Here is a 72,089-nt window from a genome sequence, read left to right as displayed (position 1 = left end):
TTCCTGTATCTTTTTTCCCTTGGTCCAGATTCACCTCCTCTTGTCCACCTAGCACTCTTCTCTGAGCAGCCACATCTTCCTGCTCTGCCCCATGACTCTCCTGGTCCTCCTGGCTCTCATCATCCAAATTCTTCCTCTAAGTCCACTTTCCCTGTAATGTTCATGTGAAATACGATGCTACTTGCCTTTACTTCCCTCCAAACCTTAGCAGTACCAGAAGGAACAAAGATGCATGATAGTCAATCCTTCAATATCGTCATGCTAATTGTCATCTGGTATTTTATTCCATGGTAGTTTTTCATATATTACTTTATTCAGTCATTAATTTATTGGGAGTCTGAACTTGGGAGGGAAGAACATGTCTCCTGCTACTGCCTCAGGAACTGTGCCCTTGCTGGTTCAACACTAATTATTAGTAGCGTAAAGCCAAGTTTCCTTAAGTTGGGATCTTTAAATTCATGCTACAGAAATTGGTTGTTAAAGTTTAAAAAATTAGCACTGTCTTTTATTGTAACCCACTCTTCATCTTGTGCCCTGTGGATTTTTCCAAGCCATTCTCTCCTTCTATCAATTTCATTTATCAAACTGTTCGGTGCTCATAAGGCAGCTGCTTGGGGAAAGCACAGACCAGATTAATGAAGTCAGCTGTTTGGCACTGATTCCTGTGCAAGGACACTTCAGGCAGAAGTTCAGCTGTAGGCACACTTGGGTCTTGAGGTCGGATGGGGATCTCGTTTATCTGTGCCCATTCCGTTGCCCTCTGCCCTTCCTCCAGGCCTCTTTGACCCTACCCAGTTGCCTAATTTGTGTATGAAAAAGAGCAACGGTTGTACCAGTTTAGAGTTAAGCCTGCCTGGCCTGGAGAGAGGACAAGTCAGGTGGGCCGTGGGGACCCAGCAGGAGGTTCAGGGGATCTCCCCTGGCTAACGGTATTTCTCAGGAGGTCAGGAGCTAGGATCTTGGCGAGAGAGGAACACAGGAAAGGGTGAAGGGAAACAGGCGAAGAAAGGAGGCTTTCACAAAGGAAAGTTGCTGATTCTGTCAGTGATCAATCACGCTTAACAAAGACGCTTGTGACATGGGGCCTTGTTCTTCCCAGAACATCGCCAGCCTGCCTTCCAAGCCTATCAGAAGACACTGGTATTAATTTAAATGAATGTCCCTGTTCGTGTTGGCAGCTTTTCCCAACATGGATGGAGCTGATGGACTGATGATTGTGATTCTTTCCCCCCAAATTTTCTTGATGTGGTCTCGGGTGGTAGGAACCACCTTCACAAGAGGCCACACATTTTCCTAGATGTGTCCCCAAAAATGTCAGCCTCAACTATAAAGCTGGAAAAGACATTTCACGTACATAAAATATGTAATTAAAATGATGAATTATTGTAAGATAGAATATTAGCCTTGTGACATTTTAATCTGAACGCGAGAGAGAGGGAGAAAGAGAGCTCAATCTGAAGCGCTCAATTAAATTTAGAATTTCCCCCCTCCATTGTTGTGAATAAATAGAAAGGATTCTGTAGCAGTCGGTGGAATTATTAATTGCAACTAGTGTAGAAGGTGCATGCACCATATCATGAAATGGAATATCATTGTTAGTGACTATATTTCTTGGTAATTAAGGCCCAGACTAATGATGCAAGTTTTCTCCAGCATGATTTTCATCTGATTATGAGGCTGCTTCATTAAGAGCACTCAGCCTAACGAGCTGTAGCTGTAATAAAGTAATTTTCTGTCTTGTGCTCTGATTGATAAAGAGTTTCTATAGCTAAAAGGAATTGAAAATATAATTATAATTAGAAATGGTTGAATAAAGTTATTACAGGATTGCTGAAGGGTAGTGCAATTGACACCATAATGTTTTTTTGGAAGTAAGCATCTTAAAATTAGACTTTATAAAGCAACAAAACTCCTTTGCTAATAACTGGGCCGAATGTTGCTGCTTCCATAAAATGAACATTTAGATTAAAGGAAAATGAGACTTTCCCACATTGTTCTCAACAAGAAAAACATATGCAAGAAGAATGCTGTCGCCTTTTCTTCCCAGCATTCTTCTCTTGTGAAGTAAAGCTTATGAACATACTTTTTTACTCCATTTATAATAATTTTCCTTCTGCCATATGTTGGAAAAAGATCTTTTTGATTAAACTGATGTCTTTTTAAGCATACAGTATAATTTTGGAGTTTCCCCTTGCCAATGTGCAAAGAGTTATGCTGTCTTTTTTTATATATTTATGAAGCAGCGGGTTTCATACAATTTTTCAAATTGTGTAGAGGGCTTTTTTCCCTCCTGTCTTTGTCATGCATTGGTTGATATCAAAATATAACTGGGGTGGATACAAGATTCCACCCCCCCTCCCATGGGAAATGCTAATCAACTTTTTATCCTAGAAACCTTATTTCTTTTTATGATGTTCACATTTATAAACCATGAAAACCCCGTTAGAGTGGTCCTTGGTGTGTATGTCATTGGATATGTCTGCAATATTGACATATAAATCTATGGCAGTGGTTTTATTTAGAATTAGCTGATATACTTTGTGCTCCAAATTAGTTTCACATATTTAATTTAGTCTCTTTTGTCCCATTTTAGCTCCCTGCACTGCATGAAAAACATGCATATACTTTAAAGCTATATGGTTATGTAAATCTATTTTATGCAAACTTACCTAGATAGTATTGGGTCTGGACTGAACTTGGGAGTGGATCTTCCTAGACCCACACTTTCGACTATTTCAGATCCACCATTTTACACTGATACTGACAATTGGAAAGACTTAGAATTTTTGAGAATCATTTCTAACATATTATAAGGTAATAAAAACATGTTATTGGAATACCATTAGTAACATTAGAGAGGGAAAAAAGGAGCAGAATTTTATTGGTTGTTCATTGAAAATGTTAGCTGTGATTAGTTACATAATCCTACATTAACCTGTAAATTAAAATTCCTTGGTGCAATTTGATGGCTGATTTAATTTTGTCTTTCTTTGTTTGCCGCAGGCTAATTCCATTATGAATTCTTTATACAGCCTTTTCCCTCAATGATTAGCAGCTTCTACTCAAGTTCTGATTACTATTGTACACTTAGCACTACATAAAGCCGGGGATTAATATTCCCCTGAAGAATTGTTGCTATGGATCTGCTCTATTCCTTCTAAGAGATGTTTCTGCAGCTTCAATTGTCCATAAATTATGATCTCTAGTGAATTATCAGTGGGAGTGAGCTGAGCTTAACAAGCTGAGGAGTGCACTCTAGTTCAGAGAGAGAAAAGGCAAGGGAAAAAGAGAAAGAGATTCTCAATTATTAATTGTGAGGTTGGATCATTCAGAAGAAGTGATATTTTCCCCAGCTCTACCCTTATAGACATGTACAAATCAGAGTGAGGTTGTGGGTTAAAACAGAAGCTTTAAAAATCTTTCAATATTTAGTGACTGTAACACACCAGAGGGCCTAAATTACCTGTAAACAGGGAAAGAAAATGCTGGCTGTGCCACTCAGTAATGAAGCAGAGCTATAGGGTGTGTTTTATTTTTAGAAGTGTCATTGTCTTAATTCATGAACGGTGGTTTCCCCTCTATCAGTTTAGGAATATGTATTTGGATACCATTGTTTTAAAATGTCACTGGGAATAACAAAAGAGTTGAATGGAATAGACCTAAGGATTTTTCAAAATGGGCAAGGCTTTTCTCAAGAAGTTGGTCTTTCCAGGAAAAGTTGATGTACAGCTTGGGAAGGGTTCCTCAGTTTTATTTTGCTAGGACTCAAGATCAGGGATGGATAATATTTGGGATCATTTTTCCTTGGAATTAGCATAACAGGAGACTGTGTTCAGGGTTAATTTGGAGTGTTAGTCTAAATAATCCCAGGTACCCATTCCTTCCACTACAGAGCAGTCTGCTGGATGGATTCTGGCTCTTCTGAAGGACACTGTGGTCCTGTGATGTGTGGCAGAAGTGCTTACTGGCTCAGATGCTGAGGGCGAGTTTCACTGGAGAAACCCGTTGGAATCAGGCTGAGACCACCAGGCTTGATGAATTGCTAGCTTTTACCAACACATGTTACAGTCCAAGGAAATACACATCTGAATAATGCATCATGTTCTCTTCTTTCCTCTTAATTCCCTTCTTCCTTTTTACTCCCTTTCTCTACTTTATTCTTCAACCTTTCTTTTTTGGATTTTTCTTTTTCTTTTCTCATTCCTCCTACAGCCACTCATCCCCAAAGGGCTAAAATATGCTGGCATTTTAAAGTTGAAGCAGAATGGTGAATTTTATTGCTACTTGGAAGGCAGCTAAGAGCAGAGTCCTGAGGGAAGTGAGATAAAATAATGGAGTTAGAGCAATGTACTTAACAGAACAGACACAGTGGAAAGAATCTTTTCCAGGAGTTATCACTTGCTGGTTTTCAAATTGCAAAGCAACAAATTATATACCAAGTCCAGGTAATTCTGTTATTGAGGAAGTGGTTCCTGCCCATGACTCGTTCTTAAACTGAAGTCTCAAATTGGATGGAGCAGTTCCTGAAAGTGGAGGTAGTATCTGTGTATCAGATCCTAGTCTCTGTAACATGTTTCTGGGCAGTCAGTCTGGGGCCATATGCACACATGCATGTACATACGTGCAGAAGTCCTGCAAGTCTCGTTTGGGGTTCATTGCAGGACATGAGCTTAGGGAGGGGGACAGTATCATTATTTATTCTCCAAACTTCAACACTTCTGAAAATGAAAAGGCTCTTATTAATAATGCAGCCATTGTTAATGACATATGTAAGGGAGATGGTCCCAGCACCGAGGATATGTGTCACCTTAGTCTTGGATGAAGACTGCAGTCAAGTCCTGAAGGAAGAGTCTCCTCCCTGAGCCCCTATTCGCAGGCCTGCCCTTTCTTTCCACCACTTGCTTTTGAGCTTTCTTTTCGCATTGAGGAATTTGGCTTCTCAAGAGTCAGAAACTGTCTCCTTCCCTGTGTTTTCTCAGACTCCTTTGCACTGGGGCACAGACATGTGACCCTGATTTGCCCACCAGACACAGTCACAAGGAACTTGGCTTGGAAGCTAGTGACATGAAGGAGCAGGGTCTCTGTAGGGCTTCTCATGTTTTGTTTTTTATTTTATTTTTAAAAATTTTCTTGGCTGTGCCACATGGCGTGTGGGATCTTAGTTTCCCAACTGAGGATCCTACCTGTGTCCCTCGTAGTGGAAGTGTGAGGATTAACCACTGGACCACTGGGGAAGTCCCAGAGCTGCCTGTGATTTCCAGGTGCAGCAAAGATGGTGGTTGTGTTGTGGGACCTGGAGCCCCGGGCCAGTCTGGGCAATCGTGGCTACATTCCAGACTTTGCCTCCCAGTCTCCTTCTCTTGTCCCCTGGAGATTCTGTGAAAGTGAGTAGCTCATCATCAAGGAGTTGCTGTTAGAATTAAATGTGAAACCACATTGGGGACAGTTAGAGCACGCTGGTCACAACTCACTGTCTTTGGGGAGCTTGGTCTTGGATTTCCAGATGCAGGGCCTGGGCAGCAAGCCCTGAGGGTCAGTGGAGGAAGCTGCCAGGGGAAGTCTTAGCTTCTCTGTAACCTGGAAATCCAGCGTCTGCCGCCATGGACATGCTCACCTTTCTGGGCTTTGGGGGCAGGAACAGGGAGCCAGGGGCTATCTGGACCATGGTCCTTAGAAGGTGTGTGCTCTCTGGGAGCACTTAGTGCTGTTTCTAAACAACGTAGCCAATGGCATTTGAAAAGAAAAGTTCTATTTCATGGATTACTATTCCTGGCCCCACCCGATGCTCTCCCAGCATGTGGAGCATGTGGCCACTCAAACCCTCCTCTCCACCCATTTCCACACACCCTGCAGAATAGTATGATCCCAGACAAGATCCAGAGTTACATAGTCTTCCAGTCACATTTAATACACATCTTTCACCATCCGATGACATTTTTAGTAATGTTCTGTGTCCTAGTGATGTTTCAGTGCCCCTTACCAATTGGTCCCTGCACAACTTCTCTCTGACCCTGTCCTGCTGTCTAACCCAGCTCTGCTTGGGATGGACTTGAGGTCGGAAACTGAAAGAAGTTTTTTGAAGACATGTTTTACCTACGTGATTTGGCTAAAGACCCATCTTGAATCCAAATGTGAAGGAAGAGGAAAGCACCTGATACTTCCTTTATTTTGACATGGAGTCCCATTCAGTAGCATCTTGACTTCCTGTGGGTGAGTGAAACCTCCTGCTAAAACTTTGTCCACCAGAGACTGGAATTCAGCCCCCAGGCAGGAATCTGGCCCAGTGGAGCCCCCAGGCCCCACCTCAGGTGATCACGCCTGCTGTGTAGTGCTGACTACAGGGGGATTTTATGTCACTTGACTCCGGGGGCCCTGGTTTATAGGATGCTTACCTGCAGTTGGGCTTCCCTTGTGGCTCAGCTGGTAAAGAATCCGCCTGCGGTGTGGGAGACCTGGGTTTGATCCCTGGGTTGGGAAGATCCCCTGGAGAAGGGAAAGGCTACCCACTCCAGTATTCTGGCCTGGAGAATTCCGTGGACTGTATAGTCCATGGGATCGCAAAGAGCCGAACACGACTGAGCCACTTTTACTACCTGCAGTTAGGCCTAGATTCCCCCCAAGGCATGTGGGAAATAAATGAGCAGAATGAGAGAATATTAGAGGTGAAGATAAGTGGTTTAACTTCTTTTTATACATAAGGAAAGGAAGGCAAGGGTATTGAAATGACTTCTACCACATCATCATCTGAATTCTAGCAACTTACACATCCTATGTGTCAGGCCTTTTTCTAACCTTAACCATTCTGAACATTAGCTCATTTGAGCCTCATGACAGTTCTGTTAGGTATGTATCATCATCGTCACTATTTATGAGATGAGAAGACAGAGGCATGAAGAAGTTAAAAAATTGACCTTTATGAATCATGTAAATGGCAGATGGCAGAGCCAGAGTTAGAAGTCCAGACATTCAGCTTGAGGGTCTGGGTGCTCCTTAGCCATTGTGCTCTGTACCTCTGGAGTGCAGCAGCATTGAACCTGAGTTTGTTTGCTCTTGGGTGTAGTGGACTCTCCCCACTGCTGTCTCTCTCTTTCTTTGCTTCTCCGTCACTTACATGTCTGTCTGTAGTTGAGGCTCCTCTCCACTGAGGCTGCTCCTCTGTGACTGCTGTCCCAGCCTCATTCCGATCTTCAGTCTGACATTTTCATGCCCACTGCCTCCTGGTTTTTACTGCCGCTTTTCTTGCCAAATACAAATAATGACTGTTCTTTTGCTGTTGCTTGTTTCTGCTGCAGTGGGACAATGAGGGGAGCACAGAGCAATGTCTCTCAGAGCACGGCTGTGGCAAGCCTTGAAAAGAGGGAACCCTGGTAACACACCCAGCGGCAGAGACAATTTCCTTGCTCCATTGACGCCTCTCCCAGGGAGGAGATTCTCAGTAGAGGAGCCAACTCTGGATTCAGAGGAAGCAGTGGCAGTCTCAGTGGTGTGTGTGGCGTGTGTGTGTTAACAGTCACGGTGCGATGAAGGTGCTGGGGTCTCAAGCTCCCTGATTCCCTGAGCAGCATAGGCGATGACACTTAAGGCGGAAGTTCAACATTTTCCTGCTCTCCTATCTGCCACTGTGAGGGAGCGAATGAAAACCTCCAGTGAGAGGACCTCGCATTCTATGGATGCCTCTCTTGCTTTTTATTTCCTCTCCATTCTAGCCACAGCTCACGTTGACTTTTGAGTCAAAGAAGCTGAATAATTTTCCTTTGCCTTTGCTAAAAGACTTGCTGTCAAATTCCCTGCAAGTGGATTCCACTGATTTGCATGAGAGGGAATATAATCTGATGAAGATGTCAGTGTACACAATTGTTTTCTTATCTGCAGGCTTTCTGTGTCTTATTGGAAAGCATCTGATTTAAATATGATCGACCATTTAGAGTAACTTATAGGGTTTACGTGATGCCAAGTGGTCACATCTTTAAAGACCTCTTGGTTTGTATCATTAGGGAAAAAAATGATACAAAGGAACTTATTTACAAAACAGAAATGGACTTAAAGACATAGAAAACAAACTTATAGTTACAAGGGGAAAGGGGAAGGGATAAATTAGAGATTTGGTTTTGACAGATATACACCACAGTATATAAAATAGGTAAACAATAAGGTCCCACTGTACATATAGAACAGGAAACTACATTCAATATCTCATAATAACCTATAACAGAAAAGAATATGAAAGAGAATATATATATGTACTGTATATGTGTCTATGCACATATATATATAGTGCATATGTATAGTGAAAGAAAGTGTTAGTCCCTTAGTTGTGTCTGACTCTTTGCAACCCCATGGACTGTAGCCCGCCAGGCCCCTCTGTCCATGGTATTCTCCAAGCAAGAATATTAGAGTGGGTTGTCATTCCCTTCTCCAATATATATCTAGAGAGAATATATATATATATATATATATATATATGCATATATACATATATATCTATATATATGGACTTCCCTGATGGCTCAGATGGTAAAGTGTCTGTCAACAATGCGGGAGACCCGGGTTCAGTCCCTGGGTTGGGAATATCTCCTGGGGAAGGAAATGGAAACCCACTCCAGTGTTCTTGCCGGGAAAATCCCATGGACGGAGGAGCCTGGTAGGCTACAGTCCATGGGGTCGCAAAGAGTTGGACACGACTGAGCAACTTCACTTTAGCTCTTTAGCTTTATATATATATATATATATATATATATATATGTATATATACACACACACACATACACACACATATGTGTGTGTATGTATAACTGAATCACTGTGTATGTGAAACACTGTTAATCAACCATACTTCAATTAAAAAAGAACTCTTGGGTAATTACAACTTTTCTTCTTTTTATGTCAGTTCATCTTATCATGCTTATGGTGATAAGAACTTTTGTCCATTTATATTAAAAGTACTATGAACGATAAGATACAAAAAGTAAAAAATGGACACCAAGACACATTTTAAAATGCATTTTGATGTCATTGGAAATTTGGAATGAATTCCACATAAATAAGATTCTAACACGTTGCAACTATGTAACACTTTATCATTTATAAAATAGTAGTATAATCTTAGGCAAGACAATGAAGGCCTCTTTAACTCCGTATGCAATTGAAACAATGCAGTTGAAAATTTTAAGCACCCTTTTTCAACCAGGACCCCCACCCTTGGGATCCTGAGTGTTTCCTTCGCCCACTTGGCTCTGACCTGGGGTCACAGGGTGTCAGGAATGACCCTGTATTGTGAGGAGTACTAGTGGCCCTGACTTGTGTACACCCCTCACTTTTGCATGCTCTTTGGTACTCCACACTATCTTTTGTGGGCACATTTAAGCTTTCTTATGGTAGCTGATAGGATATTTCAAAGTTTTGATGTTGCCTGCCAACTTCTAACAGTTTGTGCAGTGATTCTATCTTTAGTTGTGCAATATATTTATTTACGAAGTTATTTAAATCTTTTATCTAATTTTCCCTGGTGATTGAAAAAAAAAATCCAAAACAAGAGAATGATAATGTTGATATGGTGATTAAAAGTATAGGTTCCATCAAATGAATGTCCATGAAAAAGGTTGAATCATCTTAGGTACGTTGTATGTGTTTTTGGGTATGTTCTAGCCTTGAGGTATGTATGTGTTCTGGCATTGGCGTATGTATGTGTTCTAGTTTTAGCATGTGTATGTGTTCTTCTGTTGGGGTATGTATGTGTTCAGCATTGGGGTATGTATGTGTTCAGCATTGGGGTATGTGTGTGTTCTAGCATTGGGGTATGTGTGTGTTCTAGTGTTGGGGTATATATGTGTTTTTTGGGTATGTTCTAGCAGTTTTCAGCCTGTTAAGTCAGGCAGATGAGTAAGAAAAGAGAAAATGATAGGACGCACAATATGATAGAGAAAGATTATTAAAGACTATGTATAAAAACAATTCTGTAAGATTATTTTCTTTTTTATTAACATATAGTTGATGTACAATATTATGTAAGCTACGTGTGTGCATGCTGCATGCTAAGCCCCTTCAGTCTTGTTTGACTCTTTGTGACCCTATGGACTATAGCCTGCCAGGCTTCTTTGTCTATGAGATTCTCCAGGCAAGAATACTGGAGTGGGTTGCCATTTCCTCCTCTAGGGTATTTTCCCAACCCAGGGATTGAACCTGCGTCTCAAGTGAACCTTGAACCTTGATTGAACCTTACGTTTCCTGCATTGGCAGGCAGATTCTTTACCACTAGCGCCACCTGTAAGTTACATATGTACAATATGTGTGTGCTGTGTCCAACTGTTTGTGACCCCACGGACTGTAGCCTGTCAAGCTCCTCTGTCCATGGGATTTCCCAGGCAAGAATATTGGAGTGGCTTGCCATTTCTTCCTCTAGGGAATCTTCCCGACCCAGGGATTGAACCCATGTTTCCTGTGGCTCCTGCATTGTAGGCAGATTCTCTTTTTGTTGTTGTTATCCAAGGTTTATTAAAATATATCTCATTGTGTATTTTAAAATTAATTAATTTATTTTAATTTGAGGCTAATTACTTTACAGTATTGTGGTGGTTTTTCCCATACATTGACATGAATCAGCCATGGGTGTACATATGTCACACCATCCTGAACCCCCCTCCCACCTCCCTCCCCAACCTATCCCTCTGGGTTGTCCCAGAGCACCAGTTTTGAGTGCCCTGCTTCATGCATTGAACTTGCACTGGTCATCTATTTTACATATGGTAATATACATGTCTCAATGCTATTCTCTCATATCGTCTTACCCTCACCTTCTCCCACATAGTCCAAAAGTCTATTCTTTACATCTGTGTCTCTTTTGGTGTCTTGCATATAGGATTGTTGTTACCATTTTTCTAAATTCCATATATATTCATTAGTATACTGTGTTGGTGTTTCTCTTTCTGGCTTACTTCACTCTGTATAGTAGGCTCTAGTTTCATCTACCTCATTAGAACTGAATCAAATGTGTTCTTTTTTATAGCTGAGTAGTATCCCATTGTGTATATGTACCACAACTTCCTCATCCATTCATTTGCCTGGACATCTAGGTTCTTCCATGTCCTAGCTATTGTAAACACTGCTGCAGTGAACACTGGGGTACACGTGTCTCTCTCAGTTCTGGTTTTCTCAGTGTGTATGCCCAGAAGTGGGATTGCTAAGTCATATGGCAGTTCTATTTCCAGTATTTTAAGGAATCTCCACACTGTTCTCTATAGTGGCTGTACTCGTTTGCATTCCCACCAATAGTGTAAAAGGGTTCCCTTTTCTCCACACCCTCTCCAGCATTTTTTGTTTGTAAACTTTTTGATGGGAGCCATTCTGACCGATGTGAGATGGTACCTCATTGTGGTTTTGATTTGCATTTCTCTGATAATGAGTGATGTTGAGCATCTTTTCACATGTTTGTTAGCCATCTGTATGTCTTCTTTGGAGAAACGTCTGTTCAGTTCTTTGGCCCATTTTTTGATTGGGTTGTTTATTTTTATGATATTGAGCTGCATTTGCTGCTTGTATATTTTTGAGACTAATTCTTTGTCATTTGCTTCATTTTCTATTATTTTCTCCCATTGTGAAGGCTGTCTTTTCACCTTGCTTATAGTTTCCTTTGTTGTGCAAAAGATTTTAACTTTAATTAGGTCCCATTTGTTTATCTTTGTTTTTATTTCCATTACTCTGGGAGGTGGATCATAGAGGATCTTGCTGTGATTTATGTCAGAGAGTGTTTGCAGGCAGATTCTTTACCACCAAGCTACCAGGGAAGCCCTGTGTTCCATTTATAGTTATTATAAAATACTAGCTATATTCCCTGTGTTGTGCAATATATCCTTGTGGCTTATTTCATATCTCACAGTTTGTTCCTCTTAATCTCCTACCCTTATCTCGCCCCTTTCTCTCCTTCCCTCTCCCCACTGGTAACCACTAGTTAGTTCTCTTTATCAGTGAATCTACTTCTTTTTAGTTAGATTCACTAGTTTATTCCAATTAGCTTCCAATATAAGTGATATCATACAGTATTTGTCTTTGTCTGTCATGTAAGGTTATTTTTAGCTCTTTGAGAATAGAACCTCTATGCAAGTTTATGGTTTAGCTCACAGACCTTTGACTCTCAGACATATTTCAGTGTCGGTGTAGATGGAATTAGGAGACACAGACTGCATGGAGTGGAAGGGACTTAATGCTTTTATCAAAAGGGGTGGATGGTGGCAGTGATGGCTGGAGACTTGGCTTCAGAGAACTAACTGAGCAAGATGAGGGGAGAAGAAGAAGAAACATAAGTCAGCAGCAGTGACGTAGAGTGGACAGTCCTAGAAGGCATGAGAGCTCGACAGGAAGGGGGAGGTGAGCCTCCCACTGAGGGGGATGCGTCTATGAGCAGGAACCATCAGGAAGTCATACAGAAAGCTTTAAATCCCAAGAGGAGGGGGAGGACAGAGTGCTCTGCTTGCTCAGGAAGAGATGAACTCACATTTGGTGGAGAATCAGGGAAGGGTTCAGGATGTGTACGACAGTTGAGCTGAGCCTAGAAGAATGTAATAGATTTTCTTTCCAGCTAGAATTTTGGGGAAATGATATGATGAGAGCCTGGGCTCCTTGGTGAGAAGATCCAGAAGCCAAAAGTTGACATCATCAGAGCAGGGTCTCCTGGGGTTCAGTAGACAGTGATGAACAGAATGAGGATAGTTTGGTATAAATAGGAGATGTGGACTTGAAGCATAATATACTGTTCAGTAGGTGTGTTGGGAGAGAGGCTGGAGATGGAAATTGCAGAGCCAGGGCCCTATTGCCATCTTACATGGAGGTATTAGCGGTGTGAAAAGGGGTGGACTCAGAGAGGTTATCATGGGAAATGAAGACCCAATGAAAGGATGGTGGATGAATTAGCATGGTTCAGGCTGGTCCCAGGTGGAGCTTTCCCTCCTCATTGCCTCCAAGCCATTACAAATATGATAGTGCTTCATCTTCTCCACTGTTGTCCTCATGTCTGCTGTGGTCAATACCTAGGGATGCAAGGTTTCTCTAAGAATTGAGATTGAACCACTTGTAAAAGAATGAAACTAGAACACTTTCTAACACCATACACAAAAATAAACTCAAAATGGATTAAAGATCTAAATGTAAGACCAGAAACTATAAAACTCCTAGAGGAGAACATAGGCAAAACATTCTCTGACATAAATCACAGCAAGATCCTCTATGACCCACCTCCCAGAATATTGGAAATAAAAGCAAAAATAAATAAATGGGACCTAATGAAACTTAAAAGTTTTTGCACAACAAAGGAAACTATAAGCAAGGTGAAAAGACAGCCTTCAGAATGGGAGAAAATAATAGCAAATGAAGCAACAGAAAAAGGATTAATCTCAAAAATATACAAGCAACTCCTGCAGCTCAATTCCAGAAAAATAAATGACCCAATCAAAAAATGGGCCAAAGATCTAAACAGACATTTCTCCAAAGAAGACATACAGATGGCTAACAAACACATGAAAAGATGCTCAACATCACTCATTATCAGAGAAATGCAAATCAAAACCACAATGAGGGACCATTACATGCCAGTTAGGATGGCTGCTATCCAAAAGTCTACAAGCAATAAATGCTGGAGAGGGTGTGGAGAAAAGGGAACCCTCTTACACTGTTGGTAGGAATGCAAACTAGTACAGCCACTATGGAGAACAGTGTGGAGATTCCTTAAAAAACTGGAAATAGAACTGCCATATGACCCAGCAATCCCACTTCTGGGCATACACACTGAGGAAACCAGATCTGAAAGAGACACGTGTACCCCAATGTTCATCACAGCACTGTTTATAATAGCCAGGACATGGAAGCAACCTAGATGCCCATCAGCAGACGAATGGATAAGGAAGCTGTGGTACATATACACCATGGAATATTACTCAGCCATTAAAAAGAATACATTTGAATCAGTTCTAATGAGATGAATGAAACTGGAGCCTATTATACAGTGAAGTAAGCCAGAAACATAAACACCAATACAGTATACTAACGCATATATATGGAATTTAGAAAGATGGTAATGATAACCCTATATGCAAGACAGAAAAAGAGACACAGATGTGTAGAACAGACTTTGGACTCTATGGGAGAAGGCGAGGGTGGGATGATCTGAGAGAATAGCATTGAAACATGTATATTATCAGGTGTGAAACAGATCCCCAGTCCAGGTTGGATGCATGAGACAAGTGCTCAGGGCTGGTGTACTGGGATGACCCAGAGGGATGGGATGGGGAGGGAGGGGGGTTCAGGATGGGGAACACATGTAAATCCATGGCTGATTCATGTCAATGTATGGCAAAAACCACTACAATACTGTAAAGTAATTAGCCTCCAACTAATAAAAATAAAGGAAAAAAAAAAACAAAAAGATTGCAACCTGCATGTGAGACATCGTCCCATTAATGTTGTCAGATAAACTATAAGCTATCTGGTTCCATTTTAATTTCAGATAAACAAGTTTTTTTTCCAATATAAGTATATTCCCAAAACTGCCTAGGGCATACTTACATTAAAAGAGAAAAAGTTATCTGAAAAAAAAAAAAAAGAATTGAGATTGCGCTTGTTCAATAATTCAGGAGCAATTCAAATGGATTCTTTTGAATCCGGAAACATTTATTTACAATGAGAAATGTGAAGGTTAGTCATTACTCCTCTCAAACAGAGGGAACAGGTTTTGAATTTTGTTGAAAACTGACTAAATTTTCTCCTTTTTCACTTAATGTTAGACTAGTTAGTTAGAAGGTGATTGTTGGCACAGTGGGTTCAAATTTAACTGTCCTTCATTATTATTTCTACTGTTGCTTTCCAGGTTCCCTGACTAAAATTGATTTGCTCTCTAAGCTGGGCTTATTTAGATTATGAACTTTTAAAATGGCTGATGGGACATTACAAAGACTTTTAATGGGCCTTGGCACTATGAGTTGAATTATTTCTGTACATGAATATGAAATAGTTGACATCAGCAGGTGGTGAGCAGGCTTCTCGATGTTGTGTTTTCTAGTTTCCAGAGCACCGTTTTGGTGAGACAGACATCTTTAGGCACTGCTTGAGGCCAGCTTCTGTCCAGTACTGTGAGAAAGAGTTCACCTATTATTCGAATTGAGCCACATCAGAGTTAGGCCTCCTTCATTCTTAGTGCATTTTTCCTTATGCAACAGACTTATAAACAGAGTGGGTTCTAATTAGTTTTTTCACCCTTTTCCCTTCTAGGGAGAAATTTCTTTGATTTTTATAGCTTTTCAACTTAGAACTTCCTGAGGCACTAAAATCCATTTATTTTAGGATTTATTCAGATGAACTTTTGATCATGTTTCCTTGTTACATGAAATGTCCCAAATACATTAACCAGAGGGATTGTTCTTATCTGTAAGTAGTTGTCTACTTTTTGTTTGTTTGTTTTTGATGGTTATCTGGGAGATAGATGGTCCACTGAGAAGAGTCATTTGCCTCTGTCTTCATCAGCTAGGTGGAATGGGGTGCAAAGAGCCATTCATCTATTCAAGAAATACTCATTGAGTGCCCACTTCAGATCAGGTACTGTTCTGAGGCCTGCAGTCATAGTGGGCCACAAGATAGAAGTCCCCGTCCATGGGTTTCTGTTGTGAGAGACAGATGATAATAAATTACCGGCTAACTATATACATGATAATGTCAGGGAGTAGTAAGCAGTATACAGGAAAGCAGGGAAAGAGAGGATGGAGGAGGAGGAAAGTGATCATTTTCACAGTGTGGTCAGGGAAGACCTCTCTGAGGAGATGACATTTACAGTGAGGAAATCTGACATTGCATGCTTTGCATTTGCTTTTTAATGCACAGAGTGCTTTAACAGTCATTCAGTTCTCACACCACAGCCCTGGGAAGAAGTTGCTATTCTCACTTACAGATGAAGAAACTGCGTGTCGGTGATTAAATGACTAGAATGTATCCACAGAGCTTGGTCTGAACTCAGACCGTCTTAGTCCAAGTGGAGTCTTTTCCTCCCACAGCACGTATCAGACCTGCCAGTAAATAGGCATGAACACACGCAAGAGAGATGCCGGCCAGGATGTAAATTCCACCAACAAAGTTGCTGAATGCTGAGGGGGATGCCGGAAAGGATGGGTTGTCAGAGCTGTCCACCTGGGGAAAAGGAGAATGCAGTTGGATGTTCTGGTCCATGCCCACTCTGGCCCTGCCAACTCAGAATGAGGACTAACGTCAGATCTGACACTGACCTGGAGGTGTCCCCAGTAACCTTTATTTAAAGGCATTTTAAAATATATGAAAGCCGTCTTCATTTAAAATATCTACCACTCAACCCCTCTTTTCCAAATCATGCCTCAGATGTTTGAGAAAAGCTGTGAAATAACTGACAGTAAGCAAAATGCACAACGTGCCTTTTTGTTCTTTCTTTTTCATTTCAGAGAATTCAGACTTTCTGCAGCTCCCTCTGGTAACAAAACATCTAAACATGTTCAAAACACTGTTGTTATCTTTCACTTTACCTTTGAGCAATGCAAAGAAAATACTGTGAACTGGCAGATACCACATTGCTAACACTCTCTCAGACATCCTAGCTGTGTTTCTTCTAGGAAGCCTCCTTCTTCCTCTCTGCAAGGATGTTTTCTTTGTATTGAGGGTATGTTTCCAGGAAGCATAGGGTTTGACTTCCTTTTTAGATGTCATCCTAGTCCTAGCAGTCGCATCTTTAAATAAGCACTGTTCAGCAACTGCATCACCAAGGCTAGTTTCTGGCTTCACAGAAGGGATTTCACTTAGAAGGCAAAGGGGCTGGAGCCCTGAGCCTTGTTTCTGGTTTTGTAGAGGATTGAGGCTGCAGAGGCAAATATGTGGCCCATGTGCCATCACTGCCCCACCCTTAACCCATGGCAGACATCGATAATTGAACCTGTTGTTGTTGTTGTTGTTACATCTGGATATGACCTCAGGACTCTTCTGAATTCATGGCAGCCACTGCCAACTGCTAGAGTTGACCCATGGATACAACTTGCTTATCACCTCCAATGATAAGAGTAATTTTCTGCTGATAGCTGCCTTTACTGTGCCCACTGTAAATTTTAGTATTAGCATGGCAAATAAAACAGAAATGTAACAGAACAACTATGATGTTTATCATGAGAAGAGGGTTATTGGAGTCTCTGGGAGTGTGTGTAACCATGTACACTTTTAAAAAAAGTTCTCTAGGTTTTGCTCACATTTCTACCTCCAGTTTGAAAGATTATTAGAGCACACATTTCCAGTTTCTGGTTCAGGTGTTAACCTGCCCTCATGATGGGGTGGACACCCTGTGGGGAGGAGAGATCTAGAAAGAATCTCTGGTTGGTGAAAAGCTCTTAGAGGGCTAACCTGGCTTGATGTGACCACTCATCTTCATTCCAGAGAACCTGAGCAGCAGCTGAGATTCCGGAAAACAGTGGGTGTGAATCTCCCCTCTGTCCAAGCAAAGGGTTTTTTAGCCGATGTTGCCCTTCCAGGGACTCGTTTCAGTACCAGAAAAAAGATGGTTCCCCTTCGTGGAAGGGCCTCTTGGCACGGAGCTGGCCACCTGGGCATACATGATCTGGGCGGGGAGGCAGATTCTCTCACAAAGACCCCACTTGTAGCTTCCAAAAAGGAACTTCTCAGAATGCTCAAAAGCAAGTTGTAAAAATATTTTTTTGGAGGCACCCATTAGTCCTGACAATAAATGCTCACCTTTGGAAGTATTAAGTTGGCAGTTATAAGTCAGACTTCAAGTGGGAACAGGGCATCTAGTGCTTGAGAAACAGAGTCGCCTCCCATCCAGCTGACTTGTACTCGGAACTTTCCTAGGGTCCCAAGGACTTTTAGGAGCTGAGCAAATACCAGCTCATTAGTTATAACTGTGTTTAGTCTGTGCCAGAGGACTCCCAAATATCTTAGAGGTGGCCTGTACATCTGTTTGGCCAGGTTATCTCAGAGGGCCTTGCATCTCCAATGCTTAGTCGTGCTTCCTATTGTTGGTCCTATGGGGCAAGGTGAGTAGAGAACATTATGACTCTTGATCTGTACAAGAGACGCAATGCCCTGGGAGTCTGCCCAGCATGTGTTATTATAGCATTCGTGCCAGTCTGCTAGTCCCTGGTATAATTCATTCACTTATTTATTCAGTGGCAATTAATGATTGCCTAGTATATGCTGAGCCCTAGGCTTTGTGACAGGAAACAAAAATAAGTAAAATATTGTCCTGCCCTCATATGACCCAAAGTCTAGTGGGGAAGATAGACCCATACATATGTACTTTTCCCCATTGCTCTTTATTTTTATTTATTAAAATTTTTTCTTCCAATTTTATTGAGATATAATCCTCATATGGTAATGTGTAAGTTTAAGGTGTACAGCATAATGATTTGATTTACATACATCATAAAATGATTATCACAATGAGTTTAGTGAACATCCATTATCTCACATAGGTACAAAATAAAAGAAATATGAACAAAATTTTTTCTTGTGATGATAATATCATAGATGTTTTGAAGCCGTGAGGCAAGACACCGTAGACCTAAGCGCCTCAAGCTTTCTGAGGCTTAACCAAAGTTCTCTAACCCTGATGAGGGAGTAGAGAGAGGAGTTGGAAGGAAGCTTCCTTGAGAGTGTAACAAGCAACCTGTGTCTTAATAGATACCTAAGAGGATGCCATTTGCTTTTCTTCCTGTTACCTCCCTTCCTGGGTGGGGACCAAGATATTTCAAAGTTAGATAAACAGAAGTGGCTATTGGAGATGGCTTATCTCAAGGCAGAACGAGGATTGAGATTCTCCTATGCGTAAAAATGCACAGGCAGTGTGCCGAGAGGTGGTCAGTGATGGCGAGGTGGAGAGCTTGTGGCTTGTTCCTCTCTTGGGCAAGGACGGGTTGCCTCCTTTCTTTCTTCTGCTACGCAATAATTAATTGTCTCCTTTGAAAGGTATATGTCAAACCTGTCATTCTGTGAGCAGCACCTTCTAACCTCTCAGCTTTTCATTTTCATCTAGACCCCTGATTGATTTGTTCCTGTACGTAACTCTTTTACTTTCTACCCTCTCACCTTAACTACTTCCTTTCCCAGCACAGAATCCATGGTCCGACACTAAAAGCGCTCTGTTGTAAAGACCTCTAGTCTCTTTCTCACTCCATGCCACTCGTCTGGCAAAACCCCAACCAGACTTGCTACCATCTGTCTGTCTCCTCCACGCCTGCATCCACAAGCAGGAGATGCGGGTGTGGAGAATAAGGCGTGGCCATGCCTTGGATTCACGAAGACACATCACAAGAGGGTAGACAACACTGCCTGCCCCCCGCCATACTCCCCTAGCAGCCCGAGTTCCAGATGTTAGCTTGGCACTTGGCAGGCCAGGAGATAGTCAGGAGATCTGTTTGAGTGAATTTGCCTTCTTCTGACAAAAGTATTGGTTGGGAAAGGCCAGAAGCAGGGATCTTGGAGATAGGAGAGCAGTAGGAGAAGGTGAATTAGGCAGAAGAAAGGAGGCTTTCACAAAGGAAAGCTGCTAATGGTGTCTGTGATCAATCACACTGACAAAGAGGTCCATGACAGCGGCCTTGTTCCTCCCAGAGCATCGCCGGTCTACCAGCTGAGCCCCATCGGGACACACCAGTGTGATTTATAGGAAGCTCTCCTGCCCTCTCCGGCAGTTTACTCCCCTGTGCGTGGAGTTCTTCGCTGGTTCACTTTCTCTTTGTGTGCAAGCAATGGTCACATCTTAATGCACAGCAACCTTTGGAAAATAAACACTTTTTCATCTTTCACTCGAAAGTAAAAGAATATCCCAAATTTAGCCTTGCCCGAGATTTGAGAGGTATACAGACATTCAAGAACCGGCCTCATTTGGTTAAATCTCAATTCACAAGGAGATCCTGTGAGTGTCTTTCATTGAGATCTTTCTTGAAACAGTTCAGTTTCCATTGCTTTTATTATGGTTTTTTGTTTGTTTGGTTTTATTTGACTGAAAGTTTATTAGCAATATAATACATGTTCCCTTTATTTTTGGAGTCTTATTCTTTTTTAAAAAATTAATTTATTTTAATTGGAGGGTAATTACAATATTGTGATGGTTTTTGCCATACATCATCATGAATTGGCCACAAGTATCATTTGATCAGTACTTGCTGACTGATTAGTTGCCTGGCCTTTCACCACCCATGGCAGCCAGGACTGTGGTCTTTGGGCTAGTTCCATAGAATGTTAAGGGAAAGCTAAAAAGGTGGTCAAAAAGGTTGGTGACACTATGGATAAAACAATATTAATCAGGTATTTTTTTTTCTTTTGCTGATGACTTTCTGAGCAGTTTTTCTATGCTAAGAAACATTGAGAATTTCCAAGTGAGAGATTAAGTGTATAAACTATGTTTACCCCTGTTTGAACATAGGGTCTTTTTTTATTTTGTTAGAGAATCTTCTGGGACTGATATTCTGTAGAGCACACTTTGGAATGTATAGCATTAAAATTTCTGATCAAGAGTAGTGAGGCAGAAAAGGAATAAAATTCAAAATAGTAAACTTCATACAAAAATAAGCCAAAATGCCAAATTCTTTGTTAGTTCTGCTTTGGTAATTGTTACATCATTTCTACACTCCATCTGTGTGCTGTCTTTGCTATAAGGTTAATATTCCTAAAATATAATTTTGTTGGATTTCTCTTCTATTCAAAGGGCTTTGTGTTATCTAAAAGTGAGGCAGATGGTATTTTCCAAAGATTAATCTCCTATCTATCTATCTACCTACCTACCTACTTACCTGTTCTCTTCTTACAAGTGACTGGTAACTCCTTTCATATGTTCTTCTTACAATATGACAACACTCCTGTAACCAAGTGGTGAGGTCTCTCCTTGAAAATAGGAAGGGGCTTGTAACTCCTTCAGTCAGAAGTATGCAAAAGTGATGCAATTTTCTTCCAGTGTTAGATCATGAAAAGGATATGATTTCCTTCTCTCTCTCTTTCAGCACTTTCCCTTGGAACTCAGCCACTGGGCTCTGAAGAAGTCTGAGCCAGCCCATGTTGAGAGGCCCTTGTGAAGAGGAACTGAAACCCCCCAGCCAGCTCTGAGCATCAACTTCGACTGTAAGTGAATGAGACTTTAGTTGGTGGATTCCATATTTCAGCTTTTTAAAAATGTAATTTGTTTATTTATTTATTTTTGGCTGTGCTGGGTTTTTGTTGCTGTCCTAGGGCTTCCTCTCTTGTGGCGAGTAGGGGCTACTCTCTAGGTGCAGGGTGTGGGCTTCTCATTGCAGTGGCTTCTCTTGTTGCTGAGCACTGATTCTAGCTAGCGCACAGTCTCAATAGCTGTGGCACACAGGCTGAGTTGCTCCTTGGCATGTGGGATCTTCTGGGTCAGGGATGGAACCCATGTTTCCTGCACTGGAGATGGAATCTTTACCAATGAACCACCAGGGAAGCCCTTATATCTCAGCTTTTGACTCTTCCAGGTGAGCTCTAGGTGTTGTGGAGCAGAAACAAGCTGTCTCCACTGTGCTTTGTCTGAGTTCTTGGCCCACAGAAGCTGTGGACATAATAAATGGTTGCTTCACAGCAATACATTTTGGAGTACTTTGTAACACAGCCACTGTAACTGGAGCAAAAGGGTGAAACTCCAGTTTATAGATCTGATATTAAAGATTCCTCTCCATTGTGGCCCCTTTCTCTTTCTCTATTTCTTTATGAACTCACTCTTGAAAATCCAGCTACCTTACTTTTCATCCCTGCAATAAAAGTCATAGTTTTCTTTCTATACATTTTTGTGTGTTAGATGGTAACATCTTTGAATAGTTCTTCCAGCCACATTTTCTTGGGACTTAGTACAGTGTTAAGAATATAGAGTTGCTTAATAAATATGTGAAAACTAAATCAGTGAGTAAGTGAACGACATCATTCTCCTAGACAGATATACCTTTCCTACATTTTCCCACATATTCAGGTTCTGTTCTACCTAGAAATTGAAAGTGAAAGTCACTCAGTTGTGTTCAACTCTTTGCAACCCCATGGACAGTCTGTGGAATTCTCCAGGCCAGAATACTGGAGTGGGTAGCCTTTCCCTTCTCCAGGGGACCTTCCCAACCCAGGGATCAAACCCTGGGTCTCCCGCATTGCAGGCAGATTCTTTACCAGCTGAGCCACAAAACTAAGTTCAAATGCTGCTGCTTCTGCTTAGTGGCTTCAGTCATGTCTGACTTTGTGTGACCCTATGGACTGTAGCCTGCCAGGCTTCTCTCTCCATGGGATTCTCCAGGCAAGAGTACTGGAGTGGGTTGCCATGCCCTCCTCCAGGGATCTTCCTGACTCAGGAATTGCACCTGGGTCTTCTGCATTGTAGGCAGATTCTTTACCACCGAGTCACCAGGGGAGCCCAAGGTCAAATGCTATTCATTGCCAAAGTTTTCTCAAGTTATCTCCAGACTAAGGACTCCATTCCTACCTTGAGTGCCAGTATAATACATTATATTATAGCCTTCAATATTTATCAGCTGCGGTGATTTCTCATCACACCATGGGCTTATACAGAATTCCTCCAGTTAGTTCTTAAGGTACTTTAGGGCGGAGTCACCCTAGTCTGTTTTCCTTCTTGTCCTCCTTTTCCTTCTCTTTCTCCTCCTTTAATTCTCCTTAAGACCTATGGTATACAGTGTATTTTCAGAATCTCTTCTTCGATTATTATGAGTCAAGGATAGAACAGTAACTTCCAAAACAAACAAACAAAAATATGACACAACCCAGTTCAAACTGAGGCTGCATTATAGTTGTAGTCTGTTCAAACCCAGAGAGATCCCCCTTAACTTTCTGTACCATTCCAACCACATGATGAGCATCATGAAGTATTCTAGGAGGATTTATTGAGAAGAAATTAACACACTGGGAGAGGGAGTTCATAGGCTTCCCTGGCAGCTCAGTGGTAAAGAATATGCCTGCCAATGCAGGAGAAATGGGTTCGATCCATGGGTGGGGAAGATCTTCTGGAGAAGGACAGGGCAACCCACTCCACTATTCTTGCCTGGGAAATCCCATGGACAGAGGAACATGGTGGGCTACAGCCTATGAGGTCACAGAGTCAGGCATGATTGAGCAACTAAACAACAACAATAGCTGCTTGGATTCACAGACCCCCAGCCAAGCAGAATAGAGCAGAGGATGTAAAGGCAGGTGTTGGGGGAAAAGCAGGTTAGTAATTGGCATCTGGGCCCACCGACCACACTGGCACAAGCATCTGTCTCTCACTTGAACCCCACAGTCTCCTTAAATGTCCTCTGGCCTTCCTGCTATTTACTGTCTAGGCTATAGCCAGAAGGGTGCCTTTCAAAGAAAAATCTAGTTGTGTCTCTGCTTTCTTAAACCTTTCCCGTAGATTCCCCTTTACATTAGGATAGGGACCCTTCGTTCTTTGCATACTTGATCTGGAAGGCCCTTTGTGGTCTGCCCCTTGTTCCTCTTTATAGGTTTCTCTTACACCAGTCTTCTTGATCTTTGCAATGAAGCTGTAATGGCCTTATTTCAGTTTTTTAAATATGCTTTTCTCCTTTTCTGCCACAGGACCTTTGCATATAGGCTTTCCTTTTATCTTATGTTACCCCCACTCCTAGCCCCCAGATAATCCAGAAATTCTTTCCTCAGAATTCAGTTCAATCAGCATTCCTTCCTAGAAAATTTCTCTGTCCTCCCTGACTGGATCAACTTCAGCATTTTAATATAACTGTCTCTAGCTATCAGTTACTTACTTCTATGTTTTTATTCTTTCTCTTTCTCCCTACCCCCTATATCCATTTAATTTCTATCTCCCCCTCTAGACTATAAGCTCTAAGAACACAGGAATCATGTCTTTTCCTATGTTCAACAATGCCCACTTAACACTAAGTACAATTCCTGGTATGTAAAAGATGCTTAATAAGTGAATAAATATATAAACATAAGGGTATATGATTTACTAATTCATTTTTACTGAGTTGAAGTTAAAAGCTTCTTGGAAACCAGTGCCAGTTGTCTGTTATTTTTTTTTTTTTTATTGTGTTCTTGAAATACTGAATTCACTACTGGGCTTGTCATGGGCATCTTTTAAATATTAGAAAAATGACAATCATTTTTTCTGACTGTTCGGTTTGAGAGGACTCTGAGGGCTCTCTCTGTATAAAAATATAACATCCCTCTGAAGTTATTTGGCTTGTCCTTGTACTCCCTGAGATCCCCAGCTCTCCCCACTAATCATGAAATCTCCCATGAGAGAAGCCCTCTAAAAATGCTGTCTTTGTTTACTGGGTGATTTTGAAGCCTAGTCTCTTCTGGGAATAAAAACCCAAACTGAAATGGTTGGAGTTTGCCCACTGGGAATTTAAACCACTTGACTCTATGGCTATGGTGACAGGAACACAGGGAAAAACAGATGAGATTCTGAGTTGCAAGAATTCCCTGGGACTCACTGGAAAGCTACCTAAGGACAGAGGGAAAAAAAAACCCAACCATAATAATTTTCTCCAAAGGGCCATACTGGGGACAGTGTCCTGCTCACTCAGTTCTTCGGTTATAGTTTTTCCACCTCTAGCAGTTGCCCCTGAATCTGGCAAAGAATTGTGGCACCATCAGTCCCCAAGTCAGTTTATGGGGGGTTGTATTTGGTAGCGCCAGAGCTACATGGATTTTTAATTTTCCATACAACACTGTCTCGTAGGCTTGAGGTTTTTAGAGGATGATGAGATGGGCAAGATGGGCAATAAAAGAAAGATATGATGCTGCTCACGATTGTTGTCATTATTTATTCCCTGTCCTTTAACCCACAGGTGAAATGTCCTAGTCAAGGACTTCAGCTGCCTAGGGTGCTCCCTGTCTTTGCCAGATGGGGATATAGAAGCCTAAAGGGATGTGTTTTTTTGGTGTTTACAGTGTATGGAAGTTTCCTTAAATATATAATCAGAGGTAATTAGACTCTGTGGTGTAAGAAGGGGTGTAAACACTATTGACATGCTGGTCTCGGAATAGGCACATCTGACTTGATTGGCCTTTGACAGTTCCTGATTTTCAATATTTTTGATATTTTGGGAAGCAGATGTGATGAGGGTAAAAAAGTTTAAGCTTGAGAATAACATCTCTTGGTTCCAAAATAATGCTGCTTGTTTGCAATCTTTCAAGTTTTTAACCTACAGAGAGACATGGGCTCGTGGAAAGATGTTGTCTGTCTGGGGCCTAGTGAATCAGGTAATCAAGGTGGCAAGGTTCTATCTGCCCCCAGACTAATAAGCGTGCTATAAAGTTACTGATAGTCTCTGCCACAGGGGTTGACATCTTTACTCTGGGGTAAATATTTTTTTATTCACCCCTTTCAGTCTTGAGACAGATTTGATGTCATAGTATTTTGTTGTGCTTGTCAGCAAACTGTTAAGTCATTCTCTTAGTATTGTGTGACAGTATAAAACATGATAACCATATAAGATCAGTATGATTTTTAATAATTCCAAATGGAAACAAATGGTGTTTCCTCTCTTTGATGCGTTTGATGTGTTTCAGATATGTTTCCCGTTGTTTGCATACCATGCCAGTCTGGAGATAGGATCTGGGTATTAAACTGCATTTATTTCAAGGCTTGGTGCCTTGCCACAGATCCCAATATAAATGCTTCCAGACCTCACTGCTTTTGCTGATATATAACAGATATCAGCATAAGCAGAGCTTTAGCGACTAAACACAACAAATATCTATTACTTCAGAAGATATAGTTTCTGTGGGTTAGGAATTTGAGAGTGGCTTAGCTCAGTGACCTAGGTATCTTATGAGGTCATAACCAAGTATCACTTGGGGTTGCAGTCACCTGAGAGCTTGACTGAGGCTGGAGAATCAGCTTCCACTGTTACTCATGTACATGGCCATTGGTAGGAGGCCTCAGTTTCTTAGCCCATGGGCCTCTCTGTATGACTGCCTGAGTGTCCTTATGATGGGCCAGCTGGGTTTCCCTAGAGTGGGAGAAGGGGAGTGAGCAAAGAGGGAGCCACTTCACCTTTCTGTCCTAGTCCTAGGAGTCATGCTGTGTCACCTCTACCATATTCTGTTCCTATGTCACTAAGTTCAGTTTAGACATAGAATAAGTGAACAGGAATTATCTTCATCATGTGAAGATAAGTGTATCAAGGAATTGCTTGGTATACCTCAAAGCTACCCTGTTGCTGACTAGAACTTCCTCTACATTGAGATGTTTATTTCTTGTGTGTGCTATGAGGTCACATTACTTTACATTGGTCCTGAGGATGGCACTGTGATACCTCCATCTAGGAGCAGCAGCTAGTTGATAACCCTAACCCTCTCCTGAGGAGAAGCCAGGCTCACCTTGCAGGGAACCTATTTGGGCTAAACCTCAGTCTTTTATTTTAAGAGGCTTTGTGAGCAGTCAAGTTTGTAGGATTGGAAAATGTCAACTAACTTTCTGATGAACTTTTTTTGTTTTGGGAAAAAAATCTTCAAAATTAAATTTAGTTATCCAGAAGTTTAGCAGATCTCCTCTCCTGTACTATGCTGGGAGGAGGTGGAAACTCCTTTATGATCCATTCCTCCCAGGTGGTTTTTATCAGGACTCTATGCTTCCATTAAAATTTGTGCCTTAATAGGAATGAGTTAGATGCTGTTGGAGGGGAGGAGGTGGCTCAGAGATCTAGATGCCTGATGGACTTAGCACACCAGGGCCCAAGTTGTCCTTAGAAAGGGCTGACTCTGGACATAAGCTTGTGGCCAATGTTTGGACCCCTCCTGACTCCGAGGGGTCTTTGTAAGATCAGTCTTTGTAAGATCAGTCAAATCCATTCCTCCTTAGGACCTTTGCACTTGCTGTTCCAGGCATGAGCCTCCAATGTTCATGGTCCATTTAGTTGCTTGGTTGATTTCTTTCTTTCATCTAGGATCTTAGCTCAAACCCTACCTCTTCAGTGGGTTTTTTTGGTCAGACCACTCAACCTAACCTTCCCACCAGCAGATCCTCTTTAAAAGTCCATTCTACTTAATTTCCTTCAATGGTCTGTTAATCTTTGATAGTATCTTGTTCATTTTCTGCTTATTTAGTCTACCTTAACAATAAAATGTTTGAACTAGGAGAGTAAGGGATCTTGTTTTAATTTTTCTTTGCTGCCCCTTACCTGTTTCCTGAGAAACCTGTATGCAGGTCAAGAAGATTCAGTTAGAATTGGACATGGAACAACGACTGGTTCAAAATTGGGAAAGGAGTACATTAAGGCTGTATATTGTCATCCTGCTTATTTAACTTATATGCAGAGTACACATGAGAAATGCCAGGCTGGATGAATCACAAACTGGAATCAAGATTGCAGGGAGAATATCAACAACCTTAGATACGCAGGTGATACCACTCTAATGGCAGAAAGCAGAGAGGATCTAAAAAGCCTTTTGGTGAGTGTGAAAGAGGGGAGTGAAAAAGCTGGCTTAAAATTCAGCATTCAAAAAATCAAGATCATGGTATCCAGTACTATCACTTCATGGCAAATAGAAAGGGAAAAAGTGGAAGTAGTGACAGATTTTATTTTTCTGGGCTCCAAAATCACTGTGAATGGTGACTGTGACCATGATGTTAAAAGATGTCTGCTCCTTGGAAGGAAAGCTGTGACAAACCTAGACAGCAGATTAAAAAGTAGAGACATCACTTTGCTGACCAAGGTCCATCTAGTCAAAGCTATGGCTTTTCCAGTAGTCATGTACCATTGTGAGAGTTGGACCATAAAGAAGACTGAGAACTGAAGAACTGATACTTTCTAATTATGATGCTGGAGAAGACTCTTGAGAGTCCCTTGGACTATAAGATCAAACCAGTCAATCCTAAAGGAAATCAGCCCTGAATATTCACTGGAAAGACCAATACTGAAGCTGAAGCTCCCATACTTTGGCCACCTGATGGGAAGAGCTGACTAATTGGGAAATATTGAGGGCAGGAGAAGAAGTGGGCAGCAGAGGATGAGATGGTTAGATACCATCACTGACTCAATGAACATGAGTTTGAGCAAACTCTGGGAGATTGTGAAGGACAGGGAAGCCTGGTGTGCTGACTTCCATGGGGTCACAAAGAGTTGGATATACTTTGGCGACTCAACAGCAACAAAAAAGTGCTCGCTTTGGCAGCACATATACTAAACAGCAACAAAAAGGAGAATAAGGGATTTTGTTTTCATTTTTCTCTGCTGCATCCTCAGTATTTATAGCAGTGCCTGATGCATGTTGAAGCTGAAGCTCCAATACTTTGGCCACCTTTTGAGAAGAACTGACTCATTAAAAAAAGACCCTGATGCTGGGAAAGATTGAAGGCGGGAGGAGAAGGGGATGACAGAGGATGAGATGGTTGGATGGTATCACTGACTCAATGGACATGAGTTTGAGCAAGCTCCGAGAGTTGGTGATGGACAGGGGAGCCTGGCAGGGGTTGCAAAGAGTCAGATGCAACTGAGCGACTGAACTGAACTGATGTATAGGAAGTGCTTGGCAAATATTTATTGGATAAGTGAAATGAGTGAGTAAGTGATGGAATGAACACAAATTCTACTGTGAAATGAAAAAAACAAGACTGACATTATGAACTGAGCAACCTGTGTGTTCTTGGGCTTCTCTGTGAAAGAGAAGCACTGTTAACCCAGGCAGGTAAATCTTGGAGTCATTAGAACTTGAATATCAAAGAAATGTGATTTTCTTGGTGTCTGAACTATTAAAGCAGGACTTAACTTTTACACATGTTTTCTGGGAACCCCAGTCCTACCACTTTGCCAGCTCATTGACACATACCTTCTCGTGCCTCACTGACATTAAAGGTGAGAACATGATGACTCCACATCCAACATGAGGCTTCATCTTACCTCTGCCTTCTCTCCCTTGATCTTCCCATTTTTTCCTTCTTGGCCATCTTTCTCTTAGCTCAGTTGCCAAGTTCAGCTCATGAAACCTACTTCTCTCTTTTAACTGCCTTACATAAATATGCCTTCCATTTTGGAGTTTTTCTTACACATAATTAGAAGTTGAAAGGTGATGAAGAAAAGACAATACAAGACCCAGTGAATCTCTGAGAGCCAGAAGTCTCTCAGATATGCAGTTACTGGCATTTTCCCCCTTTTGTGTTCTAGTGGTATTTTCATTGTTCTTCTACCACACACTCCCAATTGTCTCTAGGGAGAAGCCTTTGCTGGTGGCTTTTTAAAAGGGTTTCACAAATGAAGGGAATATAAAGGACAGACTGAAAAGAGGGAAAACTATTATTATTATTTGAAGGTGAGACCACTTAGGGAAACTTGGTATGGTCCTTTCCAAGAGCATCCAGTTGTGGAAACATACTGCATATGGAGGCCCTTGCACTCTGCTTCCCTAAGCTGTTTGGCAGGTAATGCCCCTTTTTTGAGAGGTGATTGCATCTTGTCAGGGTACGGCTTGACCCTTACCAAAGAGTTTACAAAATGCAAAGTTATTTATCTGCACTGGATTCAGAAAAATCCTGCAACTGAGCAGTGAATAGATTAGCGTTATTATTAAATAGGTGCAATAGCAATGAAATTTCAAGATGAGGCCAGCAGCACAATAGCCTGGATAGGATTGTCCCTCCAGATCCATTCTCCACCCCGTCCTTACTCTCTTCTGGGCCTCCAGAAGGTTGGCCCATGTGGGGTATAGCTGTGGGCTCCTCCGTGCTCTGGTTTCTAATTGGATTTGGCCAACGGGAGGCATCAGCAGAGAATCAGAGAGCAAGAGAAGAATAACGTCAGGATATTGACTTCTCTGGCTTGTGTCCAGTACATGATCTACAGGTGGCCATTTAGATGATCCATCTCTCAGTTTTTAGTAACTTCTCCTTCCTGTTTGTCCCATCACTGTAGGTGCGTCTTCATAAGAGCTGTCATAACAGCTCTTCACAATCCCGGGGCCTGAGGTGCTGTACTGATCCTTGCTGACTTCTCTAAATTTTGTCCATACCTTGGGAATCAGTCCCTGTATTAAATCCTTCTCAGATTGGTGATGCCATTTGTTTTCTCCCAGGACTTGTATGCCTTTGAAAGTCAATCTCAGTCTTCCCCTTTAAGCCTGAAGGTAGAACAGTCTCTCAGAACTTGGGGACATACCTCTTAGTAGCTTATTCTTCAGTATTCTGAGTAAAAAAATGAGCACACATTCTTGTAATTTACATTTATATATATACATATATATACATACACACACGTATGCATATGAATTAAGAAATACTTTGGTGTTTTCTAAGTGATGCTTGATGCCTTTGATTGATCAGCAAAAGGAGGAAGTCCATCCTCGGAACCATGGGCTAGCTAAATCCCTCTGGGAACCTCAGCAACTAAGGCCATCCCTCAGAATTTAATAGTGGCAGGTTTTCCTTTTGACCTGCAGGGCCTTTCAGGAGCTAATGCCTGCCCAGCCCTTTCCATAATTCCATGTGGTCTGATGGATCCTCTTTGGAAAGTTGGAAATTAGGAAGAAGTATTCTACTTGTCATCATACAAGTGACAGAACCACCAGAGTAGTGAACTTTGCTAAGCAATCGCTTCTTTAAAAAATAAACCTTTTATCTGAGGATGATTTTAGATTTACAGAAAACTTGCAAACAGACTACAGAGAGTTCCTACATACCCTTTACCCAGGTTCCTCTAATGTTAATATCCTGTATAATGATGCTATTTTGTCAGAACTAAGAAATTAGCATTGACATAGTCCTATTAACTAAACTCTGGACTTCATTTACATCTCACCAGTTTCCCATTAATATACTTTTTTGGGTGTAGGATTCAGTGTAGGAAATCATGTTGCTCTTAATCTGTGATAATTTCTCAGATTTTCCTTATCCTTAATGATCTTGACAGTTTGCTTTTAAAATTAGCTGAAAACATATAAATGTAATTAGGATATCAAGTATGATCTTATATCCCTATCCAGGAGAGGTAAGAATTATCTTTAAGCTATTGTCATCTTGTGAGTCCCCATTAGAGGACAGGTCAGGGCCTCCACTGACGTTCACCTTTACCTTGCACATCTCTATTAATGATAATGTTGAGTGTGTTTTGATTCATAGTGAAAATGGAATGATTTTGAGGACATGCATCTTGCCTTGTGATCAGTGCCTGCTTTTCAGTGGCTTTTATTAGCTCTCTGTCTGGAGAAATGAAAATATCACTTTTAGGAAACAGAGTCCATTCATTTTTCCCAGTGGCTTCCCCTTTGAAGCCAATCTATAAACTCCCTTAGGCAGCAGTCACTTGTAATAATTTTGAATAACATCCTGAACCTAAGCTCCCATAAAAGCCTGGCCTGTTGGTTGTTCATTCTTATGCTTTCGTTGTTGTATGTTATCACTTTAAGGGTAATATTCTTTCTTGCAAAGCTTTTAAGTATTACTTTGTGAAAGGTGTTGGAAAGGTGAAAATGATAATTAAATCTTATCTCGAGTGTAATTTTATGATTACATAGCACTATTCCCTGGAACTATGCTTTCGAAATTGTTGTGGGCCCACAAATGCCTCTTGTGTATCACTGTAGAGAAAGTGCTAAAACAGAGCTTTGTTGTCTAATTATTTTTATATCGGCATCTGAATGGATTCTCAATCTAGGCAGCAACTCGCTTGGGTTAATCCTTCTCAGCCATGTGACTAAATGAAAGAGGCATGGCTCCAACAGTGTTGTACTGAATGATGATGAAGCTGGAACACTAGACCTCAGACACTGGGACTAAAGGAATAAACATCCTGATGATTCTAACCTTCTGTGAACTGATGCATCTTAATCTTCAGGGACTTCAGAACAGTTAAGCAGCCTCAATTTTGAATATTTCGGCTATATGGTGGGAGGATACCTTCAGTTACACTCATTTATTCAGGCACTTATAGAGCACTGATAACGTGCTCAATGTTGTATGGGGAGGTTTAGGGATATCATCCTAGGATATCAAGATGACTGAGAATTGATTCCCATAATCTAAGAGGGAGGCAGGCAACAGATAGTTGCTGCTCAGTGTGGGAGGTGCTGTGAGGGTGAAGGAGGAAACACACAGAACAGGCTCCAACTTGAAAGCAGGACTCCATCTTGGGCTGGACCGTGGACTTTGAGCTATATCCCAGTATCTATGGAAACGACATACCAACTGGAAAACCAGACCCCCAGGATGGAAGAGCTCCAGGGCTCGTACCTAGACTCTCCGCCTAAAAGAATACCCTAATTATCTGTGTAACCGAATAGAATCATAAATTCTATTATGCTTATTGGGGTATGACCACAGGCCTATTGATAATTGTCCACTGTTAACTGCCTAGGCTTAAGGCATACAAATCATGGGTTAACTTTGACTGTATCGTTCTTTTCCTTTGTTCAGACTAGTTTCAGAGAATTTGGGGAGGTGGGTTTGAGCATGTACACTAAGGGTACATAAGGTTTAAACAAAAACTGGTTGGGGTCCTTGGCTAAGAGGAGACTCTGCCTTGGGCCCACCGGTGTAATAAACTGCACTCCACTACCTGCGTTGTTCTTCTGAGTGAGTTTGTTTCCCAGAACACGTGGCTACAACACGGGAAGGAAGCCAAAGGGGCCCTGGGAGCACAGGGGAATGGGGAGTGACTGGGAGGATGGGGGACACCATTGGTTTTGGCCCTGAGGACAGTCCTCTTTACAGCTTGAGACTTCTAAAGTGAATACCACTTTAAATAAAACTCCAGGGGAAATTCAGTTATGTGTAGTGACATTAGTAGAGGGGGATAAGATAGAAAGTGGGAAAATCTGTGAGGAGGCAGTTGCAATAGTCCAAAAACACGAACACAATTTTCCACCTCCTTTCTTATTCTATTGTGAAAGGAAATCTATAGTCTATAGAAAAAAATGTAAGAAATTCTAGGTCTGTCACTTGCTGATATGTGATCTTGAGTAAGTAGCAGAGCTCTCCAAGTCTCCATTTTCTTTTCCACAGAGTAAGATAAAATGTGGAATCAACTGGCTGATTGCTCTCAGGTCCTTTCTCTGCCTTGCCTTGGTCTGCTCTGTAACACAGGAAGCTACAGTTCTTTCCCTGATTTCCCTGCCCTTTGACTTCCAGATTGGTTTGTCCAATGAGAGGCAGTGACAGAATTTTAGAGAGCTTGAGTGGAGGGAGTCCAGGGCATTTCTCCTCTTGGCTTCCTGTGGCATACTTGGCTCATCCTTTCCCTCATGACTGGGGAGCCACAGAATGGCCCCAAGTTCTGGGCTGTTTCACAACTTCCTCCTATTGTCCCTCCAGACAGGGGGTGACAGTGGCTTCCTACCCGTTAGTTACGCACGGGTTCCTTCAATGACCCTGATTGTATTCCTAACTTTTCCCTCACCAAAATGTAATCAGTTCCTTTGTATTAGCTCTCCTCTGTTTGTGGAGAAAGAGCAAATTTCTATTTTCCTGACTAGATCATGACTAACATGTAATATGAAAGTGCTTTTTAACCTGTGATGCAAATGTGGACCATTTGCATTATTAGGTTACGTTATTGTTAAGTTATATCATTACTGTTTAGGACTTTCATATCTAAAGAGAATCTTGAAATGCAAAATCCTCTGGTGATTTGTTGCTTGGTCTAGTTTGTGCTAGTCAATGGACCTGTAGGCATAGTAGGTAATCTCTTCAGTTTTGGGCCTCATGCCTGTGTATCCACATCAGAAACCAGCAATTGGTTGTGTATTGGAGGCTTCTCTGGGTCTACACCCTGTGTTGAGCAGAGACACAGATACATAAAACCTATCTTTGCCCTTGAAGAATTTATAATCTAGAAAGAATTAGCAGGAAATATCTAATATAGTAGTAATATCCTTTGGGATCTGTACTTAAAAGCAAAGTACAAATCAAAGCAATTATACTAAAAAGCTTCTCTTGCTGAATCAACCAATTATCAAGAAATAATCTAGTGTGTACTAGATTGTTCTTGGCATTGTTTTAGACAATGCAGAGTATACAGAGGAAAGCTACGACATGATTTTATTCTCATGAAGCTTGTTTGCAATCTTTTAAATGAGATACAAATAGAATTACATGAAATTAATAACAGAAGAAGTATATTACAGTTGTTAAATAATTGCAAAGATATTAAGTTTTGGACTTCAGTATCCTTAATCAATAAGCAAGTACAGAATTCCCCTACTCCTGGCTTCACACATTACCTTTGAATATTTTGCGTGTGTGTGTGTGTGTGTGTGTGTGTGTGGATAGTGCTTTTGGGACAGAAAACCATGCATTTCATTTCCAGGCACTGTGTCAACATTTTGAAAGTATATAATGTCATTTAGTGTTTGTGTACATGCATATACATAATAGTGTACATGCTTGAGAAGCTGTCATATGGGATAAATATATTGGATAGATCAAAGGGTTTTCCAAGTATATTAGTTAAGAGTCCAGCAGAGCTGGATTGAAAATCTGATCCCACCACTTTCTAGCCATGTGACTGTAGGAAAATTGTTTCCATAAGTCCAATTTTCCTCATCTGTAAAATGGAGTATTATATGGTACATATAATTATATGGTACATAGGTTATTATAAAGATTCAATGAGGTGGTTAATGTAAAAATTTTTAGCCTAATGCTTGGAACCTAGTAGACACTCAAAAGAAGTTGGTCATCATTATCTTTACATTTCTCCCAAGCTAGAATCTGAGAGCAAAATAATAAGAATAAAAGTGTATAGCAGACTTCCACTTCTGGCCATGATGGAACCAGAATAAACTACCCCCTTGCTAAGGACAATGAAAGACTTGACAAAGCATGTGAAACAATTGCTCTTATATTTTGGACAATGGGCAGGGGAGGATTTCTGAAAGAAGTGATTTCTTAAAGAAGTAAATAAGTGAGGTGAGCCCTGTGATGGCCCCAGCTGTCTTCCTGGAAAGACATTCTGAATCATGGAACAGGGTGTAATAACAGTAAGTAAAGCATGTCGATTCTATGGAGTTGAGACAGAGATCTTAGTTCAGGGAAGCTGAAGTGTCTGTAACGTGTGTGTTAGTTGCTCAGTTGTGTCCGACTCTTTACAAGTCCATGGACTGTAGCCCATCAGACTTCTCTGTCCATGGAATTCTCTAGACAAGAATACTGGAGTGGGTTGCTATGCCCTTCTCCAGGGTGTCTTCTGTACCCAGGGATTGAACCCAAGTCTCTTGCATTGCAGGCAGATTCTTTACGGTTTGAGCTACCTGGGTATGTTAACTGTAACACAAAGGTTAGCATTATGGAGAGGAAGGTGCTGCCCAGAAAAATATCTCCAGGAATATGTGTAAAGGTCTCTTTGACTGTTTGCTGAAAATTGTGATTGACATGTATAGGGTGAAATGCTGCCAAGAGATGCAAACAAACTGAGAGCTGAATGTTTCCCAGGGATAACTCAGGACTAGGATGTGTTCAGGCTCTGAGAGAGTAGTGAAAAGTCTTTGTTGACCATGGAGGGCATTCAGTAGGGACTACAGATGGTTATGCCATTGTAGTAGAATTAAAATATACTCTAAAATAAAGGGCTGTCTAGACATATAGTAAGTCCCCTACATATAAACAAGTGCCATTCTGAGTGCATTCCTAAGTCCAATTTTTTGTGACTTACATCACAAGCCCGACATAGTCTAGGTACCCAACTACACATTTGGCTATATAGTACTGAACTGTAATACTTTTCACACAAATAGTACATAAAAAAGCAAATAAAAATAAGCATTTTTAATCTTACAGTGCAGAAACTTGAAAAGTACAATAGTACAGTACAACAGCTGGAATACAGGAGCTAGTATGGAGTGAACAGACAAGAAGAGTTTCTGACTGGAGGGAGGGAGAGGTGGGAGATGGTAGAGCTGAAGGATTGTCAGCAACAGGAGATGGAAGGCAAACTGCAATTTCATTAACACCTGACGTTGATGATATTGGTTCTGGTTCCTTGCTGGTTTCAATTTTATTTACCTTCATTAAAGAAAAAAAAAAAATCCAGTGATGTCTGGATAGTAGCTCCATTTTTCTCATCACAGATGACATGATAGCTCTGGATTTCATTCTAAACAGCTAACCTTCATGTACTGTTCTACATTCAGGTCCTGGGCCTCAAATATTAACAGTGCCTCCTCAAATAAAATCCCCTTGCCATTTCCCGTGTTGTGACTCTTTTTGTTTTTTCAATTACTACCTCTTCCTCTTGTCTTCCTTTGTCCTTTCTCTGGGGATATTTGCATCTTTGAAGGTTCACAACTTGATTGTTCATGTGTAAGGGGCTTACTGTACTCTAAAAGGTTTTAAGAAACACCCCAGTGGAAGAAGGAGAGGGTGGAATGAGAGAATAGCATTGAAATAGGTACATTAGCATATGTAAAACAGATAACCAGTACAAGTTTGATGTATGAAGCAAGGCATCCAAAACCACTGCTCTATGACAACCTGGAGGGATAGGGTGGGGAGGGAAGTGGGAAGGGATTTCAGGATGGAGGCAACACATGTATAACTATGACCAATTCATACTGATGCATGGCAAAAACCATCACAATATTATAAAGTAATTATCCTCCAATTAAATAAATTTTAAAAAATGCTGTCTTATTAAAATGAAAAATAAAAAGTCTTAAAAAAATCACAACAAACTTAGCAGGTAACTTAGGTGCCTTCCAAAGTAAATCCCAAAGGTATTTAAAGCAAGACAGTCAGATACTCAAAAATATAAAATATACAATATTTAGCATTCAATAAAAAATTGTTCAACATGTGAAGAAGGGAAATTGTGACTTACATTGTAACTAGAGTAAAACTCAGTCAATGAAGCAGAAGTTATTGAATCAGCAGACAAGAATACTAAATTATTATTATTACTGTGTTCAAGTATTTGAAAAAAACATGAACATGAGGAGAGAAATGGAACATATTTAAAAGAAGCAGATGGAACTTTTAGAGATAAGAATAGAAGTAATTTTCCTGAGTGATATTAAATAGCAGATTGTATATACATAACAAAAGATTAGTAACGCTGAAGACATAGTAATAGAAGTGATCCAAAAAGAAACACAGAAGTAGAATGAAAATGTATGAATAGAACTTCAGTGACTTACAGTATAATATCAACTGTTCGTATCATATGTATAATTGGATTCCCAGGAAGGGCAGGTAGTGGAGGAAGATGCGGAAGAAATTATTTGGACAAACAATGGCAATAAATTTTCAAACTTGAGGAAAACTATAAATCCACAGTTCCGAGATGTTTATTAAATCTCAAATCTAATTAGCATGAAGAAAACCACGCCAAGAAACATTTTAATTAAACTGAAGAAAATAAGTAATAAAGAGTAAATCTTATAAGCAGCCAGAGAAACAGATCACACAGAGGAAAAACAATCATATACATATACATAAGACAATGTAGCAACATATTTAAAGTTTTAAAAGAAAAAAGATGCAAAACCTGTCAACCTAGAATTCTTTACCCAGCAAAAATATGCTTCAAAGCTGAAGGTAAAATAAAGATGTTTCCAGATTAAGAAAAGCCAAGGAAATATGTTGCCTTCAGACTTGCATGATAAGAACTGTAAGAGAAATTCATTCAGGTGGAAGGAAAATGATGCTAGATGGAAATATATCTATTAATCCACAAAGAAATAAAATGCACTGAAAATGATGCATATATGGGAAATATAAAACACATCTTTCTCATGTTTAAATTTCTTCAAAATGTTTGAATATTTAAAAGCAGTGATAACTATGTGGAGTTGTGAGACTTGTAACATACATAGAAGTAAAATGTGGGACAAAACTGTATGGTAAATGTAAGATTTATCCCAACAAATGTACAAATAGTTTAACATTAGAAAATCTGTCATAGTCCTCAGGACACTACTAGTAAAAAGAGACTTCCTAAACAGAAAATTAATAAGGAAACACAAGTCTTAAATGATGCATTAGATGAGATGGATCTCATTAATATTTTCAGGGCATTCCATCCAAATGCAGAAGAATACACCTTCTTCCCAAGTGCACGTGGAACATTCTCCAGGATAGACCCACATCTTGGATCACAAATCAAACCTCAGTAAATTTAAGAAAATTGAAATTGTATCAAGCAGCTTCTCTGACCACAACACTATGAGACTAGATATCAATTACAAGAAGAAAACTGTAAGAAACACAAACATATGGAGATTAAACAACATGTTTTGAAATAACCAATATGTTACTGAAGAAATCAAAAGGGAAATCAAAAAATTTCTAGAAACAAATGACAATGAAAACATGACAACTCAAAACCTATGGGATGCAGCAGAAGCATTTCTTAAGAGGGAAATTTATAGCAATACAATCCTACCTCAAGAAACAAGAAAAACATTGAATAGGCAACCTAACTCTACACCTAAAGCAACTGGAAAAAGAAGAAGAAAAAGCCCCACAATTAGTAGGAGGAAAGAAATCATAAAGATCTGAGCAGAAATAAATGAAAAATGAAAGAAACAATAGTAAAGATTAATAAAACTAAAAGCTGGTTCTTTGAGGAGATAAACAAAATTGACAAACCCTTAGCCAGACTCATCAAGAAGAAAAGGGAAGAATCAAATCAATAAAATTAGAAATGAAAAAGGAGAGGTTACAACAGACAATGCAGAAATACAAAAGATTATAAAGGCTATTATGAACAACTATATGGTAATAGATAACCTGGAAGAAATGGGTGGATTCTTGGAAAAGTTCAATCTTCCAAGACTGAACCAGGAAGAAATAAAAATTATGAAACCCAATTACAAGCACTGAAATTGAAGCTGTGATCAAAAATCTCCCCCAAAATAAAGTCCAGGACCAAATGGCTTCACAGGAGAATTCTATGAAAAATTTAGAGAGGAGCTAATGCCTATCCTAAAACTTTCAAAAAATTGCAAAGGAAGGAACATTTGCAATTTCATTCTACAAGGCCACCATCACCCGGATACCAAAACCAGACAAAGACAACACAAAAAAAGAAAGCTACAAGTCAATATCACTGATGAACATAGATGCAAAAGTCCTCAGCAAAGCTTTAGCAAACAATTCAGCAACACATCAAAAAGCTCATACACCATGATCAAGTTGGGTTTATTCCAGTGATGCAAGGATTCTTCAATATATGCAAATCAATAATTATGATATACCATATTAGCAAATTGAAAGATTAAAAACTACATGATCATCTCAATAGATGCAGAAAAAGCCTTTGACAAAATTCAGCACCTATTTATGATTAAAACTCTTCAAAAAATGGGCATAGAAGGAACCTACCTCAACATAGTAAAGGCGATATATATATGGTATATGATAAGCTTACAGCGAACATTCTCAATGGTGAAAAACTGAAAGCATCCCCCCTAAGGTCAGGAACAAGACAAGGGTGTCCACTTTCACCACTATTATTCAACACAGTTCTGGAAGTCCTAGCTATAGCAATCAAAGAAGAAAAAGAAATAAAAGGAAACTAGATCAGAAAAGAAGTAAAGCTCTCACTGTTTGCAGGTGCCATGATACTGTACATAGAAAACCCTAAAGATAGTATCAGAAAATTGCTAGAGCTAATCAGTGAGTTTAGCAAAGTTGCAGGATACAAAATCAATATACAGAAATCACTTGCATTTCTATATACTGACAATGAAGAATCAGAAAGAACAATTAAGGAATCAATCCCATTCACCATTGCAACAAAAGAATTAAATATCTAGTAATAAACTTACCTTAGGAGATGAGAGAACTGTACACAGAAAATTATAAGACACTAATGAAAGAAATCAAAGATGATATGAAAAGATGGAGCGATATTCCATGTTCCTGGATAGGAAGAATCAATATTGTAAAAATGACTATACTATCAAATGCAATCTACAGATTTAATGCAATCCTATCAGATTACCAATGGCATTTCTCACAGAACTAGAACAAAAAAAATTTCACAATTCATATGGAAACACAAATGACCCTGAAGAGCCAAAGCAATCTTGAGGAAGAAGAATGGAGCTGGAGGAATCAACCTTCCTGGCTTCAAGTTACACTACAAAGCTACACTTGTCAAGACAGCATGGCACTGGCACATAAGCAGAAATATAGACCAATGGAACAAGATAGAGAGCCCAGAAATAAACCCATGCACCTATGGGTACCTTATTCTTGACAAAGGAGGCCAGAATATACAGTGAGGCAAAACAAGCTCTTCAATAAATGGTGCTGGGAAAACTGGACAGCTACATGCAAAAGAATGAAATTAGAACACTTGCTAACGCCATACACAAAGATAAACTCAAAATGGATTAAAGACCTAAATGTAAGACCAAAAACTATAAAACTCTTGGAGGAAAACATAGGCAGAACACTCGATGACAGAAATCAAAGCAAGATCCTCTATGACCCACCTCCTAGAGTAATGGAAATAAAAACAAAAGTAGACAAGTGGGACCTGGTTAAAGTTAAAAGCTTTCATACAGCAAAGGAAACTATGAGCAAGATGAAAAGACAACCCTCATAATGGGAGAAAATAACAGCAAATGAAACAACTGACAAAGAATTAATTTCCAAAATGTACAAGCAGCTCATATGACTCAATACCAGAAAAACAGCCCAATCAAAAAGTGGGAAAAAAGACCGAAACAGACATTTCTCCAAAGAAGACATACAGATGGCTAATGAACACATGAAAAGATGCTCAACATCTCTCGTTAAAAGAGAAATGAAAATCAAAACTACAAGGAGATATCACCTCACACTGGTCAGAATGGCCCTCATCAAAAAGTCTACAAACAATAAATGCTGCAGAGGGTGTGGAGAAAAGGGAACACTCTTGCATTGTTGGTGGGAATGTAAATTGATACAGCCACTATGAAAGACGGTATGGAGATTCCTTTAAAAACTAGGAGTAAAACCACCATATGACCCAGCAATCCCACTCCTAGGCATATACCCTGAGGAAACCAAAATTGAAAGAGCCACATGTATCCCATTGTTCATTGCAGCACTACTTACAATAGCTAGAACATGGAAGCAACCTAGATGTCCACTGACAGATGAATGGATAAAGAAGTTGTGGTACATATACACAATGGAATATTACTCAGCCATAAAAAGGAATGCATTTGAGTCAGTTCTAATGAGGTGGATGAACCTAGAACCTATTATACAGAGTGAAGTGAGTCAGAAAGAGAAAGATAAACACTATATTCTAACACATAAATATAGAATCTAGAAAAATGGTACTGAAGAATTTATTTGCAGGGCAACAGTGGAGAAAGAGACATAGAGAATAGACTTATGGACATGGGGTAGAGGGGAGGAGAGGGTAGGATGTATGTAAAGAGTAACATGGAAACTTGCATTACCATATGTAAAATAGATAGCCAACGAGAATTTGCTGTGTGGCTCAGGAAACTCAAACAGGGGCTCTGTATCAACCTAGAGGTGTGGGATGGGGAGAGAGAAGGGAGGGAGTTTCAAAAGGGAGAGGATATATGTATACCTATGGCTGATTGCTGTTGAGGTTTGACAGAAAACAGCAAAATTCTGTAAAGCAATTATCCTTTAATAAAAAAATAAATAAATTAAAGAAAAAGAACTTCCTAAACCCGAAAAAAAGATCATTTGTGAAAAATCTACAACTAGTACTATATTTTTCAGACTTGAATGGAAGAAAGTGGGGAAAACCACTAGACCATTCAGGTATGACCTAAATCAAATCCCTTATGATTACACAGTGGAAGTGAGAAATAGATTTAAGGGACTAGATCTGATAGACAGAGTGCCTGATGAACTATGGACAGAGGTTTGTGACATTGTACAGGAGACAGTGATCAAGACAATCCCCAAGAAAAAGAAATGCAAAAAAGCCAAATGGCTGCCTGAGGAGGCCTTACAAATAACTGTGAAAAGAAGAGAAGCAAAAAGCAAAGGAGAAAAGGAAAGATATACCTATTTGAATGTAGAGATCCAAAGAATAGCAAAGAGAGATAAAAAAGCCTTCCTCAGTGATCAATGCAAATAAATAGGGGAAAACAATGGAATAGGAAAGACTAGAGATCTCTTCAAGAAAATTAGAGATACCAAGGGAACATTTCATGCAAAGATGGGCACAGTAAAGAAATGGTATGGACCTAACAGAAGAGAAGATATTAGGAAGAGGTGGCAAGAATACACAGAAGAACTGTACAAAAAAGATCTTCACGACCCAGATAATCATGATGGTGTGATCACTCACCTAGAGTCAGACATCCTGGAATGTGAAGTCAAGTGGGCCTTAGGAAGCATCACTATGAACAAAGCTAGTGGAGGTGATGGAATTCCAGTTGAGCTATTTCAAATCCTCAAAGATGATGCTGTGAAAGTGCTGCACTCAATATGCCAGCAAATTTGGAAAGCTCAGCAGTGGCCACAGGCCTGGAAAAGGTCAGTTTTCATTCCAATCCCAAAGAAAGGCAATGCCAAAGAATGCTCAAACTACCACACAATTGCACTTATCTCACACGCTAGTAAAGTAATGCTCAAAATTCTCCAAGCCAGGCTTCAGCAATATGTGAACTGTGAACTTCCGGATGTTCAAGCTGGTTTTAGAACAGGCAGAGGAACCAGAGATCAAATTGCCAACATCCGCTGAATGATCGAAAAAGCAAGAGAGTTCCAGAAAAACATCTAGTTCTGCTTCATTGACTATGCCAAAGCCTTTGACTGTGTGGATCACAATAAACTGTGGAAAATTCTGAAAGAGATGGGAATACCAGGCCACCTGACCTGTCTCTTGAGAAACCTGTATGCAGTTCAGGAAGCAACAGTTAGAACTGGATGGAACAACAGACTGGTTCCAAATAGGAAAAGGAGTACGTCAGAGCTATATGTTGTCACCCTGCTTATTTAACTTCTATGCTGAGTGCATCATGAGAAACGCTGAGCTGGAGGAAGCACAAGCTGGAATCAAGATTGCTGGGAGAAATATCAATAACCTCAGATATGCAGATGACACCACCCTTATGGCAGAAAATGAAGAACTAAAGAGCCTCTTGATGAAAGTGAAAGAGGAGAGTGAAAAAGTTGGCTTAAAGCTCAACTTTCAGAAAACTAAGATCATGGCATCTGGTCCCATCACTTGATGGCAAATAGATGGGGAAACAGTGGAAACAGTTGCAGACTTTATTTTTTTGGGCTTCAAAACACTGCAAATGGTGATTGCAGTCATGAAATTAAAAGATGCTTTTACTCTTTGGAAGGAAAGTTATGACCAACCTAGATAGCATATTAAAAAGCAGAGACATTACTTTGTAAACAGAGGTCTGTCTAATCAAAGCTATGGTTTTTCCAGTGGTATGTATGGATGTGAGAGTTGGACTATAAAGAAATCTGAGTGCAGAAGAATTGATGGTTTTGAACTGTGGTATTGGAGAAGTCTCTTAAGAGTCCCTTGGACTGCAAGGAGATCCAACCAGTCCATCCTAAAGGATATCAGTGTTGCGTGTTCATTGGAAGGACTGATGTTGAAGCTGAAACTCCAATATTTTGGCTACCTGATATGAAGAGCTGACTCATTTGAAAATACCCAGATGTTGGGAAAGATTGAAGGTAGGAGGAGAAGGGGACGACAGAGGATGAGATGGTTAGATGGCATCACCGACTCAATGGACATGAGTTTGGGTAAAGTCCGGGAGTTGGTGATGGACAGGGAGGCCTGGTGTGCTGCGGTTCATGGGGTTGCAAAGAGTTGGACACTGAACCGAACTGAAGTACTATATGTAATGGTGAGAGACTGGAGACTTTCTCTCTTAAATCAGGAATAAGGAAGGATATCTGCTTTCCTCACTTCTATTCATCATTGTACTGGACATTCTAAGCAGTATAATAAAGCAGAAGGAAAAGATAAAACATATATAGATTGGAAAGGAAAAAGTAAAACTTTCATGATCATTATCTATTGAAAATCCAGTGGATTATACAGGAAAATTACTAGAACTAATAAGTTAGTTTAGTAAAGTTGCATGATGAAAGGTCAGTGTACAAACACCAGTTGTTTCTATATATTAGCAACAAACAATTGAAGATTAAAATTTTTAAAGATACCATTTGAATAGCATCAAAATCCATGGAATAACTAGTAAAATTTTTAGTAAAATATGAATGAGACCTATACCCTAAAAACTACAAAATACTTGAAGAAATGCTGCAAGAAATTAAAGGAGAATGAAATAACACCAAGAGAACTACCTTGTTTATCTAACAAACCCAATATTGTTAAGATATTGATTTCCCTACATTAATCTATAGATTCAACGCAATTTCTGTTAACTCTCAGTATGTTTTTTTAAAAAATAGAAAATAGGAAGCTAATTCTAAGATTTACATGGAAATGGAGAATACCTAATAAACCTAAAGTAACTTTGAAACATAGGAATAACTTCTTGACTTCAAGACTGAGCATAAGGATACAGTAAACAAGACAATGTAATATTGGCATGAGGACAGACATATGGACATTTTCAGATGATGGAACACAACAGTGATTCTAAAAATAGATCACCACATATATGGCCAATTGATTTTTGATAAAGGTGCCAAGAAATTTTAATGGGGGAAAGGAGAACTAGTTTTTAAAAAATTATGATTGTATAAATATATTTCCATGTGGAAAGATGGATATTGATCATTGCCTCATATCATACATAAAATTAACTCCACATAGATCATGGAAATTTAAAAAAAACTAAATCATAAAGCTTCTAGAAGAAAATAAGAGAAAATCTTTTTCATCTTAGAGTAAGCAAATATTTCTCATATAGAGGAGAAAAAAATGTATGAACAGTGAAAGAAAGAGATGAAGTTTATATCAAAATTATTTTTGTTTTTCACAGTAAGTAGAATTTGAAATTTTAAAATTTGAGGTATATTTTATTTACAGTGTAAGTTCCATGTGTTCAACATGGTTAATCACAATTTTTAAATGTTATATTTTCAACCTACCTGACTTCAGACTATACTACAAAGCCACAGTCATCAAGACAGTATGGTACTGGCACAAAGACAGAAATATAGATCAATGGAACAGAATAGAAAGCCCAGAGATAAATCCACGAACTTATGGACACCTTATCTTTGACAAAGGAGGCAAGGATATACAATGGAAAAAAGACAACCTCTTTAACAAGTGGTGCTGGGAAAGCTGGTCAACCACTTGTAAAAGAATGAAACTAGAACACTTTCTAACACCATACACAAAAATAAACTCAAAATGGATTAAGGATCTAAACGTAAGACCAGACGCTATAAAACTCCTAGAGGAGAACATAGGGAAAACACTCTCCGACATAAACCACAGCAAGATCTTCTATGACCCACCTCCTAGAATATTGGAAATAAAAGCAAAACTAAACAAATGGGACCTAATGAAACTTAAAAGCTTTTGCACAACAAAGGAAACTATAAGTAAGGTGAAAAGACAGCCCTCAGATTGGGAGAAAATAATAGCAAATGAAGAAACAGACAAAGGATTAATCTCAAAAATATACAAGCAACTCTTGAAGCTCAATTCCAGAAAAATAAATGACCCAATCAAAAAATGGGCCAAAGATCTAAACAGACATTTCTCCAAAGAAGACATACAGATGGCTAACAAACACATGAAAAGATGCTCAACATCACTCATTATCAGAGAAATGCAAATCAAAACCACAATGAGGTACCATTACACGCCAGTCAGGATGGCTGCTATCCAAAAGTCTACAAGCAATAAATGCTGGAGAGGGTGTGGAGAAAAGGGAACCCTCTTACACTGTTGGTGGGAATGCAAACTAGTACAGCCGCTATGGAGAACAGTGTGGAGATTTCTTAAAAAACTGGAAATAGAACTGCCATATGACCCAGCAATCCCACTTCTGGGCATACACACTGAGGAAACCAGATCTGAAAGAGACACGTGCACCCCAATGTTCATCGCAGCACTGTTTATAATAGCCAGGACATGGAAGCAACCTAGATGCCCATCAGCAGATGAATGGATAAGGAAGCTGTGGTACATATACACCATGGAATATTACTCAGCCATTAAAAAGAATTCATTTGAACCAGTTCTAATGAGATGGATGAAACTGGAGCCCATTATACAGAGTGAAGTAAGCCAGAAAGATAAAGAACATTACAGCATACTAACACATATATATGGAATTTAGAAAGATGGTAACGACAACCCTATATGCAAAACAGAAAAAGAGACACAGAAGTACAGAACAGACTTTTGAACTCTGTGGGAAAAGGTGAGGGTGGGATGTTGTGAAAGAACAGCATGTATATTATCTATGGTAAAACAGGTCACCAGCCCAGGTGGGATGCATGAGACAAGTGCTCGGGCCTGGTGCACTGGGAAGACCCAGAGGAATCGGGTGGAGAGGGAGGTGGGAGGGGGGATCGGGATGGGGAATACGTGTAAATCTATTGCTGATTCATGTCAATGTATGACAAAACCCACTGAAAAAATAAATAAATTAATTAAAAAAATATATATATATGTTCAAAAAAATGTTATATTCCATTTATAGCTATCATAAAGTATTGTCTGTATTCCCTATGCTGTGTATTATATCCTTGTACCTTATTTATTTTATGGTTAATCATTTGTCTCTGTTAATCTACAATCCTTATGTTGTTCCTTTCTCCTTTCTCTCTCATCAATAACCATTAGTTCTCTATATATCTGTGGGTCTGTTTCTTTTTTGTTATATTCACTAGTTTGTTTTATTTTTTAGTTTCCACATATAAGTGATATACAGTATTTGTCTGACTTATTTTGCGTGGCATAATATCCTTCACATTCATCTATGTTGTTGCAAATGGCAAAATTTCATTTTTTATGGCTAATATTCCATTGTCTATGTTTTTATATATATATGCCGCATCTTCTTTATCCGTTTGCCTGTTTATGGACTGTTAGGTTGCATCCATATCTTGGCTATTATAAATAATGTTGCTTTGAACATTGGGGTACGTGTATCTTTTTGAATTAATATCTTCATTTTCTTTAGAGATATACCCAGGAGTAAGCATGTTGGATCCTGTGTTAGTTCTGTTGACATACTGTGGCTGTACCAGTTGACATTCTCAGTGCAGCGTACAAAGCTTCCCTTTTCTCCCACTTCCTCACCAGCACTTGTTATTTGTGGTCTTTTTGATGAAAGCCATTCTGACAGTGTGAGGTGATATCTCACTGTGGTTTTGTATGCATTTCTCTGATGATTAGCAGTTTTGAGCATTTTTTCATGTGATTGTTTACCATCAGTTTGTTTTCTTTGAAAAGATGTCTGTTTAGATCTTCTGCCCATTTTTTTTAAAGGAGTTATTTTGCATTTTTTCTTTTTTGATATTGAGTTTTATGAGCTATGTGTGTATTTTGGATATTAGCCCCTTGTCAGTCACATTGTTTGCAAATATTTTCTCCCATTCAATAGTTTGTCATTTCATTTTGTTGATGGTTTCTTTTGCTGTGCAAAAACATCTCTAAGTTTTATTAGGTCTTATTTGTTTATCTTTACTTTTGTTTCCTTTGCCTAAAGAATAAGAGCTAAAAACTATTGTTGTGATTTATGTCAAAGAGTGTTCTGCCTGTGTTTTCTTCTAGAAGTTTTGCAGTTTCTGGCTTTACATTTTGAGTTTGTTTTTACATATGGTGGGAAAAAAATGTTCTGATTTATTCTTTTACATGTTGTTGTCCGATTTACCCAAGGACCGCATATTGAAGAGACTGTCTTTTCTCCATTGTGTGTTCTTGCCTGCTTCATCATAGATTATTTTACCATAAGTGTGTTTGAGTTTATTTCTGGCCTCTCTATTCTGTTTCATTAATCTATCTGTCAGTTTTTGTGCCAGTTCCATACTATTTTTATTATCGTAGCTTTGTAATATAGTCTGAAGTATATGTTATTGTTGTGTTCTTGTTAGTCACTCAGTCATGTCCAACTCTTTGTGACCCCTTGTATTGTAGCCTGCCAGGCTATATATAACAATGGCTAGCCAATTTTATTTTATGTACCTTTGCTCATAAAGGGTCTGCCTAGGTCAATGCATGATAAAACTCGTAAGAGGCAATACGAGTGTCTCTCTTTGAGTTTCTGAATGATAATATGTAAAACTTAGGAATGATAGGCAGCTGTATCCCACCTTCAAACAGGGAAGCATAGGAAGCTAGTTTATAGTGAGAGAGGAGAATAAAACAGACACACAGAACAAAGGACTTGAGAAACAGAGAGAGGGAAGTTTCTGATATTCCTTGAAATCCATTAGAACCATTATGTGCATGTTGTGTGGCTTGTGTGTGTGTTTGTGTGTATAAAATTTCCTGTTTCTCTTAAGTTTCTGACAACTGCAACCAGAAAAGTTTAACTAATGTATATAAAGAAACATTTTCAACTCAAGATTTTAAAAAGTGGTTTGAAATGATGAAACTGTTGCCATATTGCTGGCTTGTGTTGGGCTATGTGCCAAAAGTGACTATGATTTTGAATGAAAGATCCATGGTTTTATATACATAAAAGTAAATTTAGAAAATATACACTTTTAATTTTATCAAACAATTGAGGGTATAGTATATATTGGGGTATGCATTAGAGTATGGGTTAGATTACTGCCACAGAAGCACAACTTAACAATGGATTATATAAGATGTAAATTTATTTCCTTTTACTTAACCATCTGAAAGCAGAGAACTGGCAGGGCTGAAAGAGTGTCTCTGCTGTCCCCCATGTATGACTTACATTTGTGTGTCTAAAGTGGCTGTTCTGATCCTGCTATCATGTCTTCATCCTAGTCAGTGAGAAGAACAGAGGAAGAATTCCAGTGCACATTACTTCACTTTGAGGGTATGACCTAGAGGTTACACATAATACTTCTGTTCTGATTGTATTGGCCAGAGCTTGATTGCAGGGGCACACCTGTTTGCAAAGGAATGCATAAAATGTAGCCTCTATTTCAGGTGTGATGTATCCAGGTATAATCCAAGATTCTAGTTTTAAAGGAAGATGACAGTGGATACTCGGGGACATCTACTTATATGTCCCACAAATAGGAAGACTGGAGTAACATAGCTGTAGGAGAGGGGAATTTAGATTAGGGACTTTTATAAATTCTGCATACGAGTTTGAAGACAACAGGGCTTTTGGGTTTTGTCTAACAGTGTGTGACCTCTGGATTTGTGTGCCACAGGCTAGAGTGAAGTTGGTAACCACAGGGGAGGTTATTTTGGTTGTTCAAGTATGACTAGGCTGATGGTCATGGAAATGGTGAAACAGGGCTAAAGCTAAGGAATAATTCAAATGGGCTTGGAAACAGGTCAAAATGCAGAGGAGAGGAGAGGAGAGGAGAGGGATGACTTCAAGGTTCTAGTTTGTGAAAATGGAAGAGAGATGATTACACTGACACAAACAGGGACGTTGGGAGAAAGAATGAATTCTTAGGAAAGACCCTGACTGTGATAGGCTTTTTTTTGGTGGTTGTTCTTTATCATGATTTAGGCATAGGACAAAAAACAGGTTGGTACTTGGTTCATCCTTGAATCATTGTGCTGATTTTGAATTCTCCCAGTTTCTCTTTGATTTTTTTCCTACCTGAACGCACTTATAACCACAGTGGAAGTCAGAAACCTGGGAGAGTTTTGAAATGAGAGGTGGAATGAGATTCACAGAGTATGCTCATGACTGGGGACACACTCTTCATTCTTCATTTTGTTATTTTTAGAAAATATACAGAACAGATTAGATTAGCCTGACTACTGACAGAAAATGTACATTGGCTATGTTGCCACCCAGTTTTTGCTCAAGTTTCTCATTAAGCTCTGAAACCAGAGGTTTGTAATGATAGGTGTTCCTCTTAGAAATGTCTTTCTTTTTTGTTGGAAACTTTTTTCTTCCTTGGACTTACCTTTCATATCAGTTAAAGCAGGCTATATATATCAATATAATTTCCCCCCCCCCCCAGTAATATCCAAGTAACAACAATCCTCAGAATAAGTTGTTTTCAAAAATTATTTGGATAATTCTTCTAAACCTTTTGTGTTTCTAACTATTGAAAGAAGGGTGAAAAATTGCATTCAGTTTAACAAGCAGATATTTTCAAAACCTTAATGAGAAACTGGATGAACTCAGTTTGCTTAGTAAAGAAACAATGAGTCGTTTGCTTAAATACAGTCTGGACTTATGTTTTTCACCTCTAAATTGGTTTGCAAGTGATGTGAAGACTAAGAACTCAATTTTCAGAGGAATGGCTGCCCAGGGAACTCCTGTGCGAGTATTTTTGGCAGAAAAGGAGTAAATGAAATTGTTTAGGGAGATTTCCTTCCTTGTCTCTGCTATTCACGAATTATTAGGACATTTTGTCCTTTGTGGAGGCTCACCACTTGGGGTTTGCTTGACATTCCTTTGTCCAGTTTCTACACAATCCATTTAAAAATAAATCCTTGCCACCCTGGAGAGGAAGATGCATTGTTTTCTATTATGAAATATTTTCCTTTGTTGCAAAGGACTTTCTTTTCCACCTCCCTTTTTATTCTGTATTTCTTTGAATGATAGATAGAGGAAGATTCTTAACAAAGAACTTTGGTAGTGAATTGATCCTATTTGAGTCAAGAGATCGACTTTTTGTATGAAAATCCTGTCCAAGAAGATTACACCTTACAGGTAGAGACCAGTGGTTCTTCTGATTGAAAAAAAACAAAACAAAACAACTAACTATGTATAATGTAGGCAGAGATGAAAAGGCTGCTATATAAAGACATAACTGTCTTTCCAAATTCAGTGGCTATTTTCTGCTTAATTTCTTTTTCCTTTTCAAAGTAGTCATAGGTATCAGACAACATTTTGGGCTAATGGCCCAGAAAAATTAATTATATCATTATAAAATCATTTTGAATTACTCAGGGATAAAGCAGAGCCTGAAAATCATAGTTTTCTGGTTTCCCCCTTGAATTTGTATGATTTTTGTTCATAGTGGACATTTCTCAGATTTGGAGCAGTAAGAAAAGGCTTTGAACTTGCTTCTCTTTTCCTCAGTGGAGATCTGAGCCATTGATTTTGGGTCAATTGGTTTCCCATCTCCAATAAAAGGAGAAGCAATAAGAATTGGACAGATTCCCTTTCGACAGTGGTAGTTTGGCTATAAGGAAATTTCAGGTGGTAGCTTAAAAAATTTTAATAGTAACATGGGTGTACTAAAATATAGTAGAAATATATCTGGATATAGAATTTAGTTCTTAAAAGAATGTGTTTTTTGGCTCCCATTTTATATATCAGGAAATGAATATAGCATATCAGTTTACAAGTATTATACATTTCAGAAGAGCAATATTTAACTTAAAACATGAGGTTTCTTTGGAGTGAATGTATGTAGGTATATGTGTGCCTATGAGCACACAGTAATGTAAAAAAAACCCTGTAATTTGAGTGGATGTTGATTATTCAATTTCTGAGCATTTTATAAGGTTAGGAGAGTGATCTGATTGGTAACACCAAATAAGGAGGAAAAGTAGCCCACCAGTGGTCATCTAGAGGTCATCAGGTTATCTGTGACATCAAGTTAGGTATGCTGAGAGCCAACAATGTGAAGCCCAGCTTATTCTGTCAGCTGCATGTGGATGTGGGTATTTTTCATCCCTGACCAATTCCAATAAAGTTTTGTAGCAGGCAGTGCCAGTGTTTGCAGACATGGACTAGCACACGGTTTGGGGGATTGGGAGAGCAGTGTCTGTGGAGAGCTCACCTGGACTAGTGTGAGGCGTGTATTCTTTTATAAATATAAAGAAATGCACCTGGGCATATGTTTTTAAATATAGTAACTATTCAGAAGTGATTTGCTCTAAAATGTTATTATATGGAGACATGCAGTTTCCAAAAGATTCATATTTGTACACAGGACTCCTTTGTGTGGAGTCAGTAATGTGCTACATCTGGCTCCCACTTACCATGAAAGCTCTTTTTTAGATTTTCAGAAAATTTCCAAGCTGTTATTAAACACAGACATTAGTAAAAATTAAATTGTGAAAACTTAGAATGTTTAAAACAAAGGTAATAAGTGCTCCATGCTCTTTCCTTGCTAATTAATTTATTACAATTTTACTGTTACCTGTGCTCTCAAGGATTTGAAATAGCTCAACTGGAATTCCATCACCTCCACTAGCTTTGTTCATAGTGATGCTTCCTAAGGCCCACTTGACTTCACATTCCAGGATGTCTGACTCTAGGTGAGTGATCACACCATCATGATTATCTGGGTTGTGAAGATCTTTTTTGTATAGTTCTTCTGTGTATTCTTGCCACCTCTTCCTAATATCTTCTGCTTCTGTTAGGTCCATACAATTTCTGTCCTTTATTGAGCCCATCTTTGCATGAAATGTTCCCTTGGTACCACTAACTTTCTTGAAGAGATCTCTAGTCTTTCCCATTCTATTGTTTTCCTCTATTTCTTTGTATTGATCACTGAGGAAGGCTTTCTTATCTCTCCTTGCTCTTCTTTGGAACTCTTCATTCAAAAGGGTATATCTTTCCTTTTCTCCTTTGCTTTTTGCTTCTCTTCTTTTCACAGCTATTTGCAAGGCTTCCTCAGACAGTTATTTTGCTTTTTTGCATTTCTTTTTCTTGGGGATGGTCTTGCTCCCTGTCTCTTGTACAATGTCACGAACCTCCGTCCATAGTTCTTCAGGCATTCTGTCTATCAGATCTAGTTCCATATTAAAAAGCAGAGACATTACTTTGCTAACAAAGGTCCGTCTAGTCAAGGCTATGGTTTTTCCAGTAGTCATGTATGGATGTGAGAGTTGGACTATAAAGAAAGCTGAGCACCAAAGAATTGATGCTTTTGAACTGTGGTGCTGGAGAAGACTATTGAGAGTCCCTCCGGGAGTTGGTGATGCACAGGGAGGCCTGGCGTGCTGTGATTCATGGGGCCGCAAAGAGTCGGACATGACTGAGCGACTGAACTGAACTGAACTGAACTGGACTGCAAGGAGAGTCAACCAGTCCAACCTAAAGAAAATCAGTCCTGAATGTTCATTGGAAGGACTGATGTTGAAGTTGAAAGTTCAATATTTTGGCCACCTGATGCGAAGAGTTGACTCATTTGACAAGACCCTGATGCTGGGAAAGATTGAAGGCAGGAGGAGAAGGGGGACAACAGGGGATGGGATGGTTAGATGGCATCTCCAACTCAATGGACATGAGTTTGAGTAAACTCTGGGAGTTGATGATGGACAGGGAAGCCTGGTGTGCTGCAGTCCATGGGGTCGCAAAGCGTCGGACATGACTGAGTGACTAAATTGAACTGAACTGTGCTCTCGAGGGGGCTTTCCTGGTAGATCAGCTGGGAAAAAAAATCCACCTACAATGTGGGAGACCTGGGTTTGGTCTCTGTGTTGGGCAGATCCCTTGAAGGAGGGCATGGCAACCCACTCTCGTATTCTTGCCTGGAGAATCCCCATGGACAGAGGAGCTTGGTGGGCTGTAGTCCGTGGAGTCACAGAGAGTTGGACATGACTGGGCAACTAAGCACAGCACAGCACATGCTCTTGAAGATGCCTGGCACTGTCCTGTCTGTGGTGGAAACATTGGTAGTATTCTGTCATGCATCTCTCTGTAGCTCTGTGTTCCCTGGCATCCATTAATAGTGTGAAATCAGGTGAACCAGAAAGCCAGGACATTCTCCCCCCAACCTTTTTTTGAGGCTTTTGATGTACAAAAAAAGATGAAAAAGCCAGAATAGGTTAAAAAATCATGGTACATTTCAAATATTCACATGGAACAAATCTACATTTTAATACATAAAACAATGTATTATGATTCTGTCTATAAGACAATTTTAAATTTTAGTAAAAAATGTTAATTCATAGTACATTATAAGATGTGTCCTCCTGGACTTTAACCAGAGAAAAAGGTTAAGGCTTTCTCTTTCAGTGATCTTGGCTTCTTTTCTGTCTGTGATGGTATCCCCTCATTTGGAGTTAAAAACAAAAGTCTTAAATTCAAGTCTTTTGTGAATGCCAGACTGGTTCACTTGGTACCTGTTCAGTAGCTTGGGAGGCCTGGCCTCATAAGATACGATTCTTCATCTCTAAAATGACCATAATAGTAATAATATTCATTGTATAAAATTGTAATGAATATTCAATAAGATCATGTATAGAAATCACAGTGACTATTCAAGTCATCTGCAAATTGTAGTTTTTAGAAATCATCATTGTCATTATTGTCATAGCTTTATTGAGTACTTACCATGTGTCAGAACTTGTTTTAAGAACTTTGCGTGTATTATCTCATTTAAACCTCAAACAACCCCTAAAATTGGAAGACTACTGGCTTCCACTTAACAGATAATAAAACAGAATGAAGGCTTATATGTGAGGAGTGAGAATCTGAACTCCAGTTTGATTCCCAAAGTCCAAGCTCAAATATAGCAACACTTTCTATTTACTCCTTCATTATCCCTCACAAGGCATATAGTAGGTGTTTAATAAGAAATGTTTTGATTATGGTGCTTTTTGCTAAGATGGTCAGCCTCATTTCCTAGCTCCAGATCACCAAGGGCTCAAAGAGAATAATACCTGCTTAGAGGAAGAACTCTTAGTCTGCCCTGCAATAAGTTTACTAAAAAAAATACACACACACACACACACACACACACACATATATGTATATGTACTTTTTAAGGGCATTTTTTCCTGATCTGTATATGTTATGCTATTGAGAGAAGTTTGGTTTTAGTGCATTGTATATCTGTGTATGAACTTCTCCCAGTGAGACTTTATAGCCCATGGAGACTGTACCCTTCTAATAGGATTTACGTTTACAAATATCTGAAAATTCTTCCAGAAGAAGATTAAATTGTTTAGCTCAATATTTAATCTGTTACTTCCTTTCTAAAGATACCCCATGGACTTTGTCATGCATTTGGCTGATACGAGGGATATTGATCAGTCATAAAGCAAAACAAAACAAAACAAAACCAGGAGAATGGCCAGCCCAGCCTCTCCCATTCCCACTTTATAATTAAATTTTGATTTGAGCTGCTTTTGATTAATCTTCTTATTTGTGAGTGTGTGAATTTGAGAGGACTACTAAGTTTCTAAAGTTGCTGGGCATTGGTCTCTGGTGGATGGCTCAGCTAAAGAACAGTATGATTGTGTTTTTATGGTTTTCAGATATTTAATAGCTTCTTCCTGTCATTTTCTGAATGACTGAGTATGGTTCAGCCCTCTGGGAGCAACACTGCACCCGAGAGCTGGGAAGATGATGGAGGTCTGCGTACTTGACTGATTGCCTGAGTCTTAATTGTTCTCTTAATTAGCTGCAGTAGCAACTGCATCTGGGGAGAGATCATGGTATTGGTAAACAGCTCCACCTTGGAGCTCACGGTAATGCCTTCTGGAGTCCTGACAGTGAGGAGCTCGCGGGCTGGGCTGATCTCTCCTAGAAGTCGGGCACCTGCCAAATTGGCAGTCCCCGAGGCTGGATGCGCCCCTTGTGTGATCTGTCACTTGGGCCCCTGGGTAGCAGGCCTCCAACTGTTTGTTCTTAAACAAATTAAGTTTTAATATGCAAAAAACTGGCTCTATTGGGCTGAATGGACTAACAGGAAAACAAAAGGATGAGAGGCCCAGAAAAGAAGGCGCCTGGCTAGGAAGGCTGTCTTGGGAGCCAGAGGCCCAGCCAAGGACTGCTGTCAGGAGGACGGCTCCTCCTACCAATTTGTGTTTTCTCAAGAAGGAGTCATGGAGAGGTTCAGCTCAGCTTGTCTCAAGGTGTGGCTTGGACCCCGAAACCTGGCCTCACCTTATTCTTATTACCTGATTGGGATTTCTCTTTTGTATTTCTTCACTGAGGTGTTGCCCTGAGACACGAGACTTAACCCCTGACCCTCCTTTTCCCCCTAAATAAGAGAGAGTTATCTAATCCGAGGAGTTTGGGACCTGAAGAGTGAAAAGTCCAGGAGGTGACTCAGCTTGTTCTTTTTGTGAGTGACAGCACCTTATTGTCGTGGTTACCCAACTGCTATATTTTAGAGCTGGTAGAACCAGTTCAGACCCACATTCATGTACAGAATGGAAAGGAAAAACAGGTGCTTAGGTGGCAAATTGCAAGGTCAGCACCTAAAACATTTCAAAGGTTTACATAAGATGGTTAAAAAAAAAAATGTCCTGGAGATGTAATGTGATCTTAAAAATGAGATGAACCAGTTTTCTATAGTCCGCAAGTGACTAATTGAGAATCCACCAATGTAGGACTCAAGGACACAGGATGAATCTGTGAGCTCTCAGGCAAAACATTTTCCGTTTCTACATAAAATTTCTCTTTGGCATGAACAGATAGATGCTCTCTACTCCAGATACTTGTCATGAAGCTTAAATAAGATGGTAGCAAAGCTTTCAAAGTAAAAGGCATTATTTAAAATAGGCTTTAGATAATTGTGTTTATCTACATTTTGTGGTTAAATTGCAGAACTCTCATGGCCACAGGTATGTTTTTAATAAGAACTGGCCTCAGATGTTATGGCATTTCATGAGCAAGTGTCATGATTGGCTATCTCTTGCCTTGTTTTTGTTGTTTTGGTCGCTAAGTCATGTCCAACTCTTTTGTGACCACATGGACTGTAGCCTGCCAGCTTCCTCTGTCCATGGGATTTCCCAGGCTCTGTGACAACCTAGAGGGATGAATTGGGGAGGGAGGTGGGAAGGGAGTTCAGGAGGGAGGGGACACATATACCTGTGACCAGTTCATGTTGATGTATAGCAAAAAACCCCACAATATTGTAAAGTAATTGCCCTCCAATTAAAAATATATATAATAAAAAATATTAAAAGAAAAAAAAAAAACACGAAAGGAATACTGGAGTGAGTTGCATTTCCTTCTCCAGGGGATCTTCCCCACCCAGGGACTGAACCTGCATCTCCTATATTGGCTGGCAGATTATTTACCACTGAGCCACTAGGGAAGCCCCCATCTCTTGCCTTGCTGTTAATTTAACATTTCTTTTTTTCTCCCAACTGAGCAAACCTCACTTAAAAAAAAAAAACAAAAAAACCTATAAATTCACCCCTCTGGCTGCTTTTGTCAATAAAGTTTTATTGAGATACATGCTCATTTGTTTACATGTTATCCATGACTTCTTTATCTTACAACAGCAGAGTTCAGCAGTTGCAACACAAATTGTGAAAGAAACCATACGACCTGCAAAGCCTAAATGACCTGTCCAAATGCGTTTAAACTCCACAGTAAGCTCTGTTATTCCCTCTAGCAGAGCGCTGTACTTTAACCCTTTAAGGCCTGGATGTTGCACCAAGGAGAGTCTGCCAGGGTGTACATAGGCATTAGGCTTTTGGTTTTCACTGCAGACAAGGACACGGCCTCCCTGGAGGGCTGGTGTGTGCAGGGCATGCTCACCTTCAGAGATAGGACTTGCAGGCCTGTCCTTAGCCAGTCTTCTCTCCAATATCCAATTCCTATAAAGTGGGATCTAACTGGACTCTTATGTTTGGTTCTTCTCCAAGCTGATGCCAGCACTGTTCCCAGTCACTCAGTCATGTCCGACTCCTTGCAACCCCATGGATTGTAGGCCGCCAGGCTCCTCTGTCCATGGGATGCTGCAGGCAAGAATACTGGAGTGGGTTGCCATTTCCTTCTGCAAGGGATATTCCCAACTCAGGGATCAAACCCAGGTCTCCTGCACTGCAGGCTGATTCTTTACCACTGAGCCACCAGGGAAGCCTGATGCCAGCACTCCTCGCTTGGAAAAACATATGCTCATGCTAGGGGAAGAGGTTCTGAAAGCCTTCAGTCACGGGCAGAGCTGCAAGGGGGCTTCTGCGAGGGCACTGCCGGAATCCCGTGGCCGTCAGGTTTCCTTATCCTTGAGTGCGGTTCTTTTTGGCATCTTCGAGAAGAAAGGGAGAAACAATCTCAGTACAACTGAAAAATCCAAAAATTATGTATTCATGAACACAGATAAGAACACTGTGAGCACAGTTCTCACCAGTTTTCCCTGGTCTGTCATCTCTTGCCATCCCACACCCTAGATCTTCATCTGTCTTTAGTGTTGGAGAAAAATACTCGTTCTCACTTTACTTTTACTTCACTGATGCATTGCTCTCTTTTCCTCTCTCTCCACTCCCCCAAATAGACCTTTGTGTTCTTCTTCTGATAAAAGAAATGAAAAAGGCAAGAGTACATCATAGGTTTTGATATTAAGTCCCTACCTTATTTTGCTCTTTCCTATCTCTTCTCTTACAGATGGGAAGGCAGAAATCCAATAAAAGTAAAAAAAAAAAAAAAAAAAAAAAGTAGAAGAGGAGAAAGGACGACTGTGGTAATACAAAGATGAACTGAAGCCAGGTAGTGTTGGGACTTAATCTATTTAGAGTTTCAGTATATTAGTGGTTTTGGTTTTTGCTTTAGAGGGGCAAAAGAGAAATCCTAAGCTCCCATCTGGAAAATGAAACTTCTGCCTGTCAAGATAAAACTCGCAGGGGAATTCAGCAAGCCTCCACACTGTGGAAGATGCTTAGCCAAGTAAGCCTTTGCTAGTTCCTGGCCTCCACAAAGAAAAGAATCAAATGATGTAAAAGTCGGCCTGTGGCTTGGAATATAAACTTGGGGGAAACTAGTTTGCTGAATTCAGGACCCTGGATTCAAGTTCAGTGCTCTGCTCTTGAAGCCCAGTTCAATTCAGTTCATTGGCTCAGTTGTGTCCTACTCTTTGTGACCCCATGGACTGCAGCACCCCAGGCCTCCCTGTCCATCACCAACTCCCAGAGCCAGCTCAGACTCATGTCCATTAAGTCAGCGATGCCATCCAACCATCTCATCCTCTGTTCTAACGAGTCAGTTCTTCGCATCAGGTGGCCAAACTATTGGAGTTTCAGCTTCAGCATCAGTCATTCCAATGAATATTTGGGACTGATTTCCTTTAGGATTGACTGGTTGGATCTCCTTGCAGTCCAAGGGACTCTCAAGAGTCTTCTCCAATACCACAGTTCAAAGGCATCAGTTCTTCGGCACTCAGCTTTCTTTATGGTTCAACTCTCACATCCACACATGACTACTGGAAAAACCATAGCTTTGACTAGACGGACCTTTGTCAGCAAAGTAATGTCTCTGCTTTTTAATATGCTGTCTAGGTTGGTCATAGCTTTTCTTCCAAGAAGTAAGCGTCTTTTAATTTCATGGCTGCAGTCACCTTCAGCAGTGATTTTGGAGCCCAAGAAAATAAAGTCTTTCACTGTTTCCATTGTTTCCCCATCTATTTGCCCTCAAGTGATGGGACAAGATTCCATGATCTTAGTTTTCTGAATGTTGAGTTTTAAGTCAGCTTTTTCATTCTCCTCTTTCACTTTCATCAAGATGCTCTTTAGTTCCTCTTTGCTTTCTGCCATAAGGGTGGCGTCATCTGCGTATCCGAGGTTACTGATATTTCTCCTGGCAATCTTGATTCCAGTTTGTGCTTCATCCAGCCCAACACGTCTTGATGCCCACTGATATGTTAATGTACTGATCCTAGAAACTCAAGCCTTGGGAAATGAGCTAGACATTGAAGTTACAATGTACATTATGTAGAGGAATGATGTGACCGAGACATTTCCAGTAACTCAGGCCTGTGACAGGAGCAGGAAGATCGGGGAAACCTGTGAAAGGTTCAAGGTGAAGGTGCTTTGTACTGTACCTGGCAAGAGGATTGAGTTCTCTGCCTAAAAGAAAGTTATTTTTCATTGCAACGTGGAAATCACTCTGTCTTGATACAGCATTTCTATTGTGTATCATGTCTACTCCCCTACTCTCCAAATATGTACACCTTTTTATGTGGTGGAAACGGCAGGCATGATTACCCACACTTTACAAGCAAGAGACGAGTGACCCTGAGAGGGCAAGAGAACAGGTAGGGAGGGCAGGTATGGGACTTGAAGTTAGATTTCTAATTTCAACCCTCCCTATCTTTCTGCTACATAAACTCTGATGAAGGACAAATTGAAAGTAATTGGTATTGACTCTGAGATCTTAACCTGCGAAGATAGGCTCCCACTTGAGTCCTAGCTGAAGTTCAGTCTATGGAATGTAAAGAAATAGTTTGTTAGCCTACAGCCTACAAGTTCGTGGAGCTCGGCAGGGGAAGGGTGTGCGGAAGACCAGGGCACTTGGATTAAACCATTGCAGTTCCTTGGCTCAGCCACAGAATGTCACCTTTACATCATGTACTTCTCCATATAACAACATTTCTTAGGGGGTGGAAAAAGAGGGGTTTTTTAAAAGAAGCTAACCTTTAAAAGCATAGAATTGTCTCAGTCAGTGCTTCAGTTAAAGCAGTTCCAACTTATAGAAATCACTGTTATTAAAAAAAAAAAATCTCCTTTCTACTCTTCTGCCATTTTTCCCCAGATTATTGTTATTGTTTGCAGTGTTTACTGATTTTCTCTGTTTCTTCTTTTGTATACCCCATCCTGTTTTATAAATTACACCTTTTTCTTTAAAAATCTGTAACTTTTGATTTTATTTCACCAGCTTAAAGATTCAAGTTTAGAAATTCTTTTTTATTGAATGATTCTTTAAATTCTTTGTACTGTTTTAGTCTTTAAAATCTTCACATGCCTGACTTCATATAATCCCATAATAACCCCTCTTTCTCCTCCCCCCCTGTGTTTCCCCCGCCTTCTGTCTCCCCACTGGTTACCACTAGTTTGTTCTCTGTATCTGTGAATCTGCTTCTTTATATTTTATTCACTAGTTTATTGTATTTTTTAAATTCCACATATAACCGATACCATATATTTGTCTTTCTCTGACTTATTTCACACAGCATAATGCCTTCCAAGTCAATCAGTGTTAATGCAAATGACATTATTTACTTCTTTTTATGGCTAAGTAGTATTCCACTGTGTGTGTATATGTATATATACTGCATCTTCTCATCCATCCATCTCTTGTTGGACATTTGGGTTGTTTTCATACCTTCCTTAAGTTACCTCATACTGAAGATCTCATATTCATAGAAGGCTCTTCATAAAAGAAAGTAAAAACTTAGCTATATTAATGGTTTGGGTATAATAACTTTCTAAAGACTGAACATTGAAGACCTGCTTTGTGGGGAAGAGATTGTGCAGAGAAGTCAGCTGTTATTGAAGAGTCATTGTGCATGGAAAAGACAGAAACAGGAGGGTCCCTAATGGGGACAATGGGGATAAATACAAAGGTTAACCCCCAGAGATCAGTGGACTGGTCAACCACCCAGCTATTTACTCAACAGATGTTTTTGAGGTTCTTTCTGTATGAACAGTCCTGTAGTTATTATTTTCCTGAACACATGTTACTGCTGTTGGAAGGAGGAATCAACAAGCCGAGTCATAGGGATTTGTGGACCTCAGAAGTGCTGCGGGGCTCTGGGACTTCTGGAAGCATTCTGGGCGTTTGACACCCTGGATAAGATGGCTGTAACCTGCCCCTTGTTTTCTGTTTTTATTTTAATCTCTGCTATTGGTTGGGAGGAAAAGGAACCCAGTGGCAAATTTTGCATTTCTAGGAAGTGCAAACCATGGTGAGGGAGTCATTTCCTGGCAAATATTCACATTTATCCTTTCTTCATTCTTTCTGTTTGGAACACATTTCACCTAGTAGCTGCTCAGATGAAGAAAATCCCCCAGGGTACTTGGTACCCATGGGCTTTCGTTGCTCTTTTTGGATGTGCTTTGTTCATTTTGTAATTGGACTCTTAATTCAGCAGTGGCTCTGGCCAATAGCTATTAATTATCACTTTGCTCTCCTCTTCCCATGGCAATTATTAATTAAACTACTCAGAGAGTCATAATGAGAAATTCAAGGCTGTGATAATATTTAGGAAGCAACGCCCCTTGGTCTTGCAGGTCTGCGTTCTGTTCCAAAGGCATTCTGTTCATTGTTTAATTCACAAACATTTACCGAGCCCACTATAGATAGAAGGCCCCATGCCAAGAAGCTCATGCTCTAGGGAAGAATTGCAGATCATCATGTTTTTTTGATCCAGCTCTTAATTCCTATTGCTTTTCCTTTTTCCACCCTGTGCCATTCCATGGAGGATCAAGCCCAGCTTTCCTTCTACCTTCATTGCCTACTGTTCCCTCCCACAACCTTAAGAGCACTTGGGTTAATTGCTCCTCTTCAGAGTTCCTATGGTAACCTTGTATAAACCTCTGTCATAGAACCAATATTTTATCATCATTAAGGAAAAAAAAAAAAAAAACACCTCAACTGCTTCACTCACCCTCAGCAAATTTTTCCAGGTTTGAAAATAACATCCTTTTCATCTGTGTATCACCAACACGTAGCCCAAGGCTGAGCTAATGCTTGGTGTTTGGTAAATATTGAGTATTTTCAGTTGTTTGTGAAGATCAACCACTATGTGCAGACTCAGTTCTAGGAAAAACATTAGAATGGGGATAGGGAGGAAAAATCTAGACCCAAGGAAAGGGCTGAGCAGGGCCCTAGGGCATAGCCTTCGATGGAAGCCAAGTTTTATTTATCTAGTAGTCTCTTATGTGAAGAGCCAGCCCACCTTACCGCCAGCTGAAAGCTGCACAAGCATTTCTGCTCAAACTGCCCGCCACCCCAACATCAGCCCATGCTCAGCCCCTCTCCCTGTTCCTTGCTCTTGCTTTCTATGGCTCTCTAATCCCTGGCGTCCGAGCTCCAGCAGTAAATGCTCACCTCAGAGCTTTCTTCCTCTGTGAACTGCTTGGACATGATTTTCCTTAGCAGTTTGACCCCTAGCACTCTCCCTTGGATGTACTTTGGCACTTAACCTCTCTTCTGGGGTCCTAGGACTTGGACCCAATATGGCTGGCTGCCCCTATGGTATGATTTCAGGGGCCTGAAAAAACCTTGAGGAGCCAGTCACTCCTCCACACTCTGCACGTTCCCCCCCTTAACGTTCAGCCTTCACAGTGGCCTCCAGAAAGACTCACTGCATTTGTTTAAAATGCTAAGGCATGGAAGGAGTAATTTAAGTGTCTAGCATGTGTAATATGTACAAATAATTTGAGAGAAACTTTTGGTTGGGAGGAAGAATAGACAGCTGGTGGGTGGAAGAGTGTAGTTTTGTTGACCGACTCTTGTGGTGTGGAGAAGAGCTAGAAATATGAAGGTCACCCATGCTGTCAAAGCAGAAGACGCTAGTGAACATCTGTTTTTTTTTGCCACTCAGTATCTATTCACCTTTCTTCTGGTAAAGAACTATGATTATCCTCTTGGGAACTTAGCCAACATATATCCTTTTTGTTTAACCCAGTTTCAGCTGTCATTTTTTTCTGTCACTTTCAGTCAAGGTGTCCTGATTTACCTAATAACTAGAGAAGACATCCCTTTGTAGTGGCAGAGTAGGCAACATCCACTCCCCACCGTGGTCCTTCCTATAAGTGGGGCCATATTCAGGCTTTGCCACCAGGTCAGTGTAGATGATGTTAATGATGTTATACTACATAATCTCAGGTAAGAGGCAGAGGTGTTCACTGGGGGAACACCTCTTTGCAGTGTGAGCATGTGGCATGGGCAGGTCATTCCCACAGCAACAGGCATCTAGGAAGATCTCTTGTGTGCTGACGACTGATACACAAAGATGATGGAAATATGGCCTGTGCCTTTGAGGAACTCAAATCTCACAAAGCCTTGCTTCTCAGATGCTTTGAAATTAGTCCTCAGCACAGAGCGTATCCTTGGGAAACATTAAATAAGAGGAGGAACGATTCTGGTATTGACAGCACCCTTTGTAATTAATTGGTGGTTCAGCAGTAAAGAATCCGCCTGCCAATGCAGGAGACCTGGGTTCTATGCCTGGGTTGGGAAGATCCCCTGGAGTAGGAAATGGCAACCGACTCCAGTTTTCTTGCCTGGAAAATTCCGTGGACAGAGGAGCCCGGCAGGCTACAGTCTATGTGGTCGCAAACAGTCGAAGAAGAGTAAGCAACTGAGCACACACGTTCATCTGTATGTCGGGATGGGTTTTATGTTCTGGAGGATTTTCTTGGGGAAAGGAGATCCTGACTTTTCTTTTCTAAATTCAAGTCAGAGGCTTCTCAGACCCTGTAGGCTCCTCTCTCCTGATGTTTCCAGCCTCTCTCATAGCCTATTGCCAAAGTTCTAGGACTTAATCTTGCCCAAGCCTTTTTACAATCACAGATTGGTAACTCCTATGAGTGTGTCATGTGTGTGTGTGTGTTTGCACGTGTGATGTACATACGGTCCTGTGTGAGGATGATGATGTTCTGAGAGAGGTATACAAACCAGGTCAGGCAGAAAAGAGAGTAGAATGCTGTGAAACCATCAGCTCTTCTTTTTCTGACTCACCATCATCAACACCTGTTTAACTAACTTTGTGCTGGTCTACTGGGGCCTTTGCATGTTCAAGATCCTCAAGGCCTTTTTATTCAGTAAGTTCTGAGAGCACCCAGGGGGCACAGCCAGGGATGGAAGGTGCTTCTTTCCCAACCCTATTCCCCTCCTGATCTGTCTGCCTTTGATGACAAGCATTTAGAGCCTTCTTTGTGGGGTGCCCTTTCATTAAAGGAGTTAATGCAGTTTTCTCTGCAGCGAATTTGGAGCTGGGGTGAGTCATCCTCCAGTGCCTGGTGTAGTGGCCCAGGTTCAGGAGATTCTCACAAGCGTGTTGCTCATCACTGCTGCTTGTCTTCCCTGTGCAACAGCTTTGCAGCTTGGCCTCATGTTCAGTGAATTCTTAGTGGTTCTCCCAAATGCACTCAGTTGTTCCACAATCCCGCAAAGGTCATATGGTCCGTGCACCAGGCATGTAATTTGCTGATCCCATGATTAGACATGCATACAACCTCAGTGCTTTAAAATGAACTCTGCAGTTGGCTTTTGGATTGCTTTCCCCTAAACAAACCTCCTAAGCACATGTGCATGGAATTAGTCCTTAGATCACTCTGGCCTGCAGCACACTGGCGTGGAATACTTTTGCTGTGTGGTACTTCCATGGTTGGGAGCAGCTCAGGTTTCTGTGACCAAGTATGTCTTGGTCCTGAGTGCCTTCCTGTCCCAAGGTGAGAGGTACCTCATGCTTAGTCTCTTGTGGTTTGGTGTCGAACTTGGGGGAAGATTTCCTGGTTATTTCTTTCTTTGATACTGTTCTTTTGTTGTCTTGGCAACTAGAATAATAATCTTAAATGTCTGTGTTTGTATATTCTTTGGAGAATATTTTGTCACAGATATTTTCCAAGAATGCCTGTCTCGTGATGTGTTGATTACTCCTCTGTGTCTTCCTTTTGGGTGTGTTTGTGAGTGTGTGTAAGTATGCACTTGTTTTCTGCATTTGGGAGAAAGAAATGTTAGCATGATATAACCAGCTCTGGGTTGTGGATCAAGAGTCCTCTGTTAGTACAGAGCACTTCACCTCTCTGGCCTTCAGTTTCCCAGATCAAATGGACTGGATGATTTCTATAAGCTGTGAACTGCCACAACCCTAAGCCAGAATTAGGTAAAAATGTGTAATAACTTGCCATGATTCTTATGAGAATCTTCTCCATTATGCATGGGAATTTTCTGATTTTTTACTCTTTCCTTGACCGGAACAGTGTTCATTTGCTGAAATACAGTTGCTTCATTTACCTCAATCATTTGTACTTTGGGGGAGGGGGTGAATGTTACCAAGAAAACATGAACCTGCCAGAAAGCTGAGGCTGTCTTAAACCTTTGTTTTACCATGGTTGGAACGTATATCATGGCCATTCCTTTCTCTGGTTTTTAATAGAGCTCTTGTACTTGTTCCCTCTCTCTTGCAACTGGCTGCCCTCGCCCCCTTTTTGTCCCTTATCAACTTGAAAACTTAGGGAAACTTCAGATGTCCTTGAGGAAGTGAGTCCTCACGGGACAGCAGGCCTCTGGGAGGGTGGATATTTCAAATACTGGCTTGAAACCCTCGACATATGACACTGAGGTGCTTCCTTCAGTCTTGACTTTGGACTTGTTTGATTCTGCTTTGGGCCCATGGATGGTGGCTGCAGGGGAATCTTTGGTGCCTGTGACATGATGGCTCCTCTTTGGCCATAATGTGTTCATCTGAGAACTGGAACTGGAATATCACCCAGGGTAAGATTTCCTTGCATCACTGGACAGTAAAAGCAACATACATAAGAGAGCTCTCTTCCTTTATTGTAGCGTTTAGATGGGAAACAGAACTATCAAAAGTGTATGATAGGAACTTAAATGATAAGTGTGAATTTATCATTTAAAATAAATGATATTTTAAATGATAACACTGTACCATTTGTTTAAAAAAAATGTCAGAATACTTCCTTACTGGGGAGTAAATGGCTGCTACCTTGAGTTTCCTGTGTGGCCATGTTGCCATGGCCTTCCTGGTCCTTATTCCTCATGATCCTGGCATAGCAGGTGGCCTCTAGCACCTTGATACAACTCTTAAGACTGCTGTTCATTCCTGCAGGTGGACTCATGTACTGTGCCGCTTGTTAAATATCTCAAGATAAATGTAAATGATAGTAATAGTGACGGTTTACTGAACTCACACTGTGTGCCTGGGACTGACATTAAACTTTGGAGGCAGTGCCTGTGTCTCCATCTTTAAGATCTGCACACACCACACTCCATAGATGTTTTCTCAGTAGTAAACGATTTCCTCTGATCCCATCAGTGATATATCAAGGCATGTGTTTTTAACCCCATTTTATAATTGCTAGAAAGGAGTCCTAAAGAGTCCAAATAATATTCCCTGTTGTCCACTGAAGGGGTGATGAAGTGAAGTGAAGGGGTGATGAAGTGAAGGAATGTCTAGCTCTCCTAGAGTGCTATGAGATGTTCTGAAACTTTTCTGTCCCTGCCAACTTGAATGCTGCCTATATTTGAGGTAATTTGGTTTGAAGTTCCCTGTGTGTGTGAAATGGTGCAAGAGGGAGGGGTTGTAGACCCAGGAGAAGGGGCCCTAAGATCATCATGAGAGGTTAAAACACACATCCCTCCCCCACATTGTAAGATACTTCCTGCAAGAAGTGGAGAAAAAGAAAAAGTTCTGTATGAGAAGAGATTAGAAATTAGCCACCCTACCACATACCTGTTCTCCCATTACCCCATGTGGATATAAAAAAGGGAGCATCTATTTTCCAGATGTACTGCATGCATGCTAAGTTGCTTTAGTCATGTCTGATTCTTTGTGACCCTATGGACTATAGCCCACCAGGCTCCTCTTGTCCATGGGCTATCTCCAGGCAAGAATATTGGTATGTGTTTCCATGCCCTCCTCCAGGGGATCTTCCCAGACCCAGGTATCAACCCTGCATCTCTTAAATTTCCTGCATTGGCAGGTGGGTTCTTTACCACTAGAACCACCTGGGGAAGCCCACCAGATGTACCAATAGTTTATAATTAAGGCAGGGACATATCAGAGTGATTAAATATTTGGACACCTTTTTTACTGTGTTAAATGAGCCCAGAGCAACTGGAGGAAGTTGCTCAGAACAGGAAGCCTGGGTTTCTAAGGACAAACATCTCTAGTTTCAGAGTTTGTGTTCAGCCTGTTGGTAGCTTGTCCTGGCTTACTTACATCATCAGAGTTGCATAGAGATAGGATGCAAAAGTCTAGGGCTGTGTTTTAGTAATTCCTGTTGATACAATTCATTAAAAGGTATTAAAGTAATGTCTGTCTCATTTTGGAACTTTTGTGTAAATGGGCATAACTTTCAAAAACACTATTAACCCATGATGATAGCTATCTTTATTCAGCTCCTCCTCTGTCCTGGGCTTTACATGTTTTTATCTCATTTAGTGTTTTCAACACCTTTATGTGATAGTTATTTCAGTTGTGAGAGACTGGACTTCAATTCTTCACTGTCTCTGTGGTTTACAAAGATCATGGGAAGGAGTGATGATAGAGTACATTTCTACCTACTTGACTTTAGATTATGCAACTGCTTTGGCCAGTGAGATCTTAGCAGACATGACTTGACCAGGGACTTCAGATGTGCTTGCAGTTTTCCTGCCCCTTGTGCTCCTGTGACTTGCTGTGGGAGGAACAGTCTATGGGTTGTCACTGGTTCGAGGAGAAAATGTAAACACGTGAACCTGACCTAAAACCTACAGCTGAGCCCTGCTAGCCCAGGCCAGTCCCAGTAGACCTACAGCTACTGGCAGACCTGTGAGCAAGGGAGTCAGTGTTTTTTACAGACAGTGAGATTTTTGAGATATCTGTTATGCAGCAAAAGCTAATATACAATCTTAGTTTCTAAGAGTAGATGCTGAGGTTCAAAGAAGTTAAGAAGCTTGGCCAGAATCACCAAAGTAGCACAGTACAGGGAGGCTGGATTCAAATCATGGTCCACCTCATCTCAAAGTTATACTATTGTTTGGAAGAAGTGTCCATATTGGAGCAATCTTAAGGTTAAATAACATAATGGATGTATTAGAAGTGCCTCCAAAGCCTTATACCTAATAGAGAGGAGGGTCAGCGAGTTAGAGGATGGTTGCCAGAGAGAAGCTGATATGACCTCTGTCACCTCTCTTCTTTGAGAATGTGGTTCTTTAACATAGGGGTGAGATTGCTGCTGGAGACATTTCAAGTTGCTGTGGCAACTGGCAGCCCTAAACGTCACCTGGTGTCACTGTCTCAGTCCCCTTAACTGTGGTGCCCCTCCTGGGTCATAACAGGCTGAGCCTTCAACAGACCTCTTTCCTGAATGTTTAATATACTTGAGGCTTATTGAGATTCTACATAGGGTGTCTCAGTTTTCTTTATTAATTGTAATGAGAGTTATTTTTGTTGTCCTAAATATAAAACCTCCCTCTTAGGAGTTCTGGGGACCATTATAGACATGAAGAACTCAACACTCCTCTGTTCTTATAACAAGCCTAGGAGGGAGGCGAAGCAGGAGCCACTTAATCAGAATTGTAATGTGAGATGAAACTCCTGAAAGCTTTAAAATGGAAAACTCCAAGTGAAACAAATTAAGAAGCTAAAGCTTGGTTGCTGTTGTCAAACCAGCCCCATAGGGAAGGGCTCAGGACACGCAAAGGAGAAAGGAGGAAGAAGAAAGGGAACTAGAACGAGACAGAAAATGAATGTGGGGAGAAGGGCCAAAAGAATAAAGGCAGGTTCTGAAATCTAAAGACAACCTCTGCTGGGTGGGCAGTTACTGTCACAGTCTGCCAGCAAGCCGCCCCGTTGAGTTGGGGCCACAAATATATATATATATATCTTTAGAGCTGTGGACATATCCCCAGGACTGACCCCAATTTAAAGGGATGATGATGAGAGCTGAAGCTACCTCCCTGTTGAGTAGCAGCCAGCCTTGCATTTATGTCCTCATACCAAGGGCAAATCACTTTGGAAAATTCTTCCCCAACTGTTTTCCCTATCAAACTCTTTTATGTAAAGCATTTAAAATTAACTCTTTTCAGCCTGAGTGCAATGACTGCATACCCTGATTTAATCTTGGCTGACTTCCCCTTTAGGACTGTCTTCTAAGGACATGCAGGGAAGGTCCCTGGTATGGTGTTTGTCTGTCTTCCTATCTCCCTGAATTGCCTAGTCTTTCTTTAGATGGTCTGCCCTTCAGGAGACCGACCTCAGAGGTACTCCCTTTCTATGGTGAAAGAGATGCAGCCCACCCCACCTTTAAAGCTGAGTGAAAGCTGGAGTAAGAGTGAGGGGAAAGAAGGCTACGTCAGCCTTTCTAGTCTGGCCAAGAGGAGTTCTGACAGGCAGCAGAGCTCAGCAGGGCTCAAGATCCATCTTGGGATTTGGGGCCAAACTCCAGCTCTAATAAAGGGCAACAGTTCTCATTGTTGTCCTCTGCGTGTGTAGGTTTCTGGACCACTCCTGGGAGGATGTGGTTGAAACTGGGGTTCTGGGATTCCTGGGCCTCCCTGGACAAGTGCCTTAATTTTTGAAGCTCAGTTGATTGAGATGTGCTCATCTGTAGCTTCCCATACTCATCAGAAATAGATGTAAGAAATCCAGCACACAGTCACAACTACCTCATGCTAAGATCTGAAGGACTGATAGTCCACCCTGCAAGCAGTACTTTTTAAATGGTCAAGAATTAAACTTAAATTTTGTTTCATTTATTTGAATCACAGTGCATGAAGAAGTGGAGAAGGCAGTGACAACCCACTCCAGGACTCTTGCCTGGAAAATTCCATGGATGGAGGAGCCTAGTGGGCTGCAGTCCATGGGGTCGCTGGGAGTCGGACACGACTGAGCGACTTCACGTTCACTTTTCACTTTCATGCATTGGAGAAGGAAATGGCAACCCACTCCAGCATTCTTGCCTGGAGAATCCTGGGGATGGGGGGCCCTGGTGGGCTGCTGTCTATGGGGTCGCCGTCTATGGGGTCGCACAGAGTTGGACACGACTGAAGTTACTTAGCAGCAGCAGCAGCAGCACAAAGAAGGGAATAATTTGGGAAATAATTTGAATTAGGCAACAATAACCTATGTTAACATGAATTAAACCATATATCTATTTGTGATATAAGGCTTGCCCTTCATTTTTGATCATCCTGAGTCAGGACTCATGAAACCCTGGGTAGTGATCATTTTTTAAATAAAATTGTGCCTTTTGGCTATCTCACACACAACATGATTTCATGAGGGAATCCTCATATAAGTGTGGGAGGATTGGGATGGGCGTTGAAAGATTCATTATCCTATCTTTATTTCTGAGAGAAAGAACCTTTGGAATAAAGGCAGATTGTTCACGTAAATCTTAAGTCCTAATTTCAGGGAGTTTTCCATATTTCTAGAATATCTAATGTTTGGAAGGCAAGGTGAGGTCTTTCCATTTTGGGAATACTCCAACAAATGATGCTGACTGTTGAAATTCTTGTAATTCTTATTGAATAATTTTGAGTGAGTGAACTGTTTGACCTTGTTATTATTGTATAGTCCTATGCACTTCTCTTAAACCATTGTAAGTCTTTTTCTTTGGCCTAACCCAGTGTTTCTCAACATCTCCACTGTTGACATTTAGTGTCATGCAGTTCTTTGCTGTGGGGGCTGTGCTGTGCCTTGTAGGAAGTTTAGTAAAATCACTGGCCTCTGTCTATTAGCTTCTAGCAGTATATTCCTTCTCTCCCTCCACCCCCAGCCCAACCAAAAACATTTATCAAATTTTGCCAAATTTTGACATGGCCAAATGGCCCCAGGCAAGAACCACTTGTTTATCAGTACCCTCTGGTGATTAACATAGGGAAACGTATTTTGAACTCTGCTGGCATACTCTTCAACTGCACAATGAGCTCCCTGCTTTCTTGGATGCTGTTTGAAAATGGCACGTATGCAAACATGCACACAGCAGAGTATTTGGGGAGCTTATTTCTTTAGGTTTACTCATACCTGGCACAGTATCATGGCAAAATTATTTAAACATCTTAAGGAACAAGGTAATAGTTATTCCCCAGCAGCAATGCAGAGGGTGATACAGCTGAACACATGTCATACAATCAGATTTTTAAAACTCCAGCTCATCAATTGATGATGATAATATGCTTGGGCATTGCCCATGTTGTTAACCTCAGCAATCAAAATAAAGTAATTATACTAATTACACACCTCTCAAAACCCAGCTCAGTGCCCTTGTGCGTGAGAGGAAAACTGTGCCACTGTCACTTCATGCAGTTCTGATACCCCACAGAGGTTTTAGTAACTCATCATGAGGCGAGAGTTGTCAGGGAAAGGAGAATTAGAGGTGAATCCATGGGGAGACGGATGGCCTTTTCATTCGGGAATGGCCTTACACGCTGGAAATAGTTGCGAGTAACCAGCTGGGCCTGATGTTCTGGAACCAGAGATTTAAGGCACCTCAGGCCAGTGAGCTGTGACTGTCTGAAGTGTTCTGGCTGACAGAGTCAGTCATCCACTTGAGCCATTTAATGATGAGAGGGCATTAAAGGAAGTGCCAGTGAATGCACAGCTCTCAGAGGCCTCTGATCGGGAATTGAGGCGGCAATGTGCAGACCTGCAAGGTGGCCACATGTTGTTACCAAATATCTTGAACTGATGGCCAGACTAAGTGAGAAATATGTGGTAGATCTGAAACTAAACGTGGTAAAGAGAAGCCTAGTTATTGAAT

The sequence above is a fragment of the Cervus elaphus genome, chromosome 11 (assembly GCF_910594005.1).
Source record: "Cervus elaphus chromosome 11, mCerEla1.1, whole genome shotgun sequence".
Classification (NCBI taxonomy): Eukaryota; Metazoa; Chordata; class Mammalia; order Artiodactyla; family Cervidae; genus Cervus; species Cervus elaphus.
This window is presented reverse-complemented; position numbering follows the sequence as displayed.